Source organism: Sparus aurata, chromosome 2 (assembly GCF_900880675.1).
Source record: "Sparus aurata chromosome 2, fSpaAur1.1, whole genome shotgun sequence".
In the NCBI taxonomy this organism is placed as follows: Eukaryota; Metazoa; Chordata; class Actinopteri; order Spariformes; family Sparidae; genus Sparus; species Sparus aurata.
This window is the reverse complement of record NC_044188.1, coordinates 9,291,691-9,361,147: the sequence shown is the minus strand read 5'-3', so window position 1 is coordinate 9,361,147 and position 69,457 is coordinate 9,291,691. Positions and strand designations below refer to the sequence as shown.

Sequence of the window (69,457 nt, the reverse complement as noted above, 5' to 3'; positions counted from 1 at the left end):
GTGAGGTAAGCTGAGGTGAACCACTAACCCCTCACAGTCACCGCAGATAAAAATCACATTCGTCTGGTTTGTTGAGCCACACCTGTCCTGTCGCCCCGTCGCTTCAGTGAGGTGACTCAGTACTACAAAGTTGTCGGGCGTATTTCACAAGAAAGATGTTTTTGCAAGTGGAACTCACATCAAACTCACAAGAGGAAGAACTCTGATGTCGAAACGTGATGTGAAAAATGTTCATAGATACAAATATTTGAATATCTAGTTTCATACAGCCAAATACGATCCACATGGGCCCGTGGGACACTACTAACATGACATGCAATAAGAAAACCAAGGGAAAGCAAGCCAGTACTGCTGAAATACACTGATAAGTTTTAACACTGTTGGTCAGAATGATAAGAAATAAAATATGGGAAAAAAATCAAATAAAGGATGAAATCAGAGGATCATCTTAAGTACCTCATACAACCGTCAAATATTAGCTTGAAGTGGAAATACTTATTGAACTGTTCTGCAGCTGATTCACCTTCCTGACTCGGTGTCCTCCTCTCTCCCCTCTCAGGATATTTTGTACAAGATGCAGGTGACATCATCCTGACAGGACACGCAAAAGCATCATGGGAATTCTTAATCCATCATGCACTGGTAAGAAAACGTGCCTTTGACCATGCTTCCTTTTTTTAGTATCTTTATCAAGGTGGCGCGCCTGGTTCAGATAACATCAGAGTCAGATGATCAAGAGGAAGTTAACATCAAGGTGAACTTTGTCGCACTTGTGTAAGATGAGACAAAATGTCTGTGTCTTAATGGTCTGTGTTATACGCAAAAGCTTTAAGATGCTTTTTATGTTTTTTGCAGCACCACCAGCAAGACCCAGATCAGTTTCACTAAAGCTTTATCGGTGCTCCCTGTATTTCCAGAAACCCAGTTAGTAAGTCTGTATAATCCACAGTAAAGAAATAGTCCCTGATGACTGTGAAGGGAGAGGTTTCTGGACTATCCAGAGTAACTGGGGCATCTGCTGTCAGTGCCACAAATTAAATTCTTCTCAGCCCACACTGTCAAGACGGGGATTCCGGTCTTTGTACACAAAGTGAGTTAGCTTGATTTAACTGTTGTTGACTTGAGATTTATGTGCAGCTACATAGCAGAAATCTTTAAAGGGACAGAGACACGCGTTTTCTTTCATCTTTTATCTTGGAGTGAATTGTCCCTTTAAGCCCAAACCTGCAAAAGTGAAGGCTTCTTCACAGATGATTCCCCTTTTTCGAGGTATGATGATGATGATGATGATGATGATGATGATGATGATTTTTGAAAGAATTATGGTCTTAGATTGGAACATGCATTTATTTAAAGGGGTATGAAAACATTTTTCCAGTTAAACATGAATTACAGACACAAACTCCTCCACCTCTGCGTCTGTCTCCTCCTCAGGTGATCAGCTGTTTCCTGTACGCCCTCTACACTCACCTGTACGTAGCCGGTGCCGTGATCGCTCTCTTCGTAGAGGTCAACAGTGTCACCCTACACCTGAGGCTGATGCTGAAGCTGGCAGGCGCTCAGACCTCCACCATGTACTACATCAACAAATTCGCCAACCTCTTCACCTACGTCACGTTTCGTCTGAGCACACAGTTCTACCTCACCTGGTACATCGTCCAAAACTACTCCTGGCTGGACAACGGCGGATTCTTTCTCACCTCCATGATAATGATGAACATCATGATCATGATCTATTTCTACCGTCTGCTCCGCGCCGACTTCTTCTCCTGGAGTAAGAGCTACATGAAACAGAACGGGACGTACAACAACAACTCCAAGAAGTTTCTCACTGATTGAGTTAAGAAGGTTTACCGGACTGTCTTTTTGTTTTTTATTCAGGGTGGGAGTTACACATGTTGTCTTTCTCCAGATGATTCCTCATGATGTCAGGTTTTTGTGTCGCACTGCCAAAGAACAAAGCCCCAAAACAACCTTTGGTGGAACAAAATTTTAGACTTGTTCAGGAACTTGCATCTCCAGAGATGTTGGAGGATAATCGGGTTTTCAAGGGGAAAGATATGTGAAACTCTGCTTTAATTGATGCTAAAAATTATACTCTATTTCTCAAAAACTCACCTATTTAAACATATTTACAATTTATATTTAGTACCACATTCTTAAAGGAATAGGTCGGCATTTTGAGAAATACATTCTTGGCACAAGTGAGACATGGGTGGAGTTTGACATTTGGGTAAAGCGAGGCAGATATTTTTTAAACAACGTGAGTGTATATGGTTGCGTATATAGTAGCAGAAAACAAGCGCGCAGAGATTCCCATAAACCCTGACAAGGGCATTACATTTGTGTCTGACCACTTATGGTGTTTGTCTTTCTCATGTGGGTGCACGTGACCATAAAGTGAAATTTTCTCAAAAGTGAGTTTGAGCAAAGCTAAATAACATTGGAAGGCTTTAATTTTCCATATGGCATTTTGAACCATTTAGTAGCTGCATACATGAAATTGCAAAGTTAGTTATGCATACTGACTTGTTGCATAACAAAAAGATAGCTCGCTGATTCGCCGACTGCAAAATAGAGGGAACTCGCCACTAATGTCGCACGTCACGAGCCATGTCACATGAACTCAACGATGAATTTAACACGCGATTAAACATAAATGAATTCAGACTTATAACCTAAATTAATCATTTCTGTTTTATTAGATCACAAAAATACTTTGCTGGACTTTTTTTCAGACTCAACGCAGTGACACACGTCAGCCACTGGGGTGAGTTAGACAAGGAGATTGATTCCGCTCATGTCTGTACATTAAATGTGAAGCTACAGCTAGCAGCTTAGCATAAAGACTGGAAACAGGAGAAACTATATCTTAAAAAAAAAAAACATCAGTAATGTCACAACTAAGATCTTTTTTTTTTTCTCTTCCCTTTTTAATAAGAATTAAACAATCCATATATATATGCTAATCTTTATGTTAAGCTTAGCTAACGGGTAATGACTGCAACCCTATTTTCATATTTAGAGTAGGCTACAGATGTAAGAGTCATTTTAATTTGTTAAACTAACTCTATTTCTCAAAATGTCAAACTGTAATTAACATTTCAGCAACATGTAACCTAAAAAGGAACACTTTGACATTTTGCCATCTGTGCTTTATCATCAACATTTTTTATCTGTAGCTACACTAAATATGAAGCCAGCAGCCGTTTAGCTTAGCTTAGCATAAAGACAAGAAACAGGGGGAAACAGCTAGTCTTGGGGTTAAAAACAAGATATATCAGTGAGTGAGCTCCAGAGGTGCTTTTTGTGTTTGCAAAAAAGCCAGGCTAGCTGTTTCTTTTCGTTTCTTCAGGCTTAAAGCTACGTGCTAGTAGCAGCTACAGGTGTATATCAGGTGTCACAACCAGCGAGAGAAGCTACTGTTTGTTTGTTAAACAACAATGGTGGCCTTTCAAGAGGTTAGCGTAGTTGCTATAGCATCAGGTGTATCAGAGCTGGAGGGTATTTCTGCCCTGAAGGCTTTTCTCAAAGGAAAATATGGTAAGATTATCATTTACCCAAGTAGATCTAGCACTCTTCTACTATTGAGCTCATTGGTTGAAATTAGCTTGTGACAGATGGTTTGTCCAGTCAACTGCCAAGTGTTTTTGAGAGTGCCTGACCTATTCCAAATAGTTTCTGGATGGTTCTGTGTAAGAAACCATCCGGCGCGTCAGGTTAGTATTTTTTGCTAAACTGAGAAAAACGGCTGCTGGATGGAATCAATCTTCTCATCTAATTGATATTCTGAATTCAGCTGATGGCCGAGGCTATGTGCTGGTGTTTCTTGAAAATTAGCAAGGGAAGCAGTGTTTTTCTGTAGTAACAAGCTACCACACTGAACTGTTCAACAATAATAATGTTTGCCTGGTGGGGATCATGTGTGTGTGTGTGTCCATGTGTGCATCTGTCTGCAGCTACTGGACCCATCAGCATAATATCTTTGTTCATATTTGTGAGTGTGTGCTCTAGGACCTCTCGTGTTTGTGCTCATTCACAATTTGTGAGAAACCCATTTTTATTGACTCTGTTTTGTACCGCCTCTGACTGCTGACATCTCATTCCTATTAACCGTCTATGGCCCTCAAGTGATCATCAGCTGCTTCAGTTTCCCTCAGACACACCTGTGTCACCCTTCTTGTATGTGTATGTACAGTACGTCCTCACTTTGTCTCTATGATGCCGTTTGTGGCTGAAGAGACGCTGAGCTGTGACTGAACTGTTAACACAAAGAGTGCGGGATGATTACTGATATTTTTTCTTATGGTTCTCATATGAAATCTGTTGGTATTTAACACAAGCAGGCTGAAGCTGGATCTTCCTGCTGTCTACTTGAGCTCATCAGGAAGTGGGCGCCGTGAGAAACCCTTCACAATAAGAGCAGCACAATCAGTAGTTAGACTTGATGTGAATTAATAGTTGAGTAGCTCCACCATGTGTACCTTATACACTTGTCTGCCAAAATGGCAACACTAGACTAGATCCTGTTTATTGGGAGATCGAATGACGACCCTGAGGTGAAGACGTGACTCCTCTTCCTCCTCTCTCAAGTGTACATTTTGTACATAATGTCCACAATCGTGCATTCCTTTTTGATATATTTCGATTACACGTAGACGCCATTAGTGGGCTTTGAATTCTTCTTCTTCCTAATCGTACGTGCTGACAGTGTCATCTAAAAACGTAATGATCAGTACATTTCATTTTCTATCTCAGCCTAAGCCAAGACAGTCCAGACAGACGTGGGGCAGGTGTGTCCGAGCTGTACTTCAGTGCCTTCACCACAGTGCCTTTTATAGAAAGCGAGAACAAAGCACAGATTGAGATAAAGTATGAATATCAAAGCACAGACATGTAAAAATGATACCTGTATGCTTTTTGTAAAAACTGGACGGAGTTCAGAGAATTTTGAGACAAACGTGCAGTAAATTCATTTCACCATAATAATGTGTCTTGTGCTAAAGTGTTGTTGTTTTTTAGGAGCCCCATATTTGGATGGTTGAGTGATACCAAGAAATAAAAGAGTATTTAAAAATGAAAGGGCTGTTGGTGTATATTTTTTCTTTTTTGGAATTGATGATTTTTTTTGTGTTCTTTCTCGGTTTTAAATTCAAAGTTTGATTTTCTGTTGTCAAAAGTAGAATTACAGCAATGTTAAAATACCCCATTACTAGTAGAATTGCTGCAATCAAAATGCTGCCTGAATAAAAGAGGCAAGAAATATAAACACAATAGGTGTCTGATTTTATCCTGCTGCCCGACATTAAGTTTCAGTTTTGGCTGTTCAAGGTAAGAAGTTTGGGCACTGAGGGGTCATGGGGACGCAGGAAGCAGTCGAGCAGGCTGAGTCACACTTGCGCCACAGCGTGCTGGTCGGCCCTGTGGCACCGGGACGAGCAGAGCTTGGTAGCACTCCATCCACGCGCTACGACAAAGCACTGGGTAAAGACAGACGCCGACTGGTCCAAGACAAGGTGAGAGCTGGGATGGAGGAACTACGTGCTAGCCAGATGGTGGGGATGCGACAGCAAGGCGCATGGACGAGATGGGAACAGGCAGTGGACCGCAAGATCTCCTGGTCCGAGCTTTGGCAAGCTGAGCCGCACCAGATCAAGTTCCTGATTGCGTCCTTCTGTGACGTCTTACCCAGCCCATCCAACCTCTTCTGTTGGAGCAAGGTTGACACACCATCATGTCCTTTGTGTCTCAGAAGAGGGACACTAGAGCACATCCTCAGCTGTTGCCCAAAAGCCCTGGGAGAAGGACGCTATACTTGGCGCCATGACAAAGTGCTTAAGGAAATAGCAGAAACCATCTTCACCAGCATCACCCAGAACAAGCCTCTTCGACCAGCAAGGCAGGCGATTGCTTTCGTCAAAGCAGGGGAAAGGCTGAAGGCCCAGCCAAGGGGGGCAGTGGGACACCTTGGAACCGCACCGGACTGGCAGATGAAGGCCGACCTGGGGAAGCAGCTCAGATTCCCACAGCACATCGTTGAAACCACCCTGAGGCCAGACATAGTTCTGTTCTCAGATTCATTAAAACAGGTGGTCCTACTGGAGCTGACAATTCCCTGGGAGGAGCGTATGGACGAGGCGAACGAGAGGAAGCGCGCCAAGTACACCGACTTAGTGGAGGAGTGCCGCAGACGGGGATGGCGTGCCCGGTGTGTGCCAATAGAGGTGGGCTGTAGAGGCTTTGCAGCACGATCTCTCTGCAAAGCATACAGCCTGCTTGGCATCACAGGTGCACGCCAGAGAAAGGCCATCAGAACCACCACAGAGGCAGCCGAGAAGGCCTCTAGATGGCTGTGGATCAAGAGGGGCGATCCGTGGGTACACGCTACATAGACACAAGTCGGGACTTGGTCAATCCTGGCTGGGTCGCCTGGGTGAGGGTGTATGATGTTGAAAGACCCGAAACACCCAATGACCCCAGGTTCCATCACTGATGATGTGTCTGTAAGTGCATCAATAGATGTATATTCAACTGCTGGGCACTGAGGGGTCATGAGATGATTAACGGGAGAGGAAAGAAAGAAATCAAAGTTTGGTTATTAATTTTTTGACTTTTCTCTTGTCTTTGCTTTGTGACATTTTAGATAATTTCACTGAATCTTCAAAAAAAAAAAAAAAAAACATCTGAAAAGTTTAAAGGAAAAGTTCTCTTTTGAGGAGCCCTCAAAACCCTAAGCCTAACTCATAGAGAGCTGAAGTCACGGCTGGTCCGGTTTTCCCCATGGGACATATTTCAGAAAACTTTGACTGGAGAGAGACAAATAATTTCTTGATTCCTGTTTCGAATTGAGTCACAAATCACACATATGGTATTTGTCAGACCTTTGAGAAAGTCTCAGTTTGTCATAAAACTAAAGAAATATCAGACTGTGAAACGTGTTGTTCATGACACAGGAAACAAACAGGATTTAAAAAAAGATTGTTTACCACACAAAGTTATTCTGAATAAGTTCCCATGAGGTCCACAGGAAGGGGCGTGACTTCAGCTGAAATATGACAAGGTGACAGAATTAAACACTGGTTTATAGGGTCACGTGTCAGGGGGGGAAATCCTCGAAGATTTATTTCAGTGTACCACAAAACAGAAGCTAACATAAGACATAAGACATTAGCCTCATGACCAAGCAAAAACTCCTTTAATATATAGAAGCTTTAACAGGTACATCCAGTCATAGATGTGAGTGTAGGTCTAAGAGCTGAGGTCATGATTACTGGTGTTTTACTCATCTGAGAGGTTAACCAAATATAATGTCGTCCAGTCAAACACCTGTGATATTTAATTTCAACCCAATGTCTCCAAAATCTGAACATAATAAAGTTTGAAAAGGCAGAATTTATGGTTATAGTTTTGTTGTTGTATTGCATTTAAAAGAGCTCACAGATTGTTCGTTAATCTTCAACACTGCAGTGTGTTTCACGAGATTTAAACATCTTAACCTGAAAGGCAGTGGACACAGATTCAATGTGTTTTATAACCAGGTACAGATCAGCCAGCAGAGGCCTGGAGCGCCCTCTACAGGCCGCTTATTGAACTTACAGACAGGAAGCACCAAAAAAAAAAAAAAAGAAAAAAAAAGTTACAGTATTTCCCTGTTTTCCCCCTTTGTTGCACAAATAATGACATATTCACTAGAGACCCATGAAAAGCGTGAATATATGACTCACATCTTGCAGAAATTGTGAAGGAAAAGACAGTTATGGTCATATTTTAATGACATAGTTCTCATTTTTTGTATCTCATTCTCACTTTTACTCTTTACTCCAGCTTTACAAACAATGAAAAATAAGGAAGAAACAAGTTTAATAGAAGTATGAATAAGTACATGTACAAATAAGTTGTTTGCATTTTGAGACAGACAGACAGACAGACAGATAGATAGATAGATAGATAGATAGATAGATAGATAGATAGATAGATAGATAGATAGATAAGATAGACTGGTTGTTTTTTTATTCCCTGTCGTTCCTCTTTTCCTCCAGCAGGGGACCCCGCAGAGAAAATGTGGGAGGACGGACAGACCGAGGAGGGGGAGAAAGAAAAATCCGGAGGTCTGAGTCAGCAGCGGCTCCTCCAGTCTGCTGCTCCCCCCTCAACTTCCGTGGATCGACTCAATGCTCCGATCTCCACAAACCCCACACTATCAGACACCTTCAGCTTCTCAGCCTGGATGGGTTTAAATCACAGCGAGAAGATTGAAGAAGATTTCAGGAGGACAAACCGCGCCGCTGCAGAGGAGAGAGAGAGGAGAGAGAGGAGAGGAGTTGAGGAGCAGCCTGTCGAGGTGAGCCTTCTCCTCTCTCTCAAGTGTTACGCTGCTTTTTAAAACTTCCCTGTGCTCCTGTGTGTTTGTTTCGCCTCCGCCGATATGTGAGGGTTGGTTTTGAATGGGGTTTTTTACAAAGTTGCCTGGTTTAATTTTGATGGCAGACGAGCAGCTTTGATGAACAATAGGATTAAAACAGATCCACAGCGAGCAGATCAGCTCCGAGTACTCTGATTACTCTGATTACAGTCGTCTGCTCGGACCATGGTGGTCATGGAGCTGCACAATGGATATCTCATGTTTGTCTCTCATCACAGTGGTGTTTGTCCTGGCTCTGCGCCTTCACCTAGCAGCTATAATAGCCAGTATCCTGTGAGTGACGGGAGGCTGCGTGTGTGTGTTACAGGTCTGGTTGCTGAGGAAGTGAAGCCAATGAAAAAGATGGCAGAGGAAAAGGGCACGAGCCAGTTTAACCCACATTTATATAGAAACAAATCGTTTGTTTGACTTTTTGAAAAGTAGTTTGTCAGGTTTATTTGTGCTGTTTGCAGTGGCGGTTCTAGACCAGTTTTAATAGGGGGGCCAGGTTGGGGCCGGCTTTTTTGTAAGGGGGCACATACAACCCGGGAAAAAGGATAAGTCCCTCATTCAGAAAAAGTTGTGTCTACAATTTCAGCAGTTTTGAAAGGGTAGTAAACTGCTGAGACACTTTATTTCTGCCTTTCCCTTCAAAACAAAATCATTGCAAGAAATCTGTCATTATGTTATTAATGCAGACTCTCTGTCAGGGGTGCCACAGGGGGGTCCAGACTCAGAGTCACGGGGGCACTGGCCCCTGTTGCCCCCCCCCCCCCCTAGAACCACCCCTGGCTGTTTGGAGAACATTTTTTAAATACATGTGAGTGAACAATCTCTATTTAGTTAAGTGACTGTGTGTTGCCAAAGCACAGTTAAAGTTGTGTCTTATATACTCTTTCTAATCAGTTATGTGCTCTGCACATAATAATTTGATATCAGACACTAGGGACTTGGCTTGGTGACTAGAAGGTCACCGGTTCAAGTCCCACTTGGACCAAAAAAGTATGACGTGGACTAATAGTTGGAGAATGCTAGTTCACATCCTGGGCATTGGGCGCCGTAGCATGTGTGGCAGCCCCTTCACTCATCTCCTCTACACTGCCTGTGTGTGTAATGTGAGTGGAAAAAAGAATTTCCCCTTGCGGGATTACAAATAGTATATATACAAAAATGAAAAAATAAATAATAACATGGTGAAACTTTTGCACACCTTAGAGTCGAAAGGTGTGTAGGAGAAGACCGAAGGCCAGAAAAATCATAAAAAAGACTCCCACACACTACTGACAGCATCGTTTCAGGACTCAAACCTTCATCAGGTTATCTTGGTAACCTGATGAAGGTCTAAGTACCAAAACGTTTAAAATAAACTTTATTGCACGTCGTGAAGTGGACAGTGTGCGGGAGTCTTTCTCCTGATATCAGACACTTGAAAGTTTTTAGTCAAGTTGTATCAAAATCAATACTTGTCAGTGGTTACTTCTCATTTTCCAATCAAGTACAGTGTCTCTTATAATGACTGAACTGTTCCACATACTGCTTATATGATGTTTTGACTTTGACCACCAGATCTAAGTCAGTTAGAGGCCCATCAGACTCTGGTGCTCATGAGGTTTGTGACTTGATGACTCAGGCTTCAGACAACAGCAAAACAAAACATTAACACTATGACAGTAGAAGATAATTGACAATAGAGCCGCAGCTAATTACTATTTTCATCACAGTTTTCCTGGAATTCAAGGTGATGAGTCTTAATTGTCTGTTTTGTTCAAACAACAGTCCAAAACCCAAATATATTCATCCTACTGTCATATTTATTATCAAAGAAGTCAAAGTCTGGTGGCTGTTCGCAAAATATGTGGATTTGTTTAGTTTTATGCTATTGCAAATTTTATATGTTTGGATTTTAGACGGTCAGATGGACAAATTGTCATTATTTGAAGTGATAAATAATATCAGGGTTAGTTGAAGTTCCTTGTCTTGTTCTCCAAAAACTACAGATACACAATTTACAATTCTATATATATCATTACACAAAACAGAGAAAAGCACAGAATCCTCGTATTTTAGAAGAAGTTTGTTTTTGGTAGAGAAATTACTGAAACAATTAATTATCATGATTGTCTGAATGTTGAATTGGATCTCTACATTTATTTCGTTTTTTAATGTTGGATGAAGTTTCATTAAAAGCTCCATTTAACACCTTTTTAGTTTTTTCGAAACAGGACAAAATGAGCACCAGGCCTGAAGATTTAGGCATGATAATTATTTGCAGACAGCTTTCAGGCGTCAGATTGTTAATGTAACGTTTGATGTCCGTCTCTCACCACAGGTCCGTCTGCTGAACATTTACACTGCAGCCTCATGTCTGTGCGAGTTTCAGCCATGAGTGTTCTCCCTCCTGTCCGACGGGACCGCGTCATCGCTCAGCTCCCTCAGGTAAAATCCCACCGTGCTGTTATAGCCTAATAGCTGTCTTATCTATGAACAGCCTCACACGTCCTTCTTTTCGTCTCCTGCAGTATTTCAGGAAAGAGGCGGCTCAGCACACTAAAGAGGATTTCAACAATAAAGTGAAGACGGCCTGCCAGGAGCAGCGGACCGGCACTGTGGGGTGAGAACAGGGAGCCAGACGAGCCTGGAGCCGCTGTTTGTTGTTCTGCTTATTTACTGGTCGCTTCATCGTCTTCTTCTTCTTCTTTTGCTCCCCTCAGCAGATTTAAAATCTCTAAGGTCATTGTTGTGGGTGACCTGGCTGTGGGGAAAACCTGTCTGATTAATAGGTAAGCTCCAACACAGTCGCTTAATGTTTGAACACAGCCTGAGGCGAAGTTACAGAAAGAGCTCAGGGAACATCGACCTCCTGCAACGAAGCAACTGGTTTTTGTTATTCTCGTGATTTGAAAGTGTAGACATGTTAAATCTGCATCTGGATTCAGATTTACATTAAATTCATACAGTAACTGAGCACAGATTCACAAGTTCTGTATTTGACCTTCACGCTAAAACAATAGCACAATAAAACTCATAAAATGGGTTCAATGATTAATAAAAATGTATCTAATGTAACATGATTTTGTACAATATTGAACTCTGCAATAAATGTAACTATCCAACAATAATTAAACTAGATAGAATATGCTCCACCTGTACCAAATGTAACATTGAAATACTGCTCACATCTTAAACTATAAGTATTTATATACCTTTAATAAAACTCTGTTAGATTATATTTTACTTAAGTGAAATCTGGACTTTGACTTGTAGTTCTACTCTCTGGTATTGCTCCATTTTTCGCACCTCCACTAGGAAACCATTGGATACATTTGCTTATGTGTAGATGGGGAAACCGTGTTTTTTTTGGCTTCTCTCTTTTGTTTGGCAGGCTTCTGATTGGCCAACGTTGCCTTATGTTAAAGGTTATATCACCACCTGTTGTTTTTGACGGGCTGCATTTGCGTTTTCACACCCTTGTATACGTGTGGACAAGGCCTGAAAATCTTAAGTTATTTTACAATCCTTTTAGCTTTTATTTATTCAGCGAGGGTTCACTGAGCAGTGCGCTTTTTTAAAGAGCACCTGGATCACGTTCACACCTGGGAGCTGCTCAGTACAACAACAGTGTGTCTGTCCAAGAGTCGTTCTGCCTCCCTGAGACACTGAACGGCGTCCACTCACAAGTGTTCTTCTCTAACATTTAGGCCACCACAGCTTTAACTATATTAAAAGGCAAGTTCATCCAAATAAGTTTCAGTTTCAGTTGCAGTTATCCTGGTTTAAACATATCCATCTCATCATGTCTAAAACATTCAAAAGGCAGTTTATTTCTCCACCAGTTACTGTTACTCTGAATAAAGCATTTACCAAGAAATAATTCCTAAAATACTGCATATTTGTCTGTAATTTGGGTGAACCAACCCCCAAAATTGCTAGCTTCTAAGAAATCTCACACAAATTATCTCAAAAATAAAGTCTCTTTCATTTAGATGATTACTGACGAGCAGTTGTAACCCTGGCTACAGTGATATACATCGTGCTCGTCTATTTCCTATATTTTCTGAAGAAACTTTCATGTTTTCAGATTTTGCAAAGATGCTTTTGACAAGAACTACAAGGCAACGATCGGTGTGGATTTCGAGATGGAGCGGTTCGAGGTGCTGGGGGTTCCCTTCAGCCTGCAGCTGTAAGTCTTGATCATTATACGTGAAACGAAGGCGGTGAACTGAGTCGGTCTGATGTGACGGCGCTCATCAACAGTCTCTCTGTGCTACAGGTGGGACACTGCGGGACAAGAGAGGTTCAAGTGCATCGCTTCTACGTACTACAGAGGAGCCCAGGGTGACAGAACTGTGTGTTGTTCTTAAGTTCCTCTTTCTGTCAAGTGAGTATAGTTTAAGTTAAATATGTTCTCTTCTTCCTAGTTGTGATCATCGCGTTTGATGTAACAGATGTTGCCTCTTTGGGCCACGTGCGGTAAGCTTACTTTTCATTAACGTTGCGTTTTCCAGTTTCTGTCCCGGCTGGCAGACTTATTAGAGTCGTCTCTTTGCGTCTGCAGGCAGTGGCTGGAGGACGCCTTGAAGGAGAACGACCCCACCGCCGTTCAGCTGTTCCTCGTCGGCACAAAGAAAGACCTGAGCGTACGTCTTCAAGCTGTTTTAAAGAGGACACGCCTGTGAACATTTCTGTGTCTTTTTTACTGGAGTCAAATGTCAGCTGCTTGGTTCGGTGCCAGCAGCACAAAGCGTTCATGCGCTGGGTCAGACCTCAGGAATGTAGTTTCCCCGTCCTCCTCTAGACTCCCGTAGACCTCTGAGAGCGACTGAAATGATGGACATGCGGACATTTCTAAGGTGTTAGTAACTGTATTGAATCAGTGATGGAAGTCAGAAGCAGATTTGTTTGCTGGTGTTGCCAGGATACTTTTGTTATATCAGGAAGTGTGTCTTTTTTCTTGAATAATTGGAAATATTTCTCTTCTTTAGCTTCCATGAGTGTTTTGTTGTACTTGGTTAACAAGTCTTTTTGGACTTTTCTCATTCTAAATTCCAACAAACAACAATTTAAAAGGATACTTTTCCAAAAATACAAAAGGATCATTTCCCAGAGCCCGAGGTGACATCATCATATGTCTTGTTTACCGACATCCAGAACCCAAAGATATTCAATTTATGGGGTTATTAAAGGAGCCTTCTGTAGCTTTTGGGGAGAAATTATAATCTGGAGAAAAAGATCTTCATAGACTGATGTATTTATGCCTAAACAAACTCTCTTTGTTTTCATTGACTGAATAAACAAACTTACCTTAATGGACAACACAATTTCATACTGTTTAACTTTGTTTATATGTGGCGGACCCTGCCACCCGCACTGTTCTGGGACCTTATTTTCCTCTGAGAACAGTTTGTGTATTCAGTAATGGAAAACATTATTGGTATATTATGAATATTAAGATACAATGTGACACTTATAATCAGTTCACTGTGTGTAGAGATGCCTTTTGTGTTTAACTGGATAACATTATAAGTATGTCTGACTTGTCTCCTCTGGTCTCTCTGGCAGTCTCCTGCTCAGTATTCTCAGATCGAGCAAGACGCCATCAAAATAGCACAAGAGATCAGTGCAGAGTATTGGGCCGTGTCCTCGCTGACAGGTGAGTGTTGGGAGTTAAATACAGGAAAATGGCCACTCATCCCGACAGTGACACGAGGGCTGTTTGAAATGTATGAGTTTGAAGGTGGTGGGGGCAGAAAAGGAGAGGGCTTGTATCATATTTGGTGTTTTTTTTCTAATTCAAGCGGAGGATCAAAAGCTACGTCCAACATCTGCTGTCAGTAAATTTTTCATTCTCACTCAGTCCCTCACTGATCTTTGTGTCTTCCCTGCCGTAGGAGAAAACGTGAAAGAGTTTTTCTTCCGAGTTGCGTCGTTGGCATTCGAGACCAACGTTCTTGCCGAGCTGGAGAAAAGTGGATCGAGGCAGATCGGTGACGTCGTCAGTGAGTATCTGAACAAACCTCTCTGTAATCATACAATTTAAAAGATCTCATTGGTCACATTGTTTAACACCCGATTGATCTTCTTTGTTTCAGGAATTAACAGCACTTCAAACAATCTGTACACTTCGTCGAAGAAGAAGCAGCCCAGCTGCTGTCAGTGAGGACGGAGGCAGGAGCTTAAAGTGGGGGAAAAGACTGAGGCTGCTCTCCGGCTCGTGGGAGGGATTCTCTGTGGTCGGAGCCGGAGGAGGGACGCTGGAGTTTGACTTCCTGAAATGCTTGATTTCAGTTTTTCCTGGCCTAGCAAGAGTTTTTCTCTGTGGGATGTGGATACTTGTGGTTGAAGCTCGTCTGGAGGTGCAGGGTGAGACAGCAGTTACACATAGAAATGACTCCTCTGGTACTGCAGAGATGCCAAAGTATGACTGAGGATGTCTTTAACATGATGCGTGTGTGTGCGTGTATGGATGCTTAACTTTACTTAGTGGCTCGAGTCAAATATTCCATCTTGCTGCTGTAGTTCTGATTCTTCTTCACGATAATACTTAATTAATAAAATCTGCTGTTTTTAATATCGTAGGTCAAAGGTTTTGCACACTTTTTATGAGAAGACGTTTTATGCAGTTAGTCATAAAGGAGAGATCTGAGGGAAGTGAAAGGTGAATGTTTTCTAATCTTTTAATCATCTCATGACTCCTGGGATTTGTCTTGTGACCCTCGTGTGGGGCCCCGACCTTCAGTTTGGGAACCCTTGTTGTATCTTCAGTATTTGCTTCATGGCTACCCTGTGACTGAATTTGTCTCATCATTCTTATATCATCAGTGGAAAATGTGTATGAATATTTTATCCTTTATTTTCTTCAAAATGTACCATGATATGTGTTACACGCAATACAAATAATAATAATAAAGAGAAAACAGCGTTTTTGAAAATAACAAGCATATAATTATTTTAAATTAGTTTTTCATGAATAAAACTCCAAAATACAAAATGTCTATGCAGATAAAACTATTTGTTGACTATCTCAGCTTTAGAAAATATTACTATTTCTCTCTTTTTTTTTTTAATTTCCCGAAGTTGCAAAAAAATATTTTTGTGTCTTTTCCTTCTTCTTCTTCAGTTGTTGAAGTCGTTGAAGGATTCCAGATACTTCTTGTCGATCTGGCTCTGCAGCTGTTTGGGGATGCAGTGAGAGAATTTGTAATTTTCTTTAATCCACTTTCCTCCTTCGGTGTTCTCGATGGCCACAGCTGCGACGCCTGCAGGAAAACAGAGTAACGTTCACATTGACATGTCGAGCACCATTGAATTATGGGGCTCTAACCATGTTGACTGACCCACAACAGTGGCTCCCAGACTCTCCACCAGCTGGATGGCAGCCTTCATGGTGCCTCCAGTCTCTATCCATTGGTCCACTAACAGCACCCTCGTACCTGCAGGAGGGAAACATGTCGTCATGTCAGGTCACATTTGAAAATCTCTACATGTTCACACCAAATCATTTAATCTTTTCTAATTATTATTTGTGTTGTTTCATGTTTATTTTGCACGAGACGCAATGTAACAAACTTTTCCTTTATCAAATTCCGCCAGATCTTTTTGACAAAGAATGCAAAATACAAAATACACAAATAATACATTGACCAAATGATACAAAAATACAGATTTACATATGTAAATAAAAAAGAATTCAATAAATAATCAAATTTAAATCTAACATTAAAATCTCTCTGAGAGAACATCAAAAACTGAGACCCTGTCATTAAAAATGATATATATATAATATAATAATGAATAAAAAGTAAATAATAAATAAAATGTGTTGACTAAGATACTCAAACTAATAAAAATAGAATCTAACTCTTGATAATACAGGTTTCTACAGGTATCAAACCTACATTTAATGCTTTGAAATAATTTTTAACCATGTTTCAAACACATTTTTCTTTTTTTTTATAGAAAGATTCGATAATTGAAATTAGATAAAATGTTTGGGATGATTGAGACCTCACAAACACATTTAAGAATGACTTTAAAGGCCTGATATTTGTATTTCCTGTAGACACCATGTTACATGTGACATGATGCTTCTCCAAATCTTAAAAAAAAACATCTACTGGATCTTTACTCCACACATTAACACCAGAGGTCGCTCTGCTGCAGGGAATAAAGGGACAGACAGCGAGGAAACCTGTGTTTGAATCCTCAGCTGCATGTACTGTTCAGGGTTGATTAGGGAGCTGCGACAGTTGTTTAATCAATTAGTTGATTGACAGAAGCAGCAAATAATCAGTTAAACATTTTATTCATTTGTTCGAGTTCCCCATGAGGTTCCGATGTGCACAGGAAGCACATGAAGCCAGCCAATTAAGGGAAAGTTGGATCTGAGTGCTATTTTTGCATCATCACAACACAAAACAAACAGGCGTCTGCATGTTGCCTGTGGCTCAACGTTAAGTCTGAGTTTTTGCCGTTTCCAGCGAAAAATGTTCGGGCACCGCAGATCTAAGTCATCACTGACTGAACCTGAGTTTTTCTTTTTGCAGGGAGACGACAGGAGGAACCCTCACGTGTCTTCACAGGAGAAATAACTGACTGTGTTAAAGGGTTAAAAATAAAAAAAGAAGATTAACCTGGTCGCAGCACATCCAGTCTTACTTCCATAGTCTTTTCTCTGCCCGTGTAGTCGCTGTAGTTTTGAGTTTGGGTTGCGACACACAGGTGTCCTGCTTTACGGACAGCCAGGAAACCTTTTCCCAGGGTGGTGGCAACGGATGCGCCTGAAACAAAACGTCAAACAATCTATCCACACTGACAAAATCTCACAGTCATCGTCACCAGTGTCATGAATGTGTCATGATGAATGGATTTAAGCATAGTGTCATACCAAGAGCCACAAGGCAGAGTTTAGATGAGCCAAAATATCTAAATTTAGTATGTTATGCAGAGGGGTTAGGTTTCCTGAACAGTGCTCTGGTAGGACCTGCCTCCGAAAATAACATTAGTGAGAGAATCACCCAGAGTGATTGGTCTAAACCTACGATTTGTGTTGAAAATAAACTGGTTTGTTTTCTCACCAAGAATGAATCCCATTGCATCTATCCCGGCAACCAGGTCAATGGTGTCGTCGTGGAATGGACTGAGAAGGTCTTGGACACAGTCCGCAAGAGCCTGGAGCAAGAGCAAAGCCGGGTGCATGCACCACATGTGTCAAAGTCTGCATACAAAACACACACAGCTTGTATTTTTCTGCTATGAATGAGTTGGATGCTGTGTTCAGTGAGAGTGCACACAGTAGAGACAGCATTGACAGCTCAACAACGTGTTAAGTAACCAGAACCCTTTTTTTCACAGCATACCTGAGAGTTGCAGTAGAGTCTGGACGGGTCCAGCCAGGCAAACGCTGGACCTTTTATGTTTGGCGCCATCAGAGACAGATACCATCCTTTATGTCTGTCTGCAGGACCGGTGAACACGTCCATTTGCCAGGCAAAACTTGCGCTTTAAGAGGGAGAAACTTGGGTGAATGTGGTGGACTGCAAATGAGAGAGAGAGAGAGAGAGCGAGAGAGAGAGTCGCACATATCAAGTTCTGGAGGGGCGGGAAGTTGTTGCTTATTTTATCTGCAGTTGTTGTGGGATTTCCAACTCAAAACCAAGACGACTAATGATTCCACGACCAGTCACATACACACTCTGATCAAGTTCTTCATGACTCAAAGCTTAGATTATGCATTTTTTGAAAAGGAGTTAAGTCCGACGATGTTTTCATCTTTGCTCACTGCTGTTTTTATCATCCAGAGCCTTCTGGTTCAAATCCTGCACACTTCACATCACTGCCCACTGTCGTCCAAGTCAAGCACAACCAAGAGTCTTAATTCCTTGAATGCATTTTCTTGCATTCCAGGAACTCATTACTTCCCACTCATGTTAGACGGCATAAGAATGTACCGTGAACTTGCAGAGTTTTAAAGGAAATGTTCACCCAAAAAAGAAACATTTTGTCATTTTATCTACCAGCAGATGGTGCTTTAGCTGAGTGCAGGAAAGGTTTCAGCTTAATTTGGGATTTAGGGGCATTTGGAGACTGATAACACCAGACGAGTTGTATGGAGCCATTTTACAATATATATTTTTTATCTGCTTCCGCTGTTTAGGAGAGTCCTGCAGCACTGTTTTTCCGTGAAGCTCCAGAAATGTTTTGCGGATGATGAAACTGGTAAATGGCATTGTAAAATATTTGTGGTTTGCAGTAAGTGGGTAAAAGCAGAGCAGCAGAGTGGTCCTTTGAACAGCGCAGCGTTCATCATCAACGTTAAATATTGTCATCAAAGAAATTGCATGATTTCACTTTTGCTGCTACTATGAATCGACGAGATAAATATTCTTGTGATTTGTGTAGAAAATACTGCACATGTGACATTCTTTATATCACCTGTCCCTGAATGCCACTTCTGACACAAAACCTTGGATATGGACACGAGTAAGGACTTATATCTGGTTACGGTTGTTCTCTTGTTTCTTATATTACCACCCCTATTCTTGGCTTGGAGCCACAGGAGGTAATTGAATTAAAAGAGTGGTGATATATGACCTCCAGTGTGTGTGTGTGTGTGTGTGTGTGTAAATTTAGGTTGTGTGCATGTATAAAAGCAAACTACATAAAGGTTTTTTTTTTTTATTATTGGTGAAATTAAGTGAAAGACAAGGTGACATGGGGGACAAGTACATCACACCACGAGGGTCAACAAATACAGATAGTGGACATACGGTACAGATAACAACAAAAAAAACAACATACAGTTATTATGATATGTATAGAGGTATTAAAGGTGTGTGTGTGTGTGTGTGTGTGCGTGTCTGTGTGTGAGTGAGTGTGCATGCGTGCTAGTGGCTGAGAGGCAGATAGTATGGTGTTATAAACGTATGTAGGTAGAGATTGATGATACAATAAAAATAAGTAAGTAAAATAAAGTAAAAATAAGAAAAGAGAAGGAGGAGGAAAGTAAAACTGAAGGAACAAAAAAAAAAAAGATAAATAAGTTAAATAAGTAGTATTTGTATGCAACATGATATGAGATATATTGACGTAGTACAGTGTTATATAATATAACCTTATATAATGTATTTAGATAATTGAGATAAGACAGTATATTGTAATATGAGATATTATAAGAAGAAATGCAGTATGTTATAACCTAATATAGTCTGAAGAGATAGTGTACACAAAGGTTTTTTGCGCCCTCAGCCAGAGCATGTCATGTTGATATTATAGGCGTCCACCTGCAAGTGTTTAAATAAAGAATCCACTACTCTCTCCTGTGTTCAGCCCTCTGTTTTTTCAGAAATTAACCACGACAATTTGACAAAAAGCTTGCTGGTAGTTATTTAATGCAGATAATGTAATTTCTGCTGCTCTCGAGGAGAGAGTCACTGTTGCAGAGCCTGACCTTCTGGAGGACTAAACACTGGAGACATGTGACCACATGAGGAGAGATCAGAGATGACCTTTTACCTTTCAGATTTAAGGGCTTTATCTTTCTGTTTATGCACCTGACTGCAGCAGCGATCCGCAGAGGTGACCTCCATTGTCGGGTGTTTATGGTCTGTAACGTTGACTGCTGACTGAAGCTGGATGAGAAATGTACTTTACCTCATGACCATAACGACATAGAGAGGACAGAGGGTCTCTGGTGAGTGCTGAGTTTTGTGAGAGTTGACCTGAATTCACACACAAAGTTTAAAGTTTTATTCACATGATGAAAAGTTACACAAAATTACGCATTGCTCTGAGTTTAAACATCGCTGGAAACATTTGGGATAATGTCAGTACACAACTCAACTAATCACATGAAGTCCATTTGGATTTTGCTCAACAAGCTCTCAGGTGATGAAACGTAGATCTTCAAGGTGCAGACTGAGTATCAACACTGGACCGGAGAAGCTGCGGCTGGTGGTCCTCTGAAAATTCCTCAGGTTGTTTTTCTAAAAGCTGCTCTGAGCGGTGGTCTTTAAGCTTTTGCCTTCAGGTGTTTAAAATCAGCAGAGGATCGGTGTCTAAATAAGCTCAGGTTGCGATTCTTGTTCACCGCTGGAGCGATAAAATCCGTCATCTGGCTGTATTCACAGTGTATTTCCCAGTTCTCAGTCTGGAGAGGTCATTTCAGTTATTAAATAAACTGAGCTGAAATTTCAGCCCAGTTTTATGCAACCGAGTTCAAGCTGAGCGTTCAACCTTCCTCCCTACAGTAACTGCACTTTCCCACGCTCTTGTCTTGAACCACATGGACTTATGATGTCTGACACATGAATGCTCGGATGCATGCAGATGTATCACCAGAGCTGGGAAGTAAGACCTGTATTTAAGAACCATTTGAAGTACTTGTACTTCACTTGAGCATTTACACTTTTGGCTACTTTTACTTGGTACTTTCACACTTATTTGACAACTTTAATCACACAGAAAAGTGTGACATAGTGTTAAAGGGGCTCTGTCGAAATTCTGTGTTGTGCTTGAGGGCGGTTAGTTTACTCCATTTTTAAACTTACATTAGTGGAGCGGCGAGAGGCCCTCGAGAGCGTCACATCCTTTGGACTGTCGCAGAAAAATCCAAATCCAAAGTCCAAATTGTCTACGGGCCTGTAGGTGACCGAGAGAGACAGGGAAGGTCTAATTTTTCACATCATGTAACAATCCGCTTACATTTGACCAATTGAAAGGTGATGATTACATGTAGATTGGTACAAATTGTTACATTGAGCCGCTTAAGTCTTACAGAAACAAGCAAGTTCGGGTTGTTAAAATGAGCTCTGCCGTGAATCCGCCTTACTTTGGTTCCTGTGCAGCCGACCTGAACTGTTCCCAGGTGACCTTGTGGCCAGCGGCAGACAGATCACTAACTGGTGTTCTATTTCCATCAAACACTAAATGATTGAATTAACTGACTTTTTTGTTGCCGTTACTTGCAACTCTGAGTGAAACAGAAGTGATGGAGTTCTCTTTGCAAAAGCGGTGCAAACAACTCGGAAAACGTGAGAGGGAAAAGATGTCGGTCGCCACTTAACGTACAAGTTTCATTACAAAGTGTTTTACAGAGTGACAGTAAGAAAAATGATTTGATGCTTCTTCCACTGCTGCAAATCACTGTTGAGTTGTATCTGTTGATCACTATAACTAAACCCCCTTTTCCTCCATAATGTTGATGTGGTGCCACATATCTCAGCATAATGCAGCCAAAACTATCTGAAAATATATATCTATCATCTTTTTAAATGATTTCAGTTTTAACACTCAGGCTGGGTCTGATAGAGGAATACATTTTACTCATGCATGTTCAATATATCTACTTCTACCACTCTGAATAGAATTTAACCGAATGTTATATTGATGTTTGCAGGAATCATTCTGCATCTGTGAACTCTGTCACTCGGACACTGACTCGTCAGCTCCTCCGGGGGTCACTGTTCTGCAGCTGACCTGTCTGCGGATGGATTCTTACCTACTGGGAATCTAAAAAGTATACATATTTCATCAAGTGTCACCTCTCTGTGAGCTGACTCCATCTCTTTCCTGGTGAACAGCGGGATGATTAGCTTCAATTTGCTCCAAATCCCTCCTGCAGTGAGTGACCACTTTGATTCATGAGAAACTTCTTTTTTCTTTTTTTCTTTTTCTCTCCCACCCTCAAGATTTGGTCGAATGTTGCCTCTGGTGATTTTACATCATTTCTCTCCGCCTTCCAACAATCCGATTTCAGTGCCTTGAGTAGGCTGGATCCCCGCCTCTAGAGCTCCCTGTAAGACCAGCCATGTGACAAAACATGGGCTGATTAGAAACCCAACCTGACAAGAGGTTTTTCTTTTCTTTGGGAATGCTCACTTGCTCACAGACGCAGAGGCTTTGCGGTGCTTAGGGCGAGTCCATATAGGCCAGAAAGTTACTGATCAGACACAGATTCACAAAAGGCTTCCTGTTTGAGTCGATGATATGAAGTGCAGCAACACTGCAGCTGCAGATACATTAATGATTGAATGAATTCATGTTTTTATGTGTGTGTTGTGCACATATGTCCAGTGTTCATGATTTTACAGGACTGGATTGCATTTCATACAAATTCCACCAATAAAGAAGCAAAATTTAGGCCAAAAAATGTTCACAATCAAATTTCCAGACGTTGCAAAAAACTCCTATCACTGGAAAAAAATGCAATATAAAAGTGGAAAACGTAACTACAGGAAAAATAAAAGCTCTCGACTGTGCAACTTAAAATCTTTGGCTTCTAAATGTCTCATCTTAAATCATAATTTTACTGACTATTAATTATGTTCTTATTATTTTCTTCCACATTATAGGGACGAAACAAATATAATTGGAGGTATCTGATTTACAGGGAATCATTGCGTATTCATGTGATATATCATAGACCCCAAGAACAGATTATCACATTTTATTATAATGGAATCTCATAAGCGAATTTGAGTTTTTAGTGAAAAACAACCAAAAAAAGATGGAAGGGGGTTGTAAAATTGCTAAAACTACTACAGACAATGAAAAGCACTTATTTTGAATTAATTCGGCTCCCATGTTGTCACACTGTCTATCGATCCCTCCATTTTTTCAGCCGGTTTTGTCTGAATCAAACTATTCGCTCAGTCAGTGGGGTTTGCGTGCGACAGCACCAACCTTTCTCCACATTCCACAATGAAGAGTTTTGTCCCTACATTGTGATTTAGGTCATCACCAATTCAGTGGCTGTTTTGTGGCATTTGAAAGATGTCCAATCTCCTGGGTTGGTACAATCACCCCATGCCTGTTACCATGGAAAGCGGGCCGAGCTGGAACCTCCTCCATGCGTGTTCCCAAAGTAAATCTCCACTTTCTGGGCGCTGAGCTGAGCTGGGGGGGTTGGGAGGTAACTCGCGGTCATTTCTCTCTGCATTGAAGGATGCTGGAGGTTCATGCTCCACACACCCACAAATTAACCCCCTCCTCTCCTCTCCTCTCCTCTCCTCTCCTCTCCACGAGGTTACATACCGGTGAGTAATATCTACTCTCAGTGTTTCAGCGCTGTGCCACCATGTAACATGTAATGATACTTTACTCAGGCTGGAAATCTAAAGAGGTTAATCCAGTTGACTCCTCCCAGCGCTGCCGTTCACCGTATTAATAATCACACCACTTGAGCTTCGCCTTAAAAGTGGGAGGGCTGCTCGAGAGCGCCGGAAAACCACGAGGAGCTGTCTCCGATACGCGTGGTGCTGAAAGTGCCGCTCGCCGCATCATGTGGTCGGTCATCTTTGTATTTCTGTCTTATCTGGACAGAAACTTCGTCAAGGGCGACTTCCTGAGCCGCGCTCTGGACGCAGAGAAGGAGAGCAAAGAGATGTTCTCCATGCTCAACGGCACCTTTTGCGCAAAGATGTCCACCGTCAGGGAGAGTTTCCTCTACCAGGTGTCGGACGGAGCCGAGGCGGTGCGCTCCGTCGTCAGCCCCGCCGGGAAGCTCGTCAACTGCTCGGTCATCGCGAGCCAGATGCAGGTGAAATCCTTCATGCACGAGTGCAGGCTGGGGCTGAAGGAGCGGAGAGCCGGGCGGCAGCTGGAGACGCGCTTTACGCGCATGGATGAAGCCAAAGTGATGTGCCGGGAGTTTAAAGAGCGGTCGGGGAGGGAGGACAGCGGCGACTCTGGGGTTTTAAAACGAGCAAAGAGGGGCTTCACGTATCCCGGGACTCTGTGGTGTGGAGCTGGAAACATGGCTGATAATTACAACCAGCTGGGTAGGTTGTATGACTTCGATACTTTACGCAAATTAGGTGAATTGCGTGCCAGATATCTAGTGTGACCTCCATGTTGCAGGAGAATTTGCAAACACCGACAGCTGCTGCCGGACCCACGACCACTGCCCTCATGTCATCCACGCCTTCTCCTCCAAGTACGGCTACACCAACTTCAAGTGGCACTCCATCTGCAGCTGTGACTGTGATAATACGTGAGTTAAAGCTGTATTATGTTGGTAGATTCTCACATTAAACCTCACCTCTCTGTAAGAGACGACGTGGTTTCTTTCTTTCTGTCTTTCTTTCTTTCAAGCGACATATCACTGTGCGGCACGATCAGCATAAAACATGTTAAACTTCACATGTTAAATTCAATTAACAGCTGTTTAGTCCCTCTGACTTCCTGAAACTCAGAAATTAGAATTTTTTGCATTTTGACCCATCAACTTTTTGACTTTTAAAGGTCCTATTTGTAGAAAAGTAGATTTTTTTAGTCTCAACTTGTCACTTTGGGGGCCTAAAGTGTCAGGATTTGACAAGCTGAGATGAAAAAATCAATTTTTCCTACAAATAGGAAATTTGAAAAACCAAAACTAATATGTTAAAAATGAAAACACTGCATCAGAATCCACTTAAGACTAAATGAGATAAAGCTTTCAAGTCATTTTGATGAATGTTAGCGTTCAAATACTCTTACCAGATCACTTTCCCCCTAATAATAATAAGATTGCATTGAGTAGAGGTCTTACTGTAGTACAATAATCTTAACTTCATGACATTTTGAAATTCCCCGGCACTGTAGATAACTTTCAAATGTGTGACATCCCTGGGTACGTGTCTCGCGTACTTACAGAGAGCAATAAGTCAAACACAGCAGATATTCATGTTGCCACCTTTTTGCATTTGAGTCATTCCTGAAAGAGACGACTGAACAACTAGACTGATGTTTTCTCTGTCGCTCCCTGCAGGTTGAGAGCTTGTCTGAGGAAAGTCAATGACACGTCTTCCAGGGTCGTCGGTCAGGCGTTCTTCAATGTCATCGGCGTGCCTTGCTTCGACATCGTCTATGAAGAACAGTGCTCAGAGCGTCACTGGTACGGCGTGTAAGTATCAGTGTGCTCTGTTGTAAAACTGTTAAGTAGATTTGCAACACACTGAGCTGCAATACTCTCTGAAAGCCCCACACGCAACCTCTCCTCCGCTTGCTCTTTCACAGGTGTAAACGATATGAGAAGCTCCCCATCGCTGTGCTGAGAGACGCCGTCCCGTATGACTTTGGTGGTATTGACGTCATTGATAAGCTGCCGCTGCCTTCCTCCAAGAAAAGCGAAGAAGAAGGAGCAGCGGAGGGAACGACACAATCTCCGGTGTCAGGCCCCGAAGAGCCTTCACTCACGAACGTCGTCACCGCTGCTGAGGACTTCATCAAGGTCCTCGCTACTGTCTCCACCTCCCAGAGCTCCACCACCGACTCTGAAAAGGGCGAGGCGCAAAGCTCAGAGAAGAAGAAGAGGAAGAAGAAGAAGAAAGTCACCAAAAAGCAGAAAGGGAAGGGAAAGGGAAGGAAGAGAAAGCAGAAAGCAGAGGCAGGTGTTAAAGCGGAGGAAGGAGCTGCGCTTTCGCCCTCTGGCAGCAAAGCAGAGGAAGTGAACGCTCTGAGTAACTTCATCAGCGACTCGCACAAATGCGACCAGGCGAGTAGAGACACGAACAGAGTCGCCGACAGCGAATACGAGCTTGGAGGAAAAGATGAGCCCTCTAACGAAGTCATGAAAGATGAGCCAGCGATGGACAAGGAGGCCGCTTCCATCGCGTCTCCTGCGACAGTCCAGAAGAAACAAGCAGAGTCCACGCAGGAAACGACTGTTTCTACATCAACCAGCACAACAACTATCGGTCCACAAAAAGCAAAAACCAAAAGGTTAAAAAAGCGGGGGAAGAAGAAAAGCAAGGCACCTGCTCTTCCCTCCCACGAAGAGCTAGCAGTGACCACAACTGACACTTCTGTCCCCGCCGTCGTTACAGAAACCCCAGCCGCACAGCCCGAGCAACAAAGCCCTGAAAGGCGATCTCTCGTCAGCACTGCCAGGGCACCCATTGTAATCCCCAAAGTCAAAAGAAACAGGTCAAAGGAGCGAGGAGAAGGAGCGGGGAGGAAAAAAAGGAAGAAAGACAGCTCGGCTTCTCCCATTGTGGCTGCTCCTCAGGAAAATTCCACTGCAGACAATCTGAAAGTGATCCCTCCCACCGGGGCTCCCACCGTACCATCGGGGCACACCACAGGACGGCAGCTCTCACACAGGCTGGACATCCATGGAGGGAGGACAATCGCCCGAGTTTCGTCTCTGAACTCTTCCTTTAGTGTTCTGAAAAGGCAGAAGTCACAAGCGAGAGGACTGAGGAGCAGGAGGAGGAACGTATTTTTGCCTCTTTCGAACAGCCCTGAGCTTCCCGTTCTTCCAACTCCGGTGACGAGAGTAGAACTGAACCCTGCGACCACTGCTGTCATCAACAGGCCCACAGTAACAGAAACTCACAGTGAATGGAGGCTTTTTACCACCATCACAGTCGCCCCTTCTATCATTACTAAAAGACACAGGCAGACAATCAGGCAGCAGAGAAAGCAAAGAAAGAAAGCCGTAGCTGCTGCCCTCAGCCAGGGCTTTCTTACCCTCTCACAGACTGAACAAACACCCATGACATTTACAACCTCACCGTCCAAAGTCGCCACTACTGAAGAGCTCAAGACCTCCGTGACCACCTCAGCTGCTCCCGTCATGAGTCCAATCCAGCTATCTATTGAGAGAGCAAAAGCTCAATTCAGCAGGAAGAAGAGGAGGAAAGCAATAATGTCGAGCAGACAACAGTGAGCCATGTGGTGCCAGCATAGCTACAAAGAAAAAAGAGCAATTTAGCTGGCTAGGCTAGCTTCTGGCAATCACGTAATGTAATCCTGTCTGGCTCAGCATTTAAAATCACAGAAAATAGGCAGAAGTCACATTTGATTGTAACATGAGAATCATATTTTGTAATACTGTACTCTGCATGTCTAAAATAAAAAATTCTGAATGATTGTGAACGAATCTGCCTCTTTATGTTAGCAATACAATAAACTAAAGTAACATTCTCACATTAAAAGAAAAATACAGACCAAGACAACACTGTATTTTCTTGCAAAGAGAGTTAAACGAGAAAAATGATACTAGCCGTCATAGATACAGCCTATGCTAAATATGGAGCCAGCAACAGCAGATATTAGCATAAAATGACACTTCACACTTTCTACTCTGGCACAAATTCAACAATTATAGTCAACATCTTAATTAGTGAGCTTTAGAAGATCTGGTAGGTAGATTTTGTTACCTTCAGAACGAACCAGGCTGGCTGTTTTCCTGTTTTCTGCAGCTGAGCTAACGGCTACTGGCTTCATATTTAGCCGACCAATCAGACGTGAGAGTTGTGGGAATATTTTCATCCAGTTCTCTGCTAAAGAATCAATTAAAAAAAAACAAAAAACAAACATCCTCTCAATGTTGTAGATGACTGAAATGACATGTTGTATATAGTAGAAAAGGAGAACGCTAGCTAGCAAGCATAGCTACAATTCCCTAGATGCATTAAATTGATGGGTTTACATAAATAGATCTACCTAAAAAAAAAAAAAAAAAAAAAAAAAAACATAAATCCACATTCCCGTCACCTCAGGTAGAAATATTTAATCTAGAGGATAAAATTAAAAATCCAAATCTCAGAGGTTTAATAACACTAACCTGCTTAGCCTGATTTTCATTTTTTTTAAACCTTTCTTTCCATACTGCATGCACAGAAAGCATGCCAAGAAAATTCTGTGAGTTTATGTACTGTGTTCTTTTGTTCAGGGGGACTTTGGCCTTATTGCCCCCCCTGTGTGGTTTAGAGCAGGGTCACATTCTCCACAAAGATTAGGCGCTCACTTTGCACATTACTTCCACCTCTCATTCATGAGGGGTTGTAACAGCCAGTGCAGCGGCTGGCTGAAATCCTCCTGGTCAGCTGATTCTCACATGATTGCATAAGAGGATGAGTTTTAATGGGTGAGATGTCCACGTTAGATCTCTGTCTCATCTTACACGCATCTTGGCTCGTCAAGGGGGAGATTTTACTGTACAGCGTCAGATTATCTGCTACAATAAAACAGTGGGAATGAGGCAACAATGCGGACCTTCATGCTGCAACTCAAGTTCCAAGATTTTTTGGAAGACACCCAAAGCATTGAAAGGAGCTCGGCATTCAGACTCAATCATAAGCTGGAATGGCAGAGCGGCTAACACAGTTGGATCTGTGATAAGACTTTTTTGCAGAGTAGGGAAAGAAAAGTGGCAGAAATTTCCCATTTCATTTGCATGTTTATGACCTTTGAGAATGTCCTCAGTTCATAAACCCAACCTCTGCATTCAGACTAAAACTAGGGTAAGACTCTGAAACCTTAAAGACCACGATGCTTTGCAAAAATACTGTTAGGAATATTATTATTCCACCTTGGTCAGTTTTATCATCAACACGGAAAAGTGTATCTGCGTGTAGTTTATAAGGCCACTTTGATCTGCCCAAATTTTATTTATATGAGATAGGAAATGATTAATGCACAGAGACACACAGTAACGAAAGACACAGGCCTGTTGATTGCAGTGCAAGAAGAGAACGAGTCTGGGAGCAGAAGAAAGAAGCTGTGAATGCAACACTGACATTTTGAGTCATAAAAAATGTCAAACAGTTGCTTCTTTACAAACATTCCCAATCACTTGGTCTTATTTCAGGACACTTGGTAAATCTGAGGCCTCATTCACTAAGTTTTAGCTCTGTTTTTGGTCTCTACCAAATCTACCATATCTGGCTCTTTAGCTAGTGAATGCTAAACTACGTTCACTGGTGAGTCAACTAACTGTGTCTGTCAGTACAGCTGATTTTTATCTATCGGAGCAGTGAAAGTGAACTTAAAACAGTCAAGTTTTGGGCTTGACAGCTAAACCATCGACTGAAACTCACTCTGAAGTGCCGATTTAATGATCTGAGATACAGGAAGAGGCTCTGCCGTAATGATAAACATTAAGATCTAAAGCACTGTAAGCCAGTAAGAAGCTCAGCACAGGGTGGTGAAGAGTTTCTTAAACCAGTTTCTGCTAATCCCTTTTGACATAGGCTGTACTTTTCAGCTTTTTCTGAACTTGATGCCAGCAACACATTTCAAACAAGTTGAGACAGCAGCAACAAAAGACTGGTGATCCAAAATCACCTGTTCAGAAAATTTCAGGTAAACAGGTTCATCGGTATCATACTGGGGGCATCCTGGAAAGGCTCAGTTGTTAAAAATCAAGGAAGGGTTGAGGTTCAACACTTTTTGGGAATCAAGCTTGTATTAAAAGCAGTTATTTATGTCCATTACAGACTTACATTTACATTGACTGCAATTAGGTTGAAGGTGGGTTGAAGCCATCCGAAGTGCCTCAGATAACTTATCTAATGGCCACTAGGCAGCGGCACCACTGGTTTCAAAAAGTAGTCTGATTGTATGTAAGCTCATGAGAAAATCACCCCACTTCCTACTTGATTTATCACTTCAGTAAACACTTTTCTAATGAGTTTATAGTCTCAATCGTTAGTTTCAAGTCTCAGCGTGATGTTTATCTTGTAAATTATGGTCCCATTAGACAATAATGTAGGGTATGCTTTAAGGCGTGCCTACATTGTGGCATGGCTACATTGTAATTGACAAGTCGCTACCATGGCGTGTCCTCTGGTTCTCAATCATATCCAATCATCCAGTGACCAATGATGCAAGTCTCGAGGTTTCAAAACGGTAGTCCACAAACAAATGTGTGACGCCACTTGGTTGAAGCAGAGGTGGGGGTTTTGTTGCCCTGTGGTTGATATATGAGTAGCTTGGTGTCATACTAAACAGAAACAAACATCAATAAAAGATGAAAGTGAGCTCTGCTGCAACATTTGAACATTTCCGGGACCTATGTGATGGGTGCAGCTGATGCCTCCCCCTCAAGAGCGTTGGCTGAATGCCCACTGGTCAAGGGTCGTGTGAGCGTTTTGACCTCAGCTCGTTACTGCCGAGATGGCTTTGAAACATATGAGAGGTTTGTTTCTGGAGGCACACTGACACACAAAAGGGATACACAATTCATGGTATGTGCGACAAGGAGGTGACATCACAGTCTGTGGGCTGTGGCATCCAATTAGGTGAAGAATCCAATAATCCATTAAAATCACCATCACAGGGGAGTTTATTGATTTAGAGAAACTAACCTACGGTGGTTAAATTGGCTGGTGTAGCAGTGATGGATGAGGGAGCGGGGTCCTCTGAAATAAAAGCTGAACATACACACAATCCTGTTTCTCCAGTTTGACTACATGTGTAGTAATTAGACTTGTGAAAGAAACAGGGCCACAAAGTTCATTGCAGTCATGAAAACCCTTTAAATAGTTAAATCAAAGACATGTTACGAGAACAAATCATGACAGGGAGGCTTCCATAAAATGCCTTTGAGATTACATAAAGGGCTCTGAGAGGTTTTCTCGGTAGTCATCCTTAAAACCAATTAAATCTCCCTGCTGGCTGTGGGAACAATCCTGGGAGTGTTTTTACTTCAGATCATGTCATGACAAAAAACTTTTGCATTGCAAGACATTCATTTGCCTTTTTCCTGCTTCCGTGCGATTGCTGGCAGGTGACGCTGGCAAAAGTCTAGCCCCATTTCCCTGACACACATTTTCTGTTTGGGTGCGAGTGGCCGTCCAGCTGGCCAAAAACGCCGAGCCAAGTGCTTTGCCAACATTTTTTTTTTTGCATGTATTCAAACGTAGGCTCTTTGTAAATGGACGTTCATTTACATCAGAAAGATGGTGGGTGGTGGTTGGCAGTCGCCGGCTAACCTTGGCGTTTCCTCTGAACCGGAGACTGAGCAGCTCTCTCCAGGCAGAAAGACATGACGGAAGGTTTCTTATTCTGCAGGACCTCCTCTGTTGTCTGTCTGCAGCTGGTGATTTCAAGGGAACAGTAGGAACATATGACCTGCTCAACCTCTAGAAACATATTGATTTCATGCTGCTGTACACACAATATAAATAAACGTTACACATTTAAGCCCCAGCATGAGATCAATAATATTCTGGAGGCATGTGAACATTGTGCTTCTGACCTCTAGTGGGCAAAGCTTGAAGGAGTGAGTGTTGGTCATGTTGTGGAAATCCATACTCCTGTGTGTCTGTGAAAAGAAAGTTTAACTTCATCATCATCTCGCTTCCCTTCCGGCACATCAGCAAAAGGATCTAGATCCAACCACCTCGTGTACCCACTCACGGGTCTGTGGGTGAACCTGTGCTCCATCCAGAGCCTCCATGCACAACCCACGACAACGCTGGTGTGAATACATTTGATTCTGTTAGATCCAACTGTGTGGTTGATGTGCAGCACCAGTTTAATGTGTTTTTGTTTTACTAAACGATATCAGGAATCTCATACATCTTATATTTATACCATATAGACTCAAGGAAGGAAAGTTTCTGCAAGTTTTGGCCCAAATTCCATATTTTACACCTCTCAGCAGTGGAGTAAGTCGTCAGAACTTTTAATTTAGTTGTACTGTTACGTTTCCCCAGTAAACAAAACCTGAAGGACAGGGGTAGCAGGTTTGGAAACTAACAAAGCTCTGCACAAATCACAAATTGGTCAAAGCAAACTGGTCCCTTGGTGTCAAAAATGTGGTGGTTGGAACAAAACCCATAGCCACCCACCGATTCTATCAAAATGATAGACGAACAAAAAACATTGGACCTGAAAACCAAAGGTGAAGTGGGAGTCACTCATCAGGGGGGAAACAAAATGTGTAGAAAACTGGCCAAAAGAAATACATCTTAAACACACTCAACTCGGGGCGGCTGTAACTCAGCGGGTAGAGCAGGTGGGCTAGTGATCAGAAGGTCGCCAGTTCAAATCCCAGCTCCACTGAGCTGCATGCCGAAGTGCCATTGAGCAAGATACTGAACCACAAATTGCTCCTGAGGGCCCTGCCCTTCGCCAAGAGACAGCTGGGACTGGCTCCAGCTACAAACCCCACAACCCCTTGAGAAAAAGGGATTAAGCAGATGCTGACATGACACACTCAACTCAGGTTTTCACCCAAAGACACCCTGAAGACACACAACCAACTGAGCAGGAGAACAGCAGCCCTCTTATAAAGTCTCCCAGCTGACTGACTGCAGCCAGCTGAGGGAGAACATCACATCACCCAATAGCTTATGATTACCTGTGACCTAGATCCTGAGAAATTCCTGTTAACATCAGGACCTCCGATCTGTCCATAACATTACTTCTAAACGTATTAAAATGTTCCTACAATGTCCAAGCAACAGTGAAAACCCATTATTAAAAAATGAAATTAACACATTGACAAAAAGAAGCAGCAAATCCAAACATTTGTAAAGCTGGAGCCATGAGATGGATGAAAAATGACAAAGATTTATCAAAATAAATTCAATAATTCATCATCTGAGAAGTCTGTAAGTCTGTAAAGTGACTGAAGCTGTCAGTTAAGTAAAATTGTTTGCATGCTTTCACCTTGAAGAAAATTTAAAAAAGGGTCACTCCACCAATTTTACACATTAAAGTGTGTTTACAGGTCTTGGTAGTATAGAGACTTTTGTGGCTCCAGACAAAGCTGCATGTTTTCTTATTACTACCCTCAAGTGCTGTCACTGAGTGGCAAAGCTGCATTGTGGGTAATGTAGGCGCCAGGTTTTGAAAAGGAAGAAGAATGTATGAAATTTAAAAAAACGTTCACTTATTTATCCTGATGGTTTGTTTCTTCGTCTAGAAATGTTTCATGTTCATGAAATTTAAAGGTGCACTATGTAGTTTTAAGGAAGACTTACTGATTTTCATGCCTCAACAAACTAAACAAACAAACAAACAAACTCAAGTGCAACAAATGTTATCTTCAAACCAGACATTTTATTCTGTGCAAAACTACAGCACAAGCTTAAAAAAGTAATTCCATGATTTGATGAAGCAATTCATTTCACATGTGCAGTGAATCAATCAGATATATAATCTGTCTTACGATACTACGACGCCTGCTCCACAGGTCGCATCAGAATGTCTCCAATCTGAAAGAAAAGACACGTGAAATCGTGAACACATCATCATCATGATCAAACCGCTGATTTCAACAGAATGAAAGCACAGGTTGACAACAAGTGAAATCACACACCTGCACATGTGGAGGGGCACTCAGGGCGTATGTCACAGAGTTTGCAACATCTATTGCTTCCAAAGACTGTAAGAAAAGTGAAAAGTGATGTTATGTGCTGCTTCTGTGTTCCAGAATTTTCTTATTCTAGTGATCATAACAAGAATACTCCAGGGATGTAGGAATAATATTTTCTTTACCTTAAATTTGGTGTATGCACCAGCAGCTTTATCAGCATTGTCACGATAGAGCCGCGGAGCAAATTCTGTCTCCACCACTCCAGGAGAAATACTCTGTAAAAGGAATGCATCATCAAATATAGGAAAACTTCATGAAACACTGTGAAGCACTTGTCTGATGATGGTCAGGTAAAAAGTACATTTGTAAATATATGTTTGTAAAACTCTTACTGTGGCTCTGATGTGGGTGTTGGCCTCACGCAGCTCCTGCCTCAGGCCCTCCGTCAGGGCCGTCACTGCGTACTTGGTGGAGCTGTAGAAATGTACGTCAGCGCTCGAAATGACACGATGTCCACTCATGCTGCAAAAGATGATGATGGGAAACAGTAACAAGCTCAGCTCTGGCATTTACCTACATGTACTGTATATGATGATATCAGTCCCTAAGACTTGTAGCCATCAGTTCAGCTAGCTGAATATTTTGTAGGTTTTTGGACTGTTGAACGACCAAAACAGGCAAACTGAAGACTGTACTGTACTTTACGAACATGACTACGACTGCACATCATGAGTAAATAAAATTGTACCTGTTGATGTTTATGATGTGCCCATCGTCAACATTTCTTTCTTTCATCGACTGATATGCCTCACGTGTGCATATACACAATGCAAGAACATTCACCTGCCGGAAAGACAAATCACAGCATTAATACTTACTGAGAAAATGAGCTGCAGTTTGACACCCCAAAATTAACTACAACGGGCAACAGTGCCACAGAAGCAACACAATCTCCCCAATATTTTTTTTCGGAATATCTTCCTGTTATTTTCAGTTAGTTTGTTATCATTTTCTGATTTTTTACTGTTATTTTTGTTGATATTTTTACTACTCATTTTCAGTTATTTTATTATCATTATTCAGATATTTTGCTATTATTTAATTTTTTAGTATTGTATTCATATTTTTGGGGATATGTCATAATTATTTTTCAGATTTTTAACTATTATGTGTCTGATACTTTATCATCATTCTTCTCATATTTTACTATTATTTTGATGGTATTTTATTCATTTAATTTGTTTAACATTTATTTTGGAGATATAACATTATTATTTTCAGATATTTTGCTATTTCATTGGTATTATATTATTATTATTTGGATGTTTTACTATTATTTTAAGATATTTTGCTATTTCATTGGTATTATATTATTATTATTTGGATGTTTTACTATTATTTTAAGATATTTTATCATAATTTGAGGATATCTTATTTCTCTGATATTTAACTACAAGTTATCTGATATTTTATTGACATATTTAGGATATTTTACTATTGTTTGGCATTTAAAACTTATATATTTTTTCTGATATTTTACAATTAATACCAATAATGATAGTAATAATGGTACTTGGATATATTGATAGCTTCACCTCTTGTCACAGGCGTTAATAACATTGATGATGGCTCTCTTATATTCAAGTGTCCCATGCAGTAAGCTGTACACAGCAGAACACTGACGTCAAATTAGAGGCCAAAATATTTTAGCTTTAAATCACATCTGATAATATTCACTTCTGAAATAAAGACACTGAGCTCTTACATCCAGCATGTTCTTCCAGCCGCTGGTTTTGCCATTTAACAGAGACTCTGGATGAGCCAGGCCGGCGTTGTTGATGCACACGTCCACGCCTTTGTGCTGCTCTTTGATGGCGGCGAACATGGACAGGATCTCCTCCTCGTTGGTCAGGTCACACTTGTAGGGCACCAACACCCCACTGTGGCCAGCGCTCTGACACTCAGCTGACAGTTTCTGAAATCAAAACAAAAAGAACATCAGACACATCAGCTTTACGGTCTACTTTGTGAAGTGGCTGTTGTCGTGGCAACTGAAAGTCAGTCGCTCATCGAGTGCAGACAAGAGTTTCTCAAAACACCAAGTTTGACACAATATTAAGAGAGGCAGTCTCTCCTCATCTTTAGAAAACCATACACACAATTGTATCATATAATCACAAGATTACACATGATGCAACTCAAAACACTATTCCAATCTAATCTGTGTAATTCAAATCATTACACAGAAGAGGCTTCACTAATTTATTAATTTGCACATTATACCATCTACAATACATGAATACATCCATTCATACTCAGCAAATCACATAACTATCACAAGACAGAACTCGTGTCAGAAACCCACAGACATAAGATTTCACTTTACATGTATAATAATGTTACTTCTTTTAAAAACAATAAGGGACATTAGAGAACTTCCCTCACACTGTCATCTTCAAATAAACCTTTTTCCCTCTCATTTACTGCAGGTGACACCATTCTCCAAATCCACCATTGGAATTGAACTTTCAAATAAAGCTTGCAATGTTGTGAAATTCTGCATAAAGAGATCACTATTTTTTGGGGGGGCCCTGACAACTATCATTTACATTGTCCGAATTCTTATTTCAAAAAGGCTGCATGGTGTCAAGTGTGACGTAAGAGCCATAATTGTTGTGTTTTTTGCAGCGCGTGCCGCTACATATGCTTCTTCATAGATTTAGACAGAATCACACCTCTGCTACCTGTTTTTTGAATTTTATAAAGGTGATTCAACTTCTACTTCTATGATGCAAAGTGCTATAAAACACTGCAGAGAACCTTGCCTACGCTGACTGATGGATTATATATTAACTTATCACAGCCACAGGAAGGTTTTCTCACTGGAAAAACATGTCTCAGTCATTGTGGTAACTTATCAACAAGGTTTGAGACTCAAGATGTTTATGTGGGTTAATAAAGAAAAAAGGAAAGAGAACAGTTACTGGTTCACTTACAAATAGATCAACTGAATCCTCTCCAGGTCAACTTTACACTGACACAGCTCAACTTTATTTGATGTAACCTTAGACAATCAATTTATAGGAGGCTTGTTAATGACTCAGCTATTTCTTTGTTTTGCAAACTTCTTTAAATTTTCAGTTGCTCGAATATTTACACACTAAAGCTATCAGTTATGTCAGCACTTCTCTGGTAGTGTCACATTAGTTTGTAACTCCTCCCTGATGTGAAGTTTGAGTCCACAGAAACCTGCAGAAGTCCCACCTGGATTTTCTCGACGTCCCTGGCACAGCCCACCACCTTCATGCCGTGCCGAACCAGCTCCTTCGCTATGACCGCCCCGATCCCGACCGAGGCCCCGGTCACCAGAGCCACTCTGCCCCTCCAGCGGTCCATCACAACCCCGCTAACCTGCTACAAGTACGAGACCCTCACAGCACCGAGGAGAGAAACAACGGAACTGGCTGCAGAGCTGACAAACGGTTCCAACTGTCGACCAAACTTGAACGCAGCACGGCGGATGTTATTCAGTTCCGCCTACGTCAGGTACGTCACTTTGGTGCGTTCACTGTGGTGTGTATTTCGCCCTTCCGCTCAATCATGCACAAAGCAAAACGAGCAAACTTTGCTGAAATGGTAACTAAGAAATGCGACAGAATGCTGTCATCATGATGTTTCAGAAGACAACGTTAGGTAGAAATTCGCGGTTAGAAAGTGATAAGCAATTATTCGTAAAGTGTATTGTCTTTATCACAACTTACTTAGACTTACTTGTGTTGTGTGTCCAGATGGTGACAAATCAAAGGTAAAAGAAACAAAGCAGAGTAGTGAACTCCAAGTGTCTGCAAAGGTACCAAACATAACAAAGACCAGAGAAATTAAACATCGATAAGATTACTTTATTTTGTCTTATTAACAGCTGTGTGTTTTGTGTCCGGTCTGGATTGTATTAATCTATAGTAAGATCCCAGGTGACTCACTCAGGTGCTGTCTCGCTCATTTCGCGCGCAAAATAAGACACGCCCACGACTCCGTAAACGCGCCAAAACTTTTACATGATCCGTTGTACCTGTCTATCCTATCCAGGCCAACTTGAGACTGACACAGCTGACATCTGTATGATGTAGGCCTTTAAAGCTGTTAACACTGTCACAGTCGAATGTCCCTCCCCCGTAATGTTGCCCCCCGCTGTGCATGCCCCCCAAAACACACAACAAACAGCACTGTCCATGGTCCTGAAACAGCAGCTAAGCATAATCACTTGTATCTCAGAAAAACATTTTGGTGTTTTGGGTGTTTTTCCATCAATGTGTAAAGTTCAAACAGGAAGGCAAGATGTCCAGATCAGACTCCATAACTTTGCAAATAGAGCCCTCCTGGTCGCAGCCCCGACCCTCTGGAATGCTCTTCCTGCTGACATCTGTAACGTGTCACCTATGGACATATTTTAAAAAACTCCTTAAACGCCACCTGTTCACTATCCCCTACAACCCTTATTAACTCTGCTTCCCCAGCAGACACTCATTTTGTTACTTACTAGCAATATTAGAAATAGAACTGTAGTACATATAGCCTAGCTCATTAAACAGAAGCAGTAACAGTAGCCTATAACAACAGTTGCAGTTCACAATACATTGTCATTTGCTGATAACTCTGCCTTTCACGAAGTCACGAAGAGAGGAAAACTGCATCTTTAATGAATTTAGCATATCTGATCAGGTGGGGTTTAGTAAATCTAAATTGCGTGATTCCAGCTGTGCGTTTTCAGGTCGAACCCTGTGAAGAAGGGTCCGGTCAGTATCTTGTGAATATCAGTCCTCAGATATCAGAGTGTGCTGTGTATCAGTGGTCACAAGAATCAGGAGTCATAAAACCAAAGTGGGCAGTGTGGGCAGGATTGATAAGTGGACCTACTTGTCTTATATCAGGCTGGTTGAACTCTGTTTCTGGCATCCTCTTTGAAAAAAAACTTCAATACAGGCAGACTTGGACAGATAGAGTACATTCACAATGCTGCTTGTACTTGCTTTGTTTTTCATGGCATCTTCCTTGAAGATTGTGTCAGGGGCAGGTACATTCTCCAAGGTTCTAAATGAGACAAATTTGAAAATGTATTCAGTGTACAAATGCATTTAATTGGACTTGTGGTGCTTAGTTTGTGCATAAGTGGGTGGATTTAAAAGATTATTCAACTAATAGCAAAAAGTTTGGGTTTGCCCATGACAAAGAACTTCAGATATTTCTTCCTTATACATTTGCTTGACAGAGGAATTATCCCTCACGGGCAGGTATGCACATGTTCTTTGTTTTTTATTCATTGATCTTCAAACATATTCTTGTAGATTGGTGCTACCAGTCTGAATTCACATGCAGTCACACCTGCACAGGTAAGCCTCAAGACAAGCCACTGTCGTTAACACTTTGAATAAAAGAGGGAAAAATTTAGCATGGAGATACATTTTCTACGTTTTGTTTTGCAGGTCCAGAAGTATGGGAAGGTGTTTCATACAACTGCGGCGGCAGATTTCAGTCTCCAGTTAACATCGTTACAAAGAAAAATCAACTAGATGAATGTCTCACTCCTTTCCACTTCTCTGGCTATCAGGACACTTTTTATGGTCGCCTCTTAAACAATGGTCACAGTGGTGCGTTTTTGTGATATTTTCTTATTTGTTTAATAAGATTTGAAAATGATGAGTCTATGTGCTTCTGAGTCGGCTCGACTGAGGTGAACTGGTTGTAAAATAGTCATAAGGCTATTACATCAGTTGTAAACCACTGAGGTGATGATATTTTATGGTACAAGAGGTGGCAAGAGTTGGATAAGATTAGCAAAAGCAACAAGCTGTCCAGAGAAATTCACTCTTTTAGTCATCACCAAACAGGTTTTTTCATGGACCAATTTTTTCAACAAAAATGCCATCCAGTATGAAGATTGAAGAAGGAAATCTGTCTGATACAAGACACTCCAACTACACCTGCACTGGGGAAGAGATGGAGGACTGGGGTCTGAACACACGATTGATGGAGAACGATTTCCAATGGAGGTATGAAAAATGGAGGCAACGCCATGTCTGACAAATTGAAATGTTGAAATGTGTTCTGTATTCAGATCAGTACTGAATTACTGTATGCACTCTACAGATCCACATTGTCCACATAAAAGAAGAATACAACTCTTTATCCGAGGCTGTAAGAGATCGCACAGGTGCGGCTGTTCTTGGATTTTTCTTTCAGGTGATTTTATTTGGTTATTTTGTGGTAAAATTAGCCATTATTATGCGATTAAAGGTATGTGCATGAGTATTTGAACACTGACTATTTATAATTCTGGAGTAGCATGTTTCTTAATAAAATGTACTGAAGGTGGGTCATAGATTGTATAATTGTGAAGATGTCATCTCGTAGATAGCAGGTTTGATCTTCAGATCAGTGATTTTTCAATTACCCTTTAATCAACTGACAGCAGTCTTTTTAAAGCTGTAATAAAGCTTGGACGGAAGAAGATTAAACACTCCCAATTTCTAAGATGGACCTTTGATGGATAAAGGTTATGGGCTTAAAACTGAATTTGTCCAAAGATGCCATCAACAGTTACCACTGTTTTTGTCAAAATTCAACAAAACTAAATTATGAATGGTCCATGAATCAAGCCTTGAGGTTCACCAAAAGAGATTTAGACAGAAGAAACATTTAAAGTGTAATGAATTACATTACACAGGGCAGTTTTTAATGTTGTGGTTATAGAGAAATAATACAACGTACCAAGGAGTCGTAAACTTGTAACATGTAAAACATAGAAAATAAAATGAAATAAAATAAAATCGACACCCAAAGCATCAGTATGCCATCTAGAGCTTTCTGAAAGTTTTCATATTTCCAGCAACTGATGAAAAGCCCTGTGTGATTTATGCTCTGGCATCTATTTGAACTAAATCATTAAGAGGATGTTGTCCCAACAGTTACAGAAAGTTTGAGCTCAACATTTTATTCTTTCATTTCAATTTAACATATTGCATGGAAAATTGTGCTTCATTATCTTTCTGCCACTTTGATTTTTGAGTGAGCTGCTGATTGTTCCAGCGTTTGGCTAAAGTGCAATCGTTATTTGATAAAACAATGTCATAAAAAACCAAGGCTGACAATCAATAATAAAGCGATTTGAACAATGCAGTTGTCACCTTGAACCTTGTTATTGTTAAATAATGGATTTCTTGACATCATTGTCTCGTTAATATAAAACTAGACAACAGCACGACACTGAGGGGTGTGTCCCTGGAAATGCTCATTCCACATCAGGAGAATATGACCAAGTACTTTCGCTACAGTGGCTCCCTCACAACACCAAACTGTTCTGAGGCGGTCGTCTGGAGCCTGTTTGAAAACCCCATTCCTCTCAGCAGGAAACAAGTAATTACTGTCACAGTATTGTAACATCTACCCAGAGGAGGACAATAACTCAATGTACTGACAGTGAACATGAGATAAACTTACTTACAGATTACAGATGTGTGTTTTGTGTTGGTATGTGCATCTATGTTTATATGTTGTTGTGCTATTATCTCAACTATCGCACACATAATGTAATGTATTGTACCACATGTACAGTATAGTTTGGTATGGTATGATACGGTACTGTACCCTTGTGGTAACATGCGGTATTGTATCATAATCGGATCATATGACATCATATCCTACCGTAATGTATCTTACCACATCATATTGCATCAAATGTATCATTTGGTATGGTATGGTTTGGAATTGTACCGCCCTGTATGGCATCCTATCTTATTGCAACTTATCGCATCGCATCGCATCGCATCGCATCGCATCGCATCGCATCGCATCGCATCGTATCGTATCGTACCGTATCGTATCGAATATTATCGTATCGAATCGTATTGTATCATGTCGTATATCTATATATAAGATATTGAATAGAGGAGCAACACATTAAGATTTTGAGTTGTTCACCTCTTCTAACAACATTGTATATTAAATTTATTTGCCATGTTATCACAGTGCCGAGTACTTTTTCACCTGTCTGTCGTGATTTTGTTGTTGTTACAGCTCACTGCATTCTCCCAGCTTCTGTTTCCTGATGGAAAGCCAATGGTCAAAACCTACAGACCACTTCAGCCAATGAACAGACGGCAGGTGTATTACTCCAGTGGCAATGTTGCTCTGGTCAGCACTGTGTTACCCCTCATGTCAGTGCTGGTGTCCAGTGCACTCTGCCTGCACACTACAGGATGAAAGCTATTCTTAAACATCATCTTAATGAATAATACTGCTGTCTCTCTTCACTGATGAGGGTCAGATACATTAAATATTATTAACTGTATATTTCAAAGTACTTCTCAGTCTACTGTTTCCACTTCTATGCTGTTTTCTCAAATATAAGATGTATATTTAAGTTATAGATTTTTCATCTTACCTCATGAAATATGTCTTTTTTAAACTGACTGCACTGAAGTCCACTGATCTGACACTCATTTTTACTTTTTGAATGGAAAGTTATCATGAAGGATGACTGAATTTACAGACTCAGGGACTATTGTCTGATATTTCTATATTATCTCTTGTGATGTGTTATCACAATGCTTATGCTTACTGAAGTGTTTCCTTCCTGACCTGCACACATTTGAACTTCTCTGGGAGTTCAGCCTCTCGCCAGTAAATCTTTAAATGACAAAAAAAAAAAATGAGGACACACATTTCAAATGTTTCCGTGAATCAGACTTTGGTACACAATCCTCTTAACTGTTTGTAAAAACAAAAAATTATGCCAAAGGGGCATAAATGTATCAGATGGTTTTATCTTCCTGGTATTTTGGGAATTCTGCTATATGAACAACAAGACAAACCACAGATATGTTCAAATTTGTACCTTTCATAGGTTATACTGTTTTAACATTTCTATGAAATGTGTCTGATCACATTTACATTACACGTTTATGGCCTCGATCTTACTCAATCTATGCTAAAACATGATCTTTTCCAAACCATAACCAAGTGGTATCTAAGCCTAAATCTAACCAGAGCATTGTGGCAGGAGAAACATTTAAAATTAAACTGAAAGAAACACAAAATGTTGTGTTTCCTCTTTGTTTAATGGCTTTAATGCAATTTTTAATACATACTAATGTCAGTTAATGCCCCTGTAAATCCCTTTGAGCTGCCTTGTATCTTAATTGTGCCTTACAAATAGACCTGCATGGTTTCACCTGATATGTCTTGATCTGGGTCAGGTGAAGGCCTCCCATTGGCTGTTGCTACTTTATAGGCAGCACATAATTCTCATCTACATTGTATAACACTGAGTGACCAATATTTGGAAACATTGTCACATTTATTAAATGTGTGTACTTACATGCATACTGAACCAGTGGCTACTTTTGAAAGCAAATCTATTTACAAACAAAGGAAAAAGAATGTTCGAAATTTAAAATGGCATCATATCTACAAAGTGTCACCTCCATTCTCATCCACTAGGTGGCAGCACTGAGCAAGTCTGACGTTTGGACTCTGCTTGCATCAGCTCTGGGTTGCAGCTGCATACTGTGCACTCAGTCTATCAGCAAGTTATTTTACTGAGTTTTAGCTGAAGTTTTGTCTCTCATTTGGTGACTTGCTAACAAACCACAGCCCTGATGTAATGTCAAATTAAGACACAATAAGACGTGCCTCTATTGATCCCATACAGGAGAAATTTAGCTGACAAAGCAACACAAGGGAACAAAGAGTGTAACAATAACACAAAGTATCAGCACAAGGTAGGAGGCTGAGAAAAATATACTCTAATAATGAATAATGATGAATAATAATAATGGATTGGATTTGTATGGCGCTTTTCAAGACACTCAAAGCGCCTGACAGGGTTCCAGATAAAGTAGAATAGATAAAGTAGAATAGAAATGCTGCCTCTTTAATTAATATGTTTTATTTGCAATTTGATTAAAAGACAAAATAGGGGCGCCCCGATAGCTCGGTTGGCAGAGCGTGTGTCCCATAAACAGAAGCTTTGTTCTCGCTGCAGCAGTCTGGGTTCAAGTCTGACCTTTGGCGCCTCGCAGCGTGTCATCCCCCTCCTCTCTCTCATACCATTTCCTGTCATATCTCTAAACTGTCATAACAATAAAGCCATGAAAAAGCCACACAAAATAAACATATAAAAAACAAACAAAAAGAAAAAAACACCCTCTTATAATCAGAAGAGTCCTGAATATCAGATCCGATTATTGGCCGTTCTGATATGCATGTATGTCAATACTGTATGTGTATCATTTCCTCTCATTGATGGAATGTAACTAAGTAGATTTACTCATGTACGCTACTGTGGGTACTTGTACTTTACTTAAGAATGTCCATTTGCTGCTACGCTCTACTTCAGCTGCACCGCTGGACACAGCATCTAAATAAATGTTAATGTATTTATACTTTACTTTTACTTGTACATTTAATACTACATTTAATATCAGATACTTTGAAGAAATTTACTCATCACTATTTGTATATGTGACTTTTACTTGAATCAATGCAATACATTTTAAACCAATATCTTTACTTTTGCTCAAGCATGACTTCTTGGTACTTTTGACAACACTGCCCGCACTGATCTCAAGTCAAGTTGAATGTTTGACTGGACAGAAACAGTCACGGTGGCTGATTGTGTGCACGTGCAGAGTTTCCAGCTGCTGATTAAACAAACAATTGCAAAAGTCAGCAGCAATCATTATTAAAAGGAGCGGAAAGGTCCACACTGCCGCCACGGCCACCATTACGTAACAGAAGATTGACTTCCTGTCTGAGATCAATCATCATAGGTGAAACATAATTCGATCAGTCCTAAGCAGTGACCGGGCAGGATCAAACCTACTGGTGTCATTAGACACTGCGCTTGTTTCTGGCACCGTGACGCTATCTATATCGCCTTAAGCACTGCAGGAGATCACTTTGGATCTAATCCCAAGTTCAACAAGAATAGATGTCTGATGCAAGCACGTCCTCTGGCCTAACGCAACAGTGCTGAGATAATCTGCAGGATGCACAGTCATGCTGGCCTGCTGCAGAGGGTCAATCCTCGTCTTGGACGAGACACATGTAGACTCATTATCTCAACAAGATACAACCTCTATCTGCTGATACTTTTAGGATCTTGTTCGTTCAGGCAAATTAAAGTTTTGGCAAACCCTGCATGTGTCTGTGTTCATCACTGTCATTAGTGCATTACTGTCTGCCTGTCTTTTCGTCTTTATTCTCTCACAAGGACATCTTCTCTCGGTTTGTGCGTGCCCGCCCATCCCCCACTTCCTCTTATTTCACTTGGTGTGACTCTGAGGTTTGGGTTGTCGTGACAACAGAGGACACAGGCCCGTCTCTCTTCTATTTGCGAAGTTTCTGTTGTTGCAAGCATATTGCACACTTGCTGCTGGGATAGGGAAGAGCCTCTCGCACCACCATCCCCCACCCACACCTTGTCAGAGACATGATGCAGGCGTGAATGAGTTCTCAGAAGCACAAACAAGATACGAATCGCTTCCTGTCATCTATACTGAAGATTTTGGACTTGCACGTCTATAAAACTCGACACATTTGAGGCCAGCCGGGGGCTCCAGATTTCCTTTCCCAGCATTTAACAGCTCCTACATCTCTGAAACGACCTCACTCGATCGATGCCTTTGTGATTTACTGTGATCATTCGTCATTTTGTTTTCTAAGCCTCGACGCTGCTTCAGTGAAGACTATTTTGTCCTGAGATAATTGGTACACACCCACATAAATTATTAGTGGGATCAATATCTATCCGCTTTAGTGTCTTCTGACTTCTTTCTTAAAAGCAGGTGTCGCCTCAGAGCTGTATGTCCTTAAAAGGGATGAGCTCACGCTTGGCAGCAGTGGTGCAGCCTGGGCGTAGGTTTTGAATTTGCATGCGTGGGTGAGTGTGTGAGTGCGTGCAGATGTGGAAAGTAATTAATTACACTCTCTAAGAAGTTGAGTTTTACTACATTTTGAGCTACTGTTTCTTGATTGTGAAACTTTTTTTCCTTTTTATCTGATGGCTGCAATCAATTTATTGAGTAAGATTGCACATGAAAAAATACCCACAGTAATACTCGAAATACAAGAAATATACTGTATTGTAAGAATCATTACCCAGAAGTACATGAAGTAGTTACAGGTACAAATATTTGTAGAAGTTTTCCAGGTTCTTACATATGATTATCAATTTATAATGTGATAATTATTTTCCAGAAACATGAAAACATTTGATATATTCTACAGCAAATGAATATTTTTCAGTACATGTGTTCAATACTCCAACTGCTGTGTGTGTGTGTGTGTGTGTGTGTGTGTGTGTGCGCGCATGAGCACATGCTCAGTTGCACACACTTCCCTGCATGTATAGTTTTTGTGGTAGTGTGTGTATGTGTGTGTGTGTGTGCGTGTCTGTGTGTGTGTGTGACTGTTAGAGCTCTTCCTGTGTTAACCACGTGGCTCAGACAGGGTTAATAAAAGATCACGTTCACTTCTGGGTTTTCTTTCTTCTGCGGACTCCAAACGCCGGTAAGACCCTGACAGCAAGTTGACCTCAAAAAATATCTTGAACTTTACTTTTATTTGTTGTATCTTTCCACTGTGAAGTAAAATGCACTCAAATATACAGGAGGTGCTGCTTTATGTGTCATTAATGTTCTGTATCAACAGGATTTTATGCAACATTTCTGTCAAGTACTGTGCGTGCGACTGATTTCAAACTGATTTCGTGTTTCTCAGTTAGAAGTCGGTCTTGGAGAATCCACATTTCATGTGTGAAATCTTGCTTTTGCTCAACCTGTCATGTGTTCAACGTTCACGGCGGAGCGACCAGAAACTACTGATGTACAGTGTTGTCACCCATAAAGTAGAAAGCACTACTAAACTTCACTACACAGTGTAGTGTTTCCTACTTTATGGATGAGTATACTGTTGGCTGCAGAGAAACGCAAAAGAAGAAACCAACGGACTCTGTGGAAGATTTTAAAACGTGTAGGCCCCTCGAGAAAACTGGATGAAGTTTTCTGTTGTTTTTGTAACTTAATTGTGATTTGTGTGCATTTATTACCAGTTAATAAGATAATTTTGACTGTGAAAAACTTTAATCTAGATTATCAAACCAGAACAAACAAGTAGCTGAGCTCTAAAAGAAAGCGAGTACATGTTGTTCAAATCCAGGATTCAGTTTATTTCTCAAGTTTCTGCTTTCACAGTTTTTACATTGTAATTACAATATAAACACTTTTTCTTTATACAGTTTTTCTCCTTAGATTTGTTTTTACATAAAAGTTGCTGCAAAACTCCAAAGACTACAAGATATTTTCTTCTTATTCCTCCATATGAAAAAAAACTATGAGCCAGTTTTAGAAAAGAATATAAACAGGATTTAAGGCAAATTATAGACGTACTATGATAACACACTCTGGTCTGCAATAAACTGAGAATTAAAGTGTTTCATTAAGGCTAAAATAATGTATCCATTGCCATCAGGTATGATTAAAATCATTCCAGTCTGTTCATGTTATAACACACTTACAGATATTTAAATAAGAATTCAGCTGTTGGCTCCTGTCGTCTTTTTATTAATCAAACTGCATCAAGTTAATTATGTACAATTTGTAATTATCTGTAATATCTTTCCCCAAATGGTTTGTAATTGTTGTTGCAAAAAAAAACCCCCAAAAAACCCCAATAAATTAAAAACCTGACAATTGTGTGACTCTTTTCACTTCATGTTCTGGTCGTACTGGATTAATTAGTTGCTCATCTGCAGAAACTGTGAATTTAAAAAGTTGACTCTACTTTAAAAAAAGTCAGGAAACTGAGGAACTCACCAAGTAAAGTAGACTATTAGATAAAAGTTGTACGAGCTTAAATGTTAAAGCTTAAAAATGAAATGAGTCAACTTTACTTGGTAATTTATGAGGTTATCAGTGTCCTTGACTTTTTTATGTAAAGTCACTTTGTCAGATTTTACAGTGTTGACACTCATTAAGTTGCGTTCTAAAGCAGCTGCAGAGCCGCTCTATAATAAAAAAGATTAAAAAAAAGATACATTTTCTTTCCATTTTTCTTCTTTTGTTATAAAAACTGCTGATGTCTCACTGTGTCTGAGAGTTGGCATCTGAAGCAAGCATCCTAGCATGGCGTTTTCCTTCTAATCCCAGGGAAGCGGCTGCAGAAAGTTTGATGGAACCAAACCTCTCCGTCCACGCACATCCCCCTGAAATTGAAATGAAAGTTAAACTTGTGCATAAAACAGTCAGCGTAAAGACCAGAGAACAGTCACTGCGCTGAAACTCACATAGTAAAATCCATCTTGATCCATTTCACCTAACACGTATATGATGTCTCCTGAATGAAAGCCGAGTTCAACCTTTGGCAAAGAAGGAAAACGATTATGTTCTGAAATATCATCACAAACCACATAAAACAAACAAACAATAAAATGATTTTTTTTTAAAAACACAGCATGGTTCATGCATCCTCATCGTGCTTACTTCACTGTCCATGTTGGGTGAACTTTCCCACGGGTCGTAGTCAAATAAGGCCACCATTCGTCGAACAACCACATCCTCGGGGATGCTCGCTGCGTCACTCAGATCAGGTGTTAAAGACATGCCTGCACGACAAAACACACAAATACAACTTTTAACAGTGTTATATGAATTACACAAAGGTCTTACCTGAGTAAAACTTAAATGGCATGTTTAAATATCGATTAGATTAAGGTGAAAGTCACCTGTATGAATAGTTCTTGAGTAAAAGTCTGAAAGTATCTGACACTGAATGCACCTGAGTATCAAAAATAGAAAATAAATTCTCTCTATATACACTGTATATTTACATATATTTAAACAGTATACTGTGTATCATGGGTCAACAGATTATCAGCCTGCTTTGTTGATTATTGCATCTGATATTCAGCATACGGCACAATCAGTTTATTTTCTTTTATATCCAGCTGCAGATAAAATACATTTAAAAATATACAACTTTGGCTCTAATGCAGCATGTAATCTGCAAAGTAACTTGTGACTGAAGTTGAAAATTAATTGTTGTGGAGTAAAAAATACAAGATTTGCCTCTTATATGGTGTAGAGTTGAAGTATAAAGTACCTCTCACTGTTCTTAAACCCATCAGACTCATCATACTTTTTATTTTGAATTTTCCCTTATTTTGCACACCCACATGGACAATATACTAACAGAAGACCGGTAAGGCCTAGTTGCATGTGTGAGGTTTCATTTGAAAGGTCAAATCTGTTATAGTTTCTGGAAGATGTGCTTGTTTGGCATGTGGCATCAGTTCAAACATGGCTGAAACATGTTTGTTTTTGTGTCCTTGTCTGAAGTTAGTCATATTCCAATAACAAGAAATATGACATGATTTATGTTGGATCTTCAGCTCCCTTGGTCTAAGAAGAATACAGGAGTAAATGTACTCAGTTACATTCCATCACTGCCTTTAAATCACAAAAACTTGATGCTAAAATAGAGAATGTATGTGCACAGGGGTCAGTGAAAGCACCAAACCTGAAATAGACAAGCTAACACACTTGAGTAAGCACGATACACATTCACATTCACACTTGATGTATTCAGTCAGTTTTGCATTCTACACTCAAGGTTTCTGTTCACTTTTACTCTGTTACATCTTTTTTTTTTTTTAACTCTCTTAACTTCCTGCTCAGTGCAAACAGCCTCTCGCGCTACGTTACGTTATATCATCCCTACATTACTGTGTAAGAGCACAGTGTCCTGGTACCTGTGCGGTCCACAGGTATGAATCCCTGCTGCATGAGTAGATGCTTCAGGTACTCGTCGTCCACGGGGATTTCAGCCACCATGTTGCCTGGCACGTAACCGGAGAGACCGCCGGACTCGCCGTGATAGAAACCATCCGAGTCTTTGTCTCCACACACCTAACACATGCACAGACAGATAGTTTTGTAGTTTTATTTGAGGGCTTATGGAAGAGAACAAATGCATGTTTGTGTGTGTGTGTGTGTGTGTGTGTGTGTGTGTGTGTGTGTTTGCTTGTTGCAGCAGGAGCCACGTTCAATGAAAAAGGCGGCAAATCACATCAATCAGTTGAGAGCGGTGACAGGAAATAAAGAAAGGAAAAAAAAAAGGTGGCCTGAATCGAGCACAAACAGGAAACTCCACCGTGTTCTTTCGAAGAAGCTTTTCAACTGAGGAAACACACCTCAAATATATGAGTCACACGGGCCGGAACACTGACAGAGCACTGTGAGACTATTGTGCACCATTTCACCTGCCTGATTTTTAAACTAAGTTGAAAAAGTAAAAGACACCACATGGGTTGTTTTTTTTTACCTTGATTATCTGGCCTGGTACAAAAGGCAGCTCCTCTCCAGCCGTCTCATAGTTGGGAGACATTGCAGCAGGGTTGTAGGGGTAAAGGGCCACAAAGAGCCGGACGTCGGGTATGGACAACTGGCTCGCCGTCTCGAGTTCCCATTCTCTGAGATCGTCCGGAGTGGCAATCCTCACTTCATCTGGAAATATCAAAACATCCAACTCCAGACTTGTCTCCATTTACAGCGATGTGAGCGCTCGGCTGTCCACAGACAGATGGCCGCTGTGGACGGCAGACCTCTCCTAACCCCTTATCCTAATTTGAGGTAACTAAGCTAAGCAGAAGGAACAGTAATCCTCTTTGAAGCAAGTGGACAGATTCATTTGTTCAGCACTGCCTGTTGCTCTGTAAGGCCGTGCAGCACGAGGTACTTGCTTTAAAAAAAGTTGCAAAATAAAACACTGACATGTTATCTGGGTCAGATCACAGCGTGCAGTTCTTTTAGGCTGCCTCTTATTTACATACGGCAGCTGAGAGAGCCCCTTGTGTCTGTGAAATATCACTGGAAGCTATAAAGTAAGTGCAATCCTGAGAAGACTCTCATGGCAGTAGAGGCATGCACTGAAAAATAATCAGGTTTATTTCTTACAATGCAGGATAAATTTAGTAAAAAGAAAAATACAGCTGTCCGCTCTTCATGAGAAATAAACTGAGCTTCTTAGAAAACAATGAAGTTGAAGCATGACTGTGAGAATTCATTAAAATTAGGCTTTTTTGCACGGACCCTGGTTTATTGTCTTCATATCCAGGAAAACTAATTCTGGACGCAAAATGACACAATATATACAGAATTATCTAAATAAACAAAACTGAATCTCTTTCTATAGTCCAAGACTCATCTACATTATCTATCATACTGACACATGGCACATTGCATTTTTTGTTTTCCTCCTGCACCTTGACCCAGATTCATATCACTGAACGCTTACACTACCTCTCCTCACCTCTGTCCAGGTAAGCAGGTGGTAATCTCCTGTGGAGGAAAGGAAGGTTTTACAATTCTCTCTCTCTCTCTCTCTCTCTCTCTCTCTCTCTCTCTCTCTCTCTCTCTCTCTCTCTCTCTCTCTCGTGTATGTGTGTGTGTGTGTCTGAGCATGTGCATAAGGCAGGCTTAAGGGAAGTAGGTAAGGAAAACATTGAAAAGGGTCATATTTGGGCCAACTTGCAAACATTATGGTTTTTTGTTGAACGTAGTCTGTCTTACTAGTTGTTGTTAATTTATACACATCCACATTATTTATAATTTTTTAAACTCAGTGCACCACACCAACAAATTTCCACTCACAGTCTCATCTTTTCCAATGAGGACATTCATTTAATAAGAAAATAAATCAGCGCACATTTACATTTATATCCGTGTGTTCACCTATTGTTGTTTTATTTGTTTTTTGTGTGTGTCATCCGTCCCATTTCCTCTTGTTTTTTATCTTTTCATATGGCCTTGTCACTCTGTATATATCTTTTAGATTTAGATATGTATTTTTTATATTAATCTATTTAGTACTACTTCCATGTCCTTAAAGCTATACATAAAGTTGAGTTGAACTGAATTGTACTCAACTGTCCCCGTCAACGAGTTTGAATGTTTGGACATGTACTCAAGGTACTTTCGCTTACTTGAGTATTTCCATTTTATGCAACTTTATACTTCTGCTTTTTACTCCACTACTTGTGTGTCTGGCAGCTTTAGTTGCTAGTTACCTTTAAAATCCCGTACTCTTCCTGTCCATGTGTAAAGACTGTGGAAGTGCTGCTTTAATTCATGTGTTGAGAAAATGCTCCGACGTTTTCAGATACATTATTGTTTGGATCCAATAAAATGTAAAATGTGTTTCGCAAAGCAGAAAGCAGGTGGAGACGACATGAATTGTGTGGCCCTCACGTAACGTCGATGCAAACATGATGATCTTGTAGAATATGAGGCATTACTGTAGATCAGGGGTCACCAACCTTTTTGAAACTGAGAGCTACTCCATGGGTACTGAGTCATACGAAGGGCTACCAGTTTGATACACTCTTCTGAAATAACAAATTTGCTCAGTTTGCCTTTATTTATAAATGATTATTAATGATTAATGATACTCATCTATGTAAAGACACTGATCACGTTAATGATTTCTCACAATAATTATTAACAATGACTTAACAAGATGGGAAACAGATAATATCAATATTCAATTTTCATTTTTAGAACAGGCCTGAGGGCTACTCATGTGGTCCTTGGGGGCTACCTGGTGCCCGCGGGCACCGTGTTGGAGACCCCTGCTGTAGATTAAACATGTTAAAATGATCTCAAACGTACACACCTACAGCAGTGAAATACATCCAGAGTCATCAGATATAAGAGTGAAACGAGTACTTTTGATACTCTCGGTAAATGTTTACTTTTACTTGTTTGTTTCACAGAGTGGTGTTAGCGCTTTCAGTTAAGTAAATGATCTGCATACTTCTTTCTGTGTCTTTATAAGTTGTGACCTGAGAACGGTTTCAATGTATTCTCCTGTGGTTTCAGACACCTTTTCACTACAACAACAACAACAACAACAACATAATGCAGAACACTTCTAATCCTCAGACACTTTCACTTCCATGTGTGTCCAGAAGAGGGAGCTGTGGTCAGTCCTCTCTCCCTCTGCTCTGACTATCTCACATTGTGAGTCAGTTAAAGACTCAACACATCGACCAGGGTGAAATAATTAACACTCAATTTTAGAAGTGACTGGATTTAGAGATGCTGTGATATTAACCTGCTGCCCTCGACGACCATGTTCTGCTCTCAGTGCTAAAAAAAAAAAAAAAGCTGCACAAATCCAAATTCACCAGCAGGGTTTGCCCTTTGCTCATGGGCCTTGAGGACAGGAAATGATAGGATCTCAGATTACAGTTCAGGGACGCCCTCTGAGTTGCCCTGCAAAATATGATTACGTCATGGTGTTAAAAAAAAAAAAAAAATGATTAAAAAGTACAGAAAATGTACAGTCAAAATGTCGGAATGCAGGAACTGAGTCCTGAGGAGGCTGCAACACCCCTTAAACAAGGCTGTAACATATGCTGAATATACGAGAAGGGTCAAATAATTAAGAATTCATCATTGACAGCATTTCACAAAGCTTTTAAGGGAGTCTGGAGAATTCTTCTGCCTCCTCATCTAGTTGCTGTCGTTGATGTGGCTGTTTTGACCAAAACCATGCTGGCGTTCAAATTGTTGTACATTATTGTTAATAATGATCAGATACATGTTATCCTGGCCATTCAAACTAATACAAAAACACAAATGTAACTACGACATCATCATATAAACCAACTCCTCATGACCACAAACTGTAACTGGATATGGTGAAGTTGGACTGAGTCTATCCAGGACATGTGAATCTGTGTGGCATGATGCTTTCTTTTCTACCTTAATAACCGAGATTGTTGGAGATCTGCAGACTGTGATCAGGGCTGGAGAAAAAAAATATTTTCATTTGCAGCTAAAAAGCTGGTGTTGCTTCGAAACAGATGAAGACTGAAGATCAGTCTTGAAGAGGTCACAGTGCTCTTTGTCGTCAACATGGAAATCAAACGGACTTTATTGTATAGAACACCTTTCGTGGAAACAAAATGTAACACAAAGTCAATCAAACACAGCTACATAAGGATTGATTTCTGGGACCATGACTACATAAAGAGTTCCCATGAACGTCAGTGTACAGCTTCATTACAGAGATCCAGAAATCAACCAGGCTGTAAATGCTGCCTGGCCCAATAATGAAGATATTGTTGTGTGAATGCAGGATGTTTCAAAGCTGATGCTAAACTGCCTTCTGATTTTTAAAATGTTGAATAACATCAATGATGTATGAGTGATGAGGTAATTTAAAGGTCTCTTGAAAAGCAGAATTGAAACTGAATATTTGGCTTTAACTTGTGGGGAGAAGCAGCTGAAGGAAGGGTTGTAAAAGTGGAAAAGTGTCTAATTATAAATGGCATTTAAAGGTTCAATAAATCCCACAATCTGTGAAAGATGAGACACATCCCGGGATTTGAATGGAGCTGAAAGTGTGATTGAGCAGATAGAAGTTGAAAAGAGCATGAATAGTTTGGAAAGTGGGAAATAATGAGGAAGGATGTAAAACAGTGTAAGCTGGGAGCTGAACTGTTTTACTGCACTAGGGAGAATTTAACTATGTTTTCTGATTTGAATATAGAAAAAACAAAGAAATGAGTCATTTCCCTCCGCTGTCACTCACAAACATTTTAGCAAAGAGTTTTGTGATCATCGTTTTTTACATTACACAAAACAAACATTTAACGAATGTTGACAGGACACACATCATAAATTAAGACAAACAGAAAGATGAAAACAGTGCATAAACAAACATAACACAGAGGAGGAGGGATGCAAACCAGGACATCAAATACGTAGTGTTGAGAGTTTTTTTATAATGTTCATATTTGCACTTCATTACAACCACACTGTCCAACACAGGCTGTGTTTATGTTACCAGTTTTCCTTTTGGCTCGACTCTCATGAATTCTATTTATCGCAAAGACCCTGAAAAACAACACACAAAGTGCTGTGATGGAAAAGACGCCAGTCACTGCCGCAAAATGTAATTTTAATAAAAAACCCACAGAAATTTCAGCTGAATCTCTAAACCTGTCAGCGATCATCTGAGGACAATTGGGCCTTTTGAGGGCAACAGCCATGTTTATAGTCGGCAGATATCCAGGAAGAATCTGTGAGACTACCAACATAAACAGACTTTTAAGGGAGCTAATAAAAATCTTCGATGATTGATGAGTTGTTTTACTACGTTGAAAAAAGAAACCAAAACACATCAGATGGCTCCATTCAGTGTAGCCCTGCTTTAACATGATTTGAGGGCAGGTTATCAAGGCTACACGGTCAAGATTTCCCCTGTTTCTACGGTAACCCAGAATGCACAAACCAAACACTTGCTCGAGAGAAGGTTATTGTTGTTGTTGTCATTATTGTTTCATGTGTTTGTTTTGTTGGTGGTCACAGTGGGGGAGGGTGAGACGAGGGGTGTTCAGTTGGTTTGCTATAGATGCTACAAAAATCTTACACACTGGACCTTTTAATGATAAAAACACCACCATTTTTTTTTTTTTTCCATACAAAATATACTCACAAATGTTTTACTAAATCCCGCCCCCAAAAATCTGTACATTTGTGAGGGTGAAAAGCCGAAACAGTCGCAGTAGGTTAAACACATGCCCAGTGATACCGATCGAGACCATCTTACTATATGTTTCTTTTATTTAGGTATGAGTAACTCATTTTACAAAAAACTAAACAAAAAAACAACACATCCATTTCACCTCCTGGGCTCCATATTTATCAGTTACATAAGGGTTACGTTTAATTATGAGGCAATGAAAGGGAAATGGCATTTGGTCTATGGGCCAAAATACAGGTGAATTGCAGTCTCTAGTAAAAAATGTTTTTAAAAAAGTAAAAATAAAAAAAAAATCTGCCTGATCAATTAATCAAACTTTATTTATATAGCACCTTTCAAACAAATCAAAATGCTAAAAGTGTAAATTGCTTAACAAGCGACTGAAAAATAAAACATGGTATAAAAACAGGTTTTGTCCATAATGCACAACAATTGCAATAAAAAATGTATGAATACAAAAGTATGAAATAAAATAATATTGCACTCAAAATTTGATTTGAACAGTTTATAAAATACAATATAAGAATAATAAACATGAACTGATAACATGGGATGCATGATTATATGCTGTAATGACTTATCAAATGAGCCGAGGATGAAATTTAAAGGAAAAAATATCTTCACCAAAATGTATGAATAACACAGGCAAAATGATCCAAACATGAAAGTTAAAATAAAATTATACACATCAACAGTTGCAGGAGGGTTCACCGACGTTTTGAAAGCAGATTTATCATTTGTAATGGAGTAAATGACTCGAGTAGTCTGCGCTGCATCAAATCTACCCTGAAGCTCCATCCTGCCCCACCAGCAGCGCCCACACCGAGATGCTGTGTCACACCCAGTCTCCCCTCCTCCCCTCCTCCACTCTCTCCTCACCAGCAATCAGCCTGTACACGCCTCTCCTTCTAGAGGACTCCATTTCCCAGAAGGCCTTTCACCCAGCTGCTCCCATCCATCCATCCTCCATACGCCTTTCCCATGTATGGAGTGTTACATCATTGGCACAGACACCCACCTTTCTGAGTGATGACGCAGCCCTGGGAGAGTGTGTGAGGAGGAGGAGGAGGAGAGGAGGGGTGAGGGAGAGAGAGAGAGAGAGAGAGAGAGAGAGGAGAGGGTGTCCCGCACGGAGGAGCAGACAGACAGCAGGGAACAGCTGCAGCATTAGGTTCGCGTAGGATTTCACTGCATTGCGATTTAAAAATATCAATCATTTCATCCCCAAAACCCGAGTAGAGCAGCTCGACACAGCAACCAAACATCATCTAAAACATGGTTGATCGCGAGCAGCTGGTGCAGAAAGCCAGGCTGGCTGAACAGGCTGAGAGATATGATGACATGGCAGCAGCTATGAAATCGGTAAGTCCATTCAAAAAAAAAAAAAAAAAAAAAAAAGAAGAAGAAAAGACCTCGTAATGGTGATTTTGAGTGCGTGTGTGTGTGTGTGTGTGTGTGTGTGTGTGTGAGTGATGTGTGATCGGCGCTGTCCGTGCGTAAAAAGAAGAGCTCGTCCCCGCAAAATCTCGACTGTCTGTGCTGGCTATAAAAAAAAAAAAAAAAGAAAGAAAGAAAGAAAGAAAAAATCGGCGGCTCACACTGACTTGATTATTACCTCACTGCTTTAAGACATCATGGAGGAAATACTGTGTGATATCTCTTAATGTCTAACGCTTCATCGACAGCTCAGCGCTTTTTTTCTTTCCTGCCCCCCTCCTCTCCTCCTCTCCTCCTCCTCCTGCGAGTCCGAGTCCAAATCGTCTGCTCCTTGGGCGGTGCCTTTCTGTCGGCCGCGCCGCTCAATGAAGGGGAATATTGCAATGAATTATCACAGAGGCCTGAGCTTCATCTCTCAGCTCATATCACATAATGGCTCTGCTCAACTGCTTCTCCTTCTTCTCCTTCTTCTTCTTCTTCTTCCCACCACACCTCCCCTCCCTCCTTTAAGCCCGTTTTTCTGAAAGCTGCTGGGAGCCATGTGAGGCTGCTGCTGCCTCCTCCTCCTCCTCTTCCTCCTCTCTTTGTCAAATTAATTAAAATAATCCACATTATCAGAATCTCCACTCTGGTTTAAAGAAATGCTCCGGTGCGTCTTTTTTTTTTCTGAGCATGACTGCCTGGAGAAGTGGAGCCCTCACTGCTGCTCTTTCCTCCAAACAGACGTAGGAGGCAGTAGAATCTCTCTCTAGAATATTCTTTGTCATATTGCAGTGAGTCAATATGATCAGATTTTGATTGTGCTGCTTTTTGTTTTTCTCCTCTCGTACTTGTGCTGCTTCCCTCCTCCTCCCCACCCGGACAGATTTCATCCTGAAATCCGGCAGCTTTTTTTCCCAAAAAAGTCATTTTGGGTTAACGACCCCGATGAAGTGCTGTGATATTTGATGCAGGGAGGATGACATGGGTGGCCTGCCTCACAGGAGCCCTCTCAGCTCTTATTGGCCCCTCTTGAGGACAGAGCCTTTGTCTGCTTTTTCCTTTTTTACCCCCCCCCCCCCCCCCCCCCCCTCGCTCCCTCCCTCCCCTCTCCCTCCCCCTTAAGAAATTCTGGGAACTGGATTCACCGCCACCACCAGTGGTTTAGAAAAAAAAAAAAAAAACTGCTGTGTCACACCGGCTCATACTGGAACCAAGAGCATCCTGGGAGTCTCCAAAGCCGGGGCCCCTGTGTGAGCTCACGTATAGATTAGAAATCGTCATACGTACTTTAAAAGGGAGGAACATTTTGTCTTTGGTTCCTCAGGAGGGATGGGAGTTAGAAGAAGCAACCCCCCCCGTGGATCATTTGTCATCGAGGGTTTCTGGTTGCAGGAGGTGGGATGATGTGTGAGCAGGGAGGGATTCCTTTCCCTTTAAACAATCTGCCATGTCAGTGCGGTCCAAACTGGGCCCTTTTGCAGGGGTGTGTACTCTCACTCTCTAATCAAAGGGAATCCCTCGCCATTGCAGCCAGAAATGACAAACGAGAGCTGATCACGGCTGTTTTCCTCGTGAAAAATATGACCGGTCCATTCTCAACGCAGCAGGCTTTTCAGATTGTTTCATGGCGACTCTTTGGGCTGCAAGTAAACGATTATGTCATCATTGATTAACCGATTGATGGTCAGACAAATGTAGACATTTTAAGACGTCACTTTACCAGAAACTATAGAAAAATATTTTCTTTTCGATCTGCCAATTAGAAAAGCCCAGAGATATTCGACGAGTATTCATATTTGTGGAGCTAAATCTAGTTAATCTTTGCCTAAAAATGATTGATTATCAAATTCACTGTCTACTTATTGACTCATGTTGGGGTTTTTTTAAGCTCGAGGATTTTGGTCTGCAAGATGACGACTGTTTCCATTTTGGATTAACAGACAAATCTAGATATTTTGTGATGGAAAATAAATCTACAGATGCAAAAATAATCGATGGATTGTCCACCAACCCCAAAGACATTTAGTCAGAGTCAGAAAAACACCAAATATTTACATTTGTGGAGCTGAAACAAATGGCATTTTCACATATTCGCCCCAAAAATATTTAAAATGAACGATTGATTAACAAATTAACCTTGATTTAATTGAATTCATGCATTGCTAGGTTTTATTTGAGCTCTAAATGAGGATCTTGAAGCAGCGGAGCCCTTGAAATCTCAGTATTTGTGTTAATTTCAACAGGCTGTAATCAATTTTACACTCAGCCCGATGACCTGTTTCATTTCCTTTACAAAAAAAAAAAAACAGTTGAGTCATCTAATGAGCCGAAATCTGCTTCATTTGACTGTAGATGTCATCATTAGCATGCGTAGGTTGTGTTACAGTTTTTGGAGAGGCAGAGTGAAGGCGCCTCCGTCTCTATAGGTTGAGCCCTGCGCTCCATCCACTCAGTGTGAGTGACGTCAGCGATCCTGAGCCATCTTCGTGCTCCTCTGCCTCAGCAGAAAATGTCAGCGCTGAGAAATAATTGATAAGAGAGGATATAGACGTAATTCTCGAGGAGCTTCTCAGATGAAAAGCGGCTCCATGTTTCTTTTTTATTTGTTATCGATCTGACAGAGGCCATGTTCCAATCACATACCCTGAATACTACCGGCTTTTTATAGTAACGCGGCCTCTTTGACAACCGCCCAACTATCAAACTGATCCGTCAAGATCTAAATTTAACAGTCGAGCTTCGAGTGATGTCACGCCGTGGTGTCTTAGACAGGTAAAAAGGTCAGTTTGAGCCGGAGAGAAGGTCACTGGGACACGTGAACCGCCTGTGCAGTGATGGTTTTCACTTACAGTGCAGCTGCCTCGCAGTGCTCGTGGGAACATTTCAGCCATTGCCAGACCTCCTTTCGCCTTCCCGTCCTCTCCCAACCCCCCACTGCCGCCGACTATCTTGAATATTCCTCTCACTAACTAGCATTACACGGGACAGCTGGAGCTACTGGTGCACTAAATTAAGGGATCGGCATGGAAACTGGGGATTGCATATGACGAGTGATACATTGCTCAACGTCTGTGCTGTGAACTGTACTGTTAGTCCGGAGTCTGTCATGTGAAAAGACAGCATGTTTGATTCATTAGGGCGGGAACTAACGATTATGTTCATCATCGATTCACTGTTGATCATTTTCATGATCAATCTAAGGTGACTTTGTTGTTTGATTTTCATTAAAGTCTCATGTTGAGGGCATTGTTATGCCTATATTTCAGACGGAAGTAAAGAGACGACAGACAAACTAGGAAAGTAGAGTTTCGCCAGTTTGTGTTCGGCACTTGTGTTTGCCCCCAATATTGCACCTCGAAATTACTACTTTCTTTCCTACTAATAATCCAAAACCTACCGAAAACCAGAAACCAGAACCCAAAAAGAGTCACCAACTCTCGATATGTTCTCATATTTGTTTGTGTGTCATTTAAATGCCATCTGGTGCTGTTAATCAAGACCTCTGCTCTTGATCTGGCGAATAAAAAGGTCAATTTTCCTGTCTTCCCAGGTAACAGAGCTGAACGAGGCCCTGTCCAATGAGGAGAGGAACCTCCTGTCCGTTGCCTACAAGAACGTGGTGGGGGCCCGTCGCTCCTCCTGGAGGGTGATCTCCAGCATTGAGCAGAAGACCTCGGCCGACGGCAATGAGAAGAAGATTGAGATGGTCAGGGCCTACCGGGAGAAGATTGAGAAGGAGCTGGAGGCCGTGTGCCAGGATGTGCTCAATCTTCTGGACAACTTCCTGATCAAGAATTGCAGCGAGACGCAGCACGAGAGCAAGGTGTTCTACCTGAAGATGAAGGGCGACTACTACCGGTACCTGGCCGAGGTGGCCACGGGGGAGAAGAGGGCCACGGTGGTGGAGTCGTCGGAGAAGGCCTACAACGAGGCCCACGAGATCAGCAAGGAGCACATGCAGCCCACCCACCCCATCCGCCTGGGCTTAGCTCTCAACTACTCTGTGTTTTACTACGAGATCCAGAACGCCCCGGAGCAGGCCTGTCATCTGGCCAAGACCGCCTTCGACGACGCTATCGCCGAGCTCGACACCCTCAACGAGGACTCCTACAAAGACTCCACTCTCATCATGCAGCTGCTCCGAGACAACTTGACACTGTGGACAAGTGACCAGCAGGATGACGAGGGAGGGGAGGGCAACAATTAAAGAGAAACCACACGTCGAAAAAAAAATATATGAAGGGCCGGTGGACTTTGGCAGCCGCTTTTGCCGATGATACTACCGCAGCAGCAGTTCTTTATTTTTCCATGTGTTTAAAGAAAAGAATCAAAAGAGAGGTGAGAGTGGAGGTTAAATCTTAGTTTAAATATATATAGAAATATATATACAGTTGAATGGGGCCTCCGTCTTCTTGATTTTCTCTTTGACATTTGCCAAAACCACTGATATGTCAGTCAATCAGCCTGAAGTGGTTGTTGTTGGATTGAAATGGCAGCCTCACACTGGCATAGGAACTGATCTTGTTCTGTCAAGATAAGCTGCTTAGTTAGGTTTTTGCGTGATAGAGATGCATTTGAGTCACTTGAGAGAGAAAATGCTTGAACGGGAATGCCTCACAAAACTAGTTTGCATTGGTTCCAGTAGTCGTCTATATATGAGAAAAAAAGGGGCCCAGAAAGATATTAATTTTAAACTCACACTTAAAATGAGAATAAAGGAAGTTATAAACCGATTAGTCCCCCCCCTCCCCTTTTAAAAAAAAATATTTAAAACAACTAATTGAAAGGAGTGAAATCGAGGACTGGATCATAAAATCGATTCCCCTCTTTCTGTCTGAAGTGTATTTGGCATCTCACAGATTAGTCTGTTATGTCACTGGAACCATAGATTCTTTTTGGAGGTGAAGATTACAAAGAGGCAGAGACTTAACGATATAAAACAATAAAAAAAAAGACAAAAAAAGACAAAAAAATAAATAAAAGCAGCTTCAGAGTTTGTGGTTTACTTCTGTGTTTGTTTTATTAAATGCACTTGCCTACTATACTGTTTCTTCAGTGTAAGATGATGACAACAATAATATCGATTATTCAATATTGTGCATGCTGGTGATGTATTTATATACAGTAGCTTGACTTTATTAACTTATACTGTGGGTGTTAAGTATTCATATGATTGAGAAAAACAGGCTTTGTCTGATGTTTTGATTTCTGATCTCTAATTTATTTCCGTTCTTTTTGTTATGGTTTTTTGATTTGCTATACCAAAATGGTGATCGTAAAAATTGACCTGTAATGGGCGTTGCTATAGTGACATGCAATATGTGTATTTAATTTGTTAATGAAAGAAAAAAAAAGGAAGATAAAAACCCACCAGTGATCACTTAACCTTTGCCAGCTGGTGTTTTTCGTCACATTGAAGTATGATTATGATATTTTTTGAACAGTATTTAAGTACTTTTTTCTGTCATGCTATCCAGTTTTAATAATGGTGAAGTTTTCAGGCTCAATGTTTCTGTTATGAATCCACAAACATGGACCATATTTTATTTCTGACAGTATACCTTTCTCTTTTTTTTTTTCTCTCTTCGTTTGTTTGTTTTTATACATTTTAGCTGTTCCTGAGTGACAAAAATATCTTGAATGTGAGTCATTATGTAGCAGTTGCACAAGAACCGAAATAATAGCTATGATAATAAAAAAGAATATGACTAAATTATACATGCACCATTTCCGTGGTGGTCTAGTGTATTGTTGTATCGTCACCTATGAGAAGATTTTTTGTTTTTTTGAGGAAGGAAAAAAAAACAAGGCTTTTGTTTTGTGCCCAGAGTACAGTATGTGCTTTCTTTTCTGTGCCTGTATCATTATTTGATATGCCTCATTTGCAACTTAACCTTCACAGAAAGAGGAAAAAAAAAAAAAAAAAAAAAGAGGATTTATCTGCCAGTATTTGAAGTTCCTGCAAAAAGCATGTAATAGTTTCCCGTCGGTGGTTCCTCACTTTTTTACATGTGTCTGCTCTCTGTACAGCACACAGATATGAATATTCAACACCAATGCACAAATAGTAAGACTCACAGGCGATTCAGTAGAAAAAGCGGTTATCGATTAGCAAAATCAGAACAAAACTTTTAAGACACTAGGAAGCTGCTTAAGAGCACAGAAAAGCTGCTGAACGGATTTACATCATAATGCTGCTAGTTCTATAGATTATTACATTAATATATTCATACAGATGGCAGTTTCTTTTTTCGGGGGGGGTTTAGGGGACTTTTATTTTTTATCTCACATGTGATGGCTTAAGAGAGAAACCAAAAGCCTTAAGGTCAGTCACACAACCTCGCTCATGGTATGCCAATTATGTCACCATCATGAGTCAGCCTCCGCGAGCTCGCACTGTATGTCACAGCTGCTTTGATTTATTTTTAACGTAGTGTAAAGTTGATGGTGTCGAAAAGGCTCGCCGGACAAATAGCATGAAATCCTAATGCACAACCGTGCACACACAAGCTTATGAACATCAGAGCTGGGGAAGGGGGGGGGGGTCGAATCATACATGTCAGTTTGTTTCAGGTTTTGTGTGTTACAACAAGTGGAAACTGATTTTTTTTCTTTCACTTTTTCTTTGTTGAAGAAGAGACGTTCACTCATTGCCAAGAATACATGCATTGTGTTCCTTTGTTTCGATTAATTTGTGTTTCTCTGTGGTTTGTGTTTCATTATTTCTGGATGTTGATCCTTGATTTAAATCACAAATTTAGATCCGAGCAGAGCTGACCTACTGGAAGCTAGCAGAGGGTGGGTGGGTGGGGGGGGGGGATACAAACTGTATGCTCTGAGGAGTTTTTTTGGTTGCCATCTGTTGCCCATTAAAGTTATTTGTTTATCGGTATTATTCTTTATTTTCATTTCTCTCTGTAACGCAGCCATTTACAGAAAACCATGACCAGAAAACACAGCTCATCTCTTCTCATTCCGTGAGTTCATTACCGTTGAGTTTTTTTACAGCCTACACATTGATGCAGGAAGTCGGTATGACCTCAGGTTACCCCTGCGTGCGTCACATAGCAGGTGTGTGTGTGTGTGTTTGCATTCGTGTGGATGCACCACTGCATGTGATGAGTGTTTGTGGGTGAACGTATGAGATGGAGTCTTATATCAGCTGCAGTGCAGAGACGCTGCCAGCTCTCACAACAGCCACAGTATGTCTTAATAGAGGATCCTTTCCAAGACCGATTTGCTAATCATTAACTAAATCAGAGCACAGATCAAAGAATATTGCTCCAAAAGACGGCCGGTTTTACAATCACAGCAGAGATATTAAATCAAAATGCAGCGTCTCATGATGGGCGGTGGAAGGAGGGTTTGATTTTCTATTCAATACACATGCACGACCCGTGTTTTTACCACAAAAGCTCGAGTTTATCGGAGTAATTAGGGTATCTGTGTGTTTCAAAGTCGAGCCCTCACACTGATTGATAAGCTGAAGTGGCAAACTGCTGGATCGCCCACCCTCAGACTGCAGCCTCTTGCTGCAGCCTGCTGCACTGAACCTTTCATGAGATGAAATTCTGTGCTTTGAGCTGTCCTCCTCGGCAGCCAATCGCTGACAGGCTCACTCTCCGCAGCCACCAATCCCGTTGCTGTTGCTAGGGCTATAATAAGTATCCCACTATTAGCCAGGCTCCTTGCTGCACTGCTCAGACACCTATTGCATCCTGTAAAAAAAAAAAAAAAGAAAGCTCAAAGCGTACAGGAGGCATTAGGATTCAGCACCAACCCATCTTCCAGCCTGTGTTTTAATGCACTGCTACACTTTCAGGGACGTTGGTGTCATCATCATCAACTGTAAACGTTGGTGACATTATACATCCCGAAAAGCAGCGGGGCCCACTGATGGACGTGAAATTGAATCTCTGGCAGCTGCAAATTCAATTTAACATTTTTAATGGTAAATTCTTGTAAATCTAACCACACAACCCTCACGAAAGAAAATATATAATTCATCTTGTTTGCATATCTACTCAAATTAGTTTATTAAATTGATGTAATCTGCATCCCTGGAGAAGACGATGTTTAAAGGTCGCATCTACAGGATCCACATGAAACAGAAAAACTGTTCTGCTTCACTTGCACTTCCACAATAACGGCTCCGTCTGAACACTTTCATCACATGAGGCATTATTTCCGCGAGGGGAGGCCAGGATGACAAGGCACAAGTGATCATCGAGCCGTAATTATGTCGGACAAAGGCGAACGGCCTCCAAATCACTGGATCGAACTCCTCGTTAGCATCAGTGGACTGTGATGCCACTCTTACAGCTTCTTATTGAAAAGGTCCTGATGACACAAAAGACTCCGTATCTTTGATGATGGATTATAAATAAACTGTGGAAGCAAGGTACATTGTGAAGATGAGACAGGGACAGGTGGGCTATTTCTGTCCTCGTTGAATTTCATCAGCTCTTTCAAGTTTGTGAAAAAAATAACTGTCAGGTTCAGGATAACAGATTTACAAAATGAAGGTATGAGAGCACTTCATTTGAAGAAATTGTTTGAAATTTGGGGAAATACGCTTATTAGCTTTATGGAAGACTTGAGAAGATCAATTCCACTCCCGTGTTTATCCTGTAGCTAAATCAGATGCCAGCAGCCAGTTAGCTTAGCCTTGCATAAACACTGGAAACAGCAGGAAACAGCTAGCCTGGCTCAGCCCACCTGTAACTCCAAGAAAACAGTCCAGCACAAGACAACTGTGAAAGTGTGACCTGTCATTTCTACACCTTAGAGGTGTGCCTGTATGAAGAGCTTGTTACCTTTGTACGGAGCTGGGTGTTTCCCATGTTTTTTTTTTTTTTTTCTGTTAAGCTAACCTTAAATTACGGAGCCCTGAGGTGCATGTGAGAATTATTTTTCTGAAAAAAAAAGTTTTTTCTCCAGGGTAATCTTTCTAAGTTCCTTAAGTTTTTGTCCGTTTGTGAAAACATTTTTAAGGAGGAAAAATAAATATTTTTTTCATGTGTGAAAACCAGTAAAGATTTTTTTTTCGAGAATTTTATTTTATACATTTTTTACACGGGGGGAACCAAATGATTTTTCCACTAGAAATTTTTTTTCTCATGTTTGCAACCGTCTTTTTTTCAGGAGAAAAACAGGGAAAAGAAAATAATCCAGGAGAAAAGAAAGGCATTCATTTGTGAAATTTGTGAAACAAACAAACCAAAAAAAACCGACATCAACAGGTGTAACATGAAATTGCTCTCATATCAGAATTTGAATAATATTACACATGGGACCATGAAGTGTTATTCCTTGATCTGACTTGCTGATAACACACAATATTCCACCTGTGACACTAATGGCAGATTGGCGCCAAGTATAACACATTTCTTGTCAACATAAAGTCGTCAAAGTCATGTTACATAATCTGCTAACACATGATAAATGCATCTTATGTTTAGCTCAATGGCAATTGAGACTAAACTCAACGCACCGGGTTGAAGCGCCTTCACAGCACAACACCGCTACAGTATCTTTACAAATATTGGATGGATTGCTGTGAAATTTCATTTAAGATCGATAACATTTTTGTTATGGAGTGAACTAAGGATCATGTTAAACATGACATTGCTAACATGCTGACGTTAACATTTAGCTCAAGTACAACTGCTGTACTCTTGTTTCAGTCCGTTAATAACCCATTTTTCTTCTTTATTGTTTTTTTAACACCACCTTACCGGTTTCCTCAAGTCCTCCCTTTGCTGTTGTTTACTCAGAAGACATGAGGTCAATGATTTTTGCCAAAAGGTCATCACAAGGCCTGAGCTCAGTTGTAGTCTATTGATTTTTCTTTGTTAACTCGACACTGAACGCAGCATTTCTTGCCCTAAAAGGCATTTAACCTCCTGTGGCTCAGCCGTCTCACAGACACTGTTGAACCATTCATCACTAACCAAACCACATGGCTGTCACGGCTAGTTGTGTTGCTCTGGGGCAAAAGTGACAGCTCCATGGACCGGACGCTGAATGACAGCAGCCTGAAGTTTGACTCACAAGTAATTAAAACTTGAGACGCCCCCAAGAATAAAGATGGATGGATGAAGATCAGTGGCTTTGCAAGGTTTGGAGGCCTGGAAGTGAAACATGCCCACGACCAACCAGGTGTTCGGAATAAAGACTCCGATTAATGTTTAAGTCACTTTTCTTCAGCACTGGAGATTATATTCCTGAGCACCGCCACTGATAAAACAGACAAGTCGGATGTTGAAAAGTTTATGATCTGACGTAACGTGATCTGCACCTCAAAGATGCAAAAGAAGATAATAGCAGTACAGCTCCAGAAATATCAACCCATTAGAGGGAGGGGAGGAAAGAAAAAAGAGAGATGGAGGGAAAGAGGGGACCGACGTAGAAGCAGAGAACAGAGACAGATCTATAAATAGGTCTCCCTGCAGCCTGTGAGTAGACAGTGAGTAGACCAGAGACATCAATGTGACAGCCCCTCCACTATAAAGACTCTGTGCCTCTGTATGGATGGTGAGAGTTCATATCTTCAGTTAAGAGAGCCTGATTCATCAGTTTTACCTCCAGCTGAGCAAACACACGACATGACATGGTATCACACAGATAATAAAAGATAATCAACTCCGATATCTGCCGTTTTTTTCTCAAAGTTCATCCCACCGTGTTATTTTCTTATGATAGGACAAAGAGCGCTGCCAACTCTCTCAGGCACAAAGACAGCTGTTATGCATGACTGCTGCAGCATGAATTATTCACGATAACATTTAGACTTTGTATTATTTATCAAAAAGTGCCACAACGTTCAGCTGAAGGTTTTTAAGAAACTATTTTAGGGAGAGCACTTGTCCCAAAACATTGCAGGATACATTGCATGTGATAGGCGGCGGTGAAGTGTCATCATATGATTTCTTTTTTTCTTTTTTTTTTGGAGAGCTTCGTCCTCCGAATGAGCGCTCTCCATCTGGCTGCAACATACAGCAACGCTGCTGTCAGCTGAAGAGTTTTAGCATTTTCCTGTTTGTCATTTCTGATGATCAAACCGATTCCTAATAACTCTCGAGGAGATTATTCATAACTACAGAGACTTCTGTGATGAGCAGAAGTTTGTAAAAGGTGAGTCTAAAATTAAGTCCTACCCCCTCCTCCTCCCCCTCCGTCCCCCTGCTGTCTCACAGTTACGTCACGCTGCATGTTCTGTCCAGGCCTCCCATTGCAGGAGAGTCACAGTCACACCACGTCGCCTTCAAAAAGAAAAAAAATCCATCATCATCAAAACAAAAATGTTACTTCATTATGTAAATTCTTATTAAATGTCTTTATTACATATCTGAGAAAATACATGGATGACTTAATTTATTCTCAAATATAAACTGAGTTTAATGCCCTTATAATGTTAATAATAGAAACAAAGTAACTACACTGGTACTCTATTGTCTTTACTAAGACCCTCTACCCTATGCTACATAAACAAAGCTTTCATTTTCTGTTTTCCTGTCTGTAGCTTGCAGAAATCTAGCTTCATCTTCAGTCGCACTGTTGAGAAAAAAGTCAGCTGCAGTCACTGACTCACTGAAATGATGAAGAATAATGGGGTTGCAAAAGTACTCTGAGAATATTTTAAGACAGAGCAGAAAAAGATTTTTATTATTGTGAAATGAATAGCTTGGTCTTACATTTGGACGACAACATGTGTGCACTTGCCTTTTGGAAATTTCCTCTTTCAGTCATTTTCCCTTTAGCCAGTCCTGTGAAGTCTGGGATGCAGAGCTGTGAACAAAAACATTTCTATTATAAAAAGGAAAAAAATCCAAGAAATTGCATTCAACACAACATCAACAAGCCACTAATGGTGGGTAAGTGACTTCTTGAAATCAACCCTGAAGCGTCCGAATCCTCCCTGGACAGTTGTACAGTAGGAGGTTTCCTCTGCAGTCAGCTCGCTGTCAGAGGAGGTGACCCATCTGTTTGACCTCCTCTGACAGAGCTCTGACCCGGTGACGTCTGCAGCCAGGAGGCCACACACAGCGAAACAGTTAACTATACTGCATGATTATTAAAAGATTTTCATTCATACTCATACTTGTCATGACTGTTTTTACACAAATGAAAGTGAGTCACTTGTCTGGCAGGATGTGGTGTGAATTTGCACATTATATCTAATATCTATTTTGGTTGTCTGAGATCCCACCACAGACACAAAGTGATAACGAACTGTTAATGACTTCATGTAATATGAAGACTTCTGGCGCTGTGGAATCATCTGTTAAAGCTGGAGTCGGTAGGATTGTGGATACCAGAAAGAGCAGGATACATTTTCTCCATTCACAGCTGCTCCTCTAAAAGATATGAACATGCACTCTGACCATGCCGACACCGACTGCCCTGTAGCTCCCACTGGCCGCCTGAGAGATGTGTTAGCAGCTAGTTTGCTACGTCCAATTAGCCCTCTTCCCTTTTAATAAATACATAAATAAACAACGGTGTAAAAGGTACACTCATATAAACACAAGCAGAATAACCACCAAGGACATATCTTGGTCTGAAAAGGCTACTGCAACAGTTACTACTTAGTGCTTGTATTGTATTGTATTCTATGTTTCGATTGTTCTGTGTTCCCCAGTTCTATATGTGTTTTCCCAGGGTTCTATGTTCCTAGGATTCTATATTCCAAGGGTTCTATGTCGCTAAGATCTGATGTTACCAAAGTTCTATGATCCCAAGGTCCTATGTTCTTGAGGTCTTATGTTCCAGGATCCTATGTTCCCAAGATCCCATGTTCATTAGGTCTTACATTCAAGCATCCTATGTTCCCGGAGTCCTCTGTCCCCAAGGTCCTATGTTCTTGAGGTCTTACATTCCAGGATCCTATGTTCCCAAGATCCTATGTTCTTGAGGTTTTACATTCCAGGATGCTATGTTCCCAAGATCCTATGTTCTTGAGGTCTTACCTTCCACGATCCTATGTTCCCCGAAGTCCT

The 69,457-nt window shown here is 40.9% G+C and overlaps 8 protein-coding genes across 9 annotated transcripts in view; 5 read left to right on the top strand and 3 right to left on the bottom strand.

Annotated features, from left to right (window-relative positions):
* The window catches only part of tlcd1 (TLC domain containing 1), an 8,820-nt gene extending 3,738 nt beyond the window's left edge, over positions 1–5,082 (top strand). Inside the window, exons 3-4 of the mRNA XM_030399056.1 lie at positions 560–642; positions 1,435–5,082. Coding sequence (XP_030254916.1) covers positions 560–642; positions 1,435–1,839 — 488 coding nt within the window. The 3' untranslated portion in view covers positions 1,840–5,082. The remainder of the gene's footprint in view (positions 1–559; positions 643–1,434) is intronic.
* Positions 5,083–8,058: 2,976 nt separating this feature from the next.
* On the top strand, positions 8,059–14,983 carry rab34a (RAB34, member RAS oncogene family a). 2 transcript variants are annotated; one of them, XM_030406984.1, is made up of 11 exons: positions 8,059–8,341; positions 10,731–10,837; positions 10,921–11,012; positions 11,113–11,181; positions 12,480–12,581; positions 12,672–12,736; positions 12,820–12,871; positions 12,957–13,038; positions 13,961–14,051; positions 14,290–14,397; positions 14,491–14,983. In XM_030406984.1, exons 2-11 carry the CDS (start codon positions 10,763–10,765, stop codon positions 14,556–14,558), a joined length of 804 nt encoding a protein of 267 aa, XP_030262844.1. In that variant the 5' UTR covers positions 8,059–8,341; positions 10,731–10,762; the 3' UTR covers positions 14,559–14,983. The 2 variants fall into 2 exon arrangements, with proteins under 2 accessions (XP_030262844.1, XP_030262851.1); XM_030406991.1 differs by having other exon boundaries at positions 8,060–8,341; positions 11,116–11,181.
* A 246-nt stretch (positions 14,984–15,229) lies between these two features.
* Positions 15,230–18,007, bottom strand: LOC115575132 (adenine phosphoribosyltransferase). Its single transcript, XM_030406998.1, has 5 exons — positions 17,758–18,007; positions 17,476–17,569; positions 17,032–17,178; positions 15,736–15,831; positions 15,230–15,657 (listed from the first exon to the last, which is right to left on the bottom strand). The coding sequence occupies exons 1-5, from the start codon at positions 17,878–17,880 to the stop codon at positions 15,515–15,517; spliced, it is 603 nt and encodes a 200-aa protein (XP_030262858.1). The 5' UTR covers positions 17,881–18,007; the 3' UTR covers positions 15,230–15,514.
* Positions 18,008–23,426: 5,419 nt separating this feature from the next.
* proca1 (protein interacting with cyclin A1) lies at positions 23,427–27,256 on the top strand. The gene is made up of 4 exons (XM_030408762.1): positions 23,427–24,177; positions 24,257–24,389; positions 25,146–25,280; positions 25,394–27,256. The coding sequence occupies exons 1-4, from the start codon at positions 23,679–23,681 to the stop codon at positions 27,045–27,047; spliced, it is 2,421 nt and encodes an 806-aa protein (XP_030264622.1). The 5' UTR covers positions 23,427–23,678; the 3' UTR covers positions 27,048–27,256.
* A 5,899-nt stretch (positions 27,257–33,155) lies between these two features.
* Positions 33,156–36,964, bottom strand: LOC115595683 (dehydrogenase/reductase SDR family member 11-like). Its single transcript, XM_030440456.1, has 7 exons — positions 36,696–36,964; positions 35,197–35,406; positions 34,180–34,274; positions 33,824–33,953; positions 33,614–33,706; positions 33,435–33,500; positions 33,156–33,330 (listed from the first exon to the last, which is right to left on the bottom strand). Exons 1-7 carry the CDS (start codon positions 36,825–36,827, stop codon positions 33,289–33,291), a joined length of 768 nt encoding a protein of 255 aa, XP_030296316.1. The 5' UTR covers positions 36,828–36,964; the 3' UTR covers positions 33,156–33,288.
* A 1,504-nt stretch (positions 36,965–38,468) lies between these two features.
* ca4b (carbonic anhydrase IV b) lies at positions 38,469–41,687 on the top strand. Its single transcript, XM_030401192.1, is given in 8 exon segments — positions 38,469–38,502; positions 38,774–38,818; positions 38,912–39,076; positions 39,337–39,384; positions 39,387–39,478; positions 39,576–39,668; positions 40,665–40,841; positions 41,502–41,687. Coding segments are annotated over 8 exon segments (840 nt in total).
* Positions 41,688–46,635: 4,948 nt separating this feature from the next.
* On the bottom strand, positions 46,636–50,282 carry LOC115595592 (RIMS-binding protein 2). Its single transcript, XM_030440252.1, has 5 exons — positions 49,809–50,282; positions 49,237–49,393; positions 47,969–48,090; positions 47,773–47,844; positions 46,636–47,691 (listed from the first exon to the last, which is right to left on the bottom strand). Exons 1-5 carry the CDS (start codon positions 50,028–50,030, stop codon positions 47,626–47,628), a joined length of 639 nt encoding a protein of 212 aa, XP_030296112.1. The 5' UTR covers positions 50,031–50,282; the 3' UTR covers positions 46,636–47,625.
* A 5,836-nt stretch (positions 50,283–56,118) lies between these two features.
* ywhag2 (3-monooxygenase/tryptophan 5-monooxygenase activation protein, gamma polypeptide 2) lies at positions 56,119–62,386 on the top strand. The gene is made up of 2 exons (XM_030395855.1): positions 56,119–56,399; positions 60,007–62,386. The coding sequence occupies exons 1-2, from the start codon at positions 56,313–56,315 to the stop codon at positions 60,661–60,663; spliced, it is 744 nt and encodes a 247-aa protein (XP_030251715.1). The 5' UTR covers positions 56,119–56,312; the 3' UTR covers positions 60,664–62,386.
* Positions 62,387–69,457: the final 7,071 nt, after the last annotated feature.

Excerpts from the sequence above, each read along its gene's own strand:
- ywhag2 (XM_030395855.1), top strand. The coding sequence starts at position 56,313 with ATGGTTGATCGCGAGCAGCTGGTGCAGAAAGCCAGGCTGGCTGAACAG. Across the intron at positions 56,400-60,006 it reads TGGCAGCAGCTATGAAATCG|GTAACAGAGCTGAACGAGGC; the intron begins GTAAGTCCATTC and ends CTGTCTTCCCAG.
- proca1 (XM_030408762.1), top strand. The coding sequence starts at position 23,679 with ATGTGGTCGGTCATCTTTGTATTTCTGTCTTATCTGGACAGAAACTTC. Across the intron at positions 24,178-24,256 it reads TGATAATTACAACCAGCTGG|GAGAATTTGCAAACACCGAC; the intron begins GTAGGTTGTATG and ends TCCATGTTGCAG. Across the intron at positions 24,390-25,145 it reads AGCTGTGACTGTGATAATAC|GTTGAGAGCTTGTCTGAGGA; the intron begins GTGAGTTAAAGC and ends CGCTCCCTGCAG.
- rab34a (XM_030406984.1), top strand. The coding sequence starts at position 10,763 with ATGTCTGTGCGAGTTTCAGCCATGAGTGTTCTCCCTCCTGTCCGACGG. Across the intron at positions 12,582-12,671 it reads GTTCCCTTCAGCCTGCAGCT|GTGGGACACTGCGGGACAAG; the intron begins GTAAGTCTTGAT and ends TCTGTGCTACAG. Across the intron at positions 14,052-14,289 it reads GGCCGTGTCCTCGCTGACAG|GAGAAAACGTGAAAGAGTTT; the intron begins GTGAGTGTTGGG and ends TCCCTGCCGTAG.
- LOC115595592 (XM_030440252.1), bottom strand. The coding sequence starts at position 50,030 with ATGGAGACAAGTCTGGAGTTGGATGTTTTGATATTTCCAGATGAAGTG. Across the intron at positions 49,394-49,808 it reads TACCAGGCCAGATAATCAAG|GTGTGTGGAGACAAAGACTC; the intron begins GTAAAAAAAAAC and ends TGCATGTGTTAG. Across the intron at positions 47,845-47,968 it reads CACCCAACATGGACAGTGAA|GTTGAACTCGGCTTTCATTC; the intron begins GTAAGCACGATG and ends TCTTTGCCAAAG.
- LOC115575132 (XM_030406998.1), bottom strand. The coding sequence starts at position 17,880 with ATGGACGTGTTCACCGGTCCTGCAGACAGACATAAAGGATGGTATCTG. Across the intron at positions 17,179-17,475 it reads TGCAATGGGATTCATTCTTG|GCGCATCCGTTGCCACCACC; the intron begins GTGAGAAAACAA and ends GTTTTGTTTCAG. Across the intron at positions 15,658-15,735 it reads TCTGGGAGCCACTGTTGTGG|GCGTCGCAGCTGTGGCCATC; the intron begins GTCAGTCAACAT and ends GTTTTCCTGCAG.
- LOC115595683 (XM_030440456.1), bottom strand. The coding sequence starts at position 36,827 with ATGGACCGCTGGAGGGGCAGAGTGGCTCTGGTGACCGGGGCCTCGGTC. Across the intron at positions 34,275-35,196 it reads GCTGGAAGAACATGCTGGAT|GTGAATGTTCTTGCATTGTG; the intron begins GTAAGAGCTCAG and ends TCTTTCCGGCAG. Across the intron at positions 33,707-33,823 it reads ACACCCACATCAGAGCCACA|AGTATTTCTCCTGGAGTGGT; the intron begins GTAAGAGTTTTA and ends TTCCTTTTACAG.